The 72,089-nt window shown below is 35.6% G+C and overlaps 1 protein-coding gene and 1 pseudogene across 1 annotated transcript; both read left to right on the forward strand.

Annotated features, from left to right (window-relative positions):
* The first annotated feature begins 3,936 nt into the window (after positions 1–3,936).
* On the forward strand, positions 3,937–8,608 carry LOC142239974 (cytochrome P450 6g1-like). Its single transcript, XM_075311702.1, has 3 exons — positions 3,937–4,019; positions 6,703–7,945; positions 8,237–8,608. Exons 1-3 carry the CDS (start codon positions 3,937–3,939, stop codon positions 8,543–8,545), a joined length of 1,635 nt encoding a protein of 544 aa, XP_075167817.1. The 3' UTR covers positions 8,546–8,608.
* Positions 8,609–25,397: 16,789 nt separating this feature from the next.
* LOC142238690 (cytochrome P450 6g1-like) lies at positions 25,398–27,146 on the forward strand (annotated as a pseudogene).
* The last annotated feature ends 44,943 nt before the right edge of the window (positions 27,147–72,089 follow it).

Below are 72,089 nucleotides of genomic sequence, written 5' to 3' on the forward strand. Positions count from 1 at the left end.
AATGTTAGTTTAGGAACATTACATGTTTGCGCTTAAATATATTGTGTTTCAAAATTGTGCCCGAAACAAATTTTGTTTATATCGGAACATATGAAAAACATATAAAAAATATTATATGCTTAAAAAAAATTCTCCCAAACAATATTGTGCTCAAAATTTTATTTATTTATTTATATATTTATAATCATAACGAATTATGAAAATAAACAGGTAATATAGGTGCTAAAAACATAGGTTTTCGACCTGAATGCTCAAAATTTTGTTTCTGCCCAATTGTTCCCAATGCCCCCACATCTTTCTCACTTCCACGAGATTTTTTAGTTCTTAGCACCTTTTTCTGTAATACAAACCCTCCATCATAGGATGGGGGTATATTAACTTTGTCATTCCGTTTGTAACACATCGAAATATTGCTCTAAGACCCCATAAAGTATATATATTCTGGGTCGTGGTGAAATTCTGAGTCGATCTAAGCATGTCCGTCCGTCCGTCCGTCCGTCTGTTGAAATCACGCTAACTTCCGAACGAAACAAGCTATCGACTTGAAACTTTGCACAAGTAGTTGTTATCGATGTAGGTCGGATGGTATTGAAAATGGGCCATATCGGTCCACTTTTACGTATAGCCCCCATATAAAGGGACCCTCAGATTTGGCTTGTGGAGCCTCTAACAGAAGCATATTTTATCCGATCCGGCTGAAATTTGGTACATGGTGTTGGTATATGGTCTCTAACAATCATGCAAAAATTGGTCCACATCGGTCCATAATTATATATAGCCCCCATATAAACCGATACCCAGATTTGGCTTGTGGAGCCTCTAAGAGAAGCATATTTCATCCGATCCGGCTGAAATTTGGTACATGGTGTTGGTATATGGTCTCTAACAATCATGCAAAAATTGGTCCACATCGGTCCATAATTATATATAGCCCCCATATAAACCGATCCCCAGATTTGGCTTGCGGAGCCTCAAAGAGAGGAAAATTGCATCCGATCCGGCTGAAATTTGGTACATGATGTTGGTATATGGTCTCTAACAACCGTGACAGAATTGGTCCATATCGGTCTATAATTATATATAGCCCCCATATAAAACGTTCTCCAGATTTAACCTCCGAAGCCTCTTGGAGGAGTAAAATTCATCCGATCCGGTTCAAATTAGGAACGTGGCGTTAGTATATGGTCGCTAATAACCATACCAAAATTGGTCCAATCACACAAAAATTGGTCTATATCGGTTCATAATCATGGTTGCCAGTCGAGCCAAAAATAATCTACCAAAATAGTATTTCTATAGAAAATTTTGTCAAAATTTTATTTCTAGAGAAAATTTTGTTAAAATTTTATTCGGTTCATAATAAAATTTTCATCTTTGTCAATTTTTTTTTTATAGAAAATTTTGTTCAAATTTTATTCGGTTCATAATCATGGTTGCCACTCCAGCCAAAAATAATCTACCAAGATTTTATTTCTATAGAAAATTTTGTTAAAATTATATTTCTGTAGAAATTTTTGTCAAAATTTTCTTTCTATAGAAAATTTTGTCAAAGTTTTTATTTCTATAGAAAATTTTGTGAAAATTTTATTTCTATAGAAAATTTTGTTAAAATTTTATTTCTGTAGAAAATTTTGTCAAAATTTTATGTCTACTTTGTCAAACTGAATTATATACGTATTGGATCGATCTTTTTATACCCTCCACCATAGGATGGGGGTATATTAACTTTGTCATTCCGTTTGTAACACATCGAAATATTGCTCTAAGACCCCATAAAGTATATATATTCTGGGTCGTGGTGAAATTCTGAGTCGATCTAAGCATGTCCGTCCGTCCGTCCGTCTGTCCGGCTGTCCGTCCGTCTGTGGAAATCACGCTAACTTCCGAACGAAACTAGCTATCGACTTGAAACTTGGCACAAGTAGTTGTTATTGATGTAGGTCGGATGGTATTGAAAATGGGCCATATCGGCCCACGTTTACGTATAGCCCCCATATAAACCGATCCCCAAATTTGGCTTGCGGAGCCTTCCGGAGCAGCAAAATTCATCCGATCCGGTTGAAATTTGGTACGTGGTCTAAGTATACGGTCTCTAACAACCATGCAAAAATTGGTCCATAGTTATATATAGCCCCCATATAAACCGATCCCCAGATTTGACCTCCGGAGCCTCTTGGAGGGGCAAAATTCATCCGATCCGGTTGAAATTTGGTACCTGATGTTAGTATACGGTCTCTAACAACCATGCAAAAATTGGTCCATATCGGTCCATAAATATATATAGCTCCCATATAAACCGATCCCCAGATTTGACCTTCGGAGCCTCTTGGAGGAGCAAACTTCATCCTACCCGATTGAAATTTGGTACGTGGTGTTAGTATATGGTCTCTAACAACCATGCAAAAACTGGTCCATATCGGTCCATAATTATATATAGCTCCCATATAAACCGATCCCCAGATTTGACCTCCGGAGCCTCATGGAGGAGCAAAAGTCATCCGATGCGGTTGAAATTTGGTACATTTCGTTAGTATATGGCCTCTAACAGCCATGTAAAAATTGTCAAATTTTATTACTATAGAAAGTTTTGTCAAAATTTCATTTCTATAGAAAGTTTTGTAAAAAGTTTATTTCTATAGCAATGTTTGTCAACATTTTATTTCCATAGAAAATTTTGTCAAAATTTTATTTCTATAGAAAAATTTGTAAAAAATTTATTTCTGTAAAAAATTTTGTCAACATTTTATTTCTATAGACAATTTTGTCAACATTTTATTTCTATAGAACATTTTGTCAACATTTTATTTCTATAGAAAATTTTGTCAACATTTTATTTCTATAGAACATTTTGTCAAAATTTTATTGCTATAAAAAATTTTGTCAACATTTTACTTCCATAGAAAATTTTGTCAACATTTTATTTCTATAGAAAATTTTGTCAAGTTTTTATTTCTAAGAAAATTTTGTCAAACTGAATTATATACGTATTTAATCGGCCTTTTTTTTGTTTAATATATACCCCTTATGGACTAACTTACAATTTAGAAGACAGTGTTAAAAAGTTTTACGATACCTTGCCATCGGCAAGTGTTATCGCAACCCAAGTAATTCGATTGTGGATGACAGCCTTTAGTAGACGTTCCTACGCAATCCATGGTGGAGGGTACATAAGATTCGGCCTGGCCGAACTTATTTTATTTTAATTTTACCTTTTGCCGGACGGGGATTCGAACAGCGGACCACACAGTTTGTAAGGATCAAAGAAGTAGCTGATCAATTGCCCAAGGAAAGTGGAAAGGTAATTGAATTTCTTGAATTAAAGACTCATTTTGGCTTTCACTTGAAGACCATTGGCGTAGCTGTGGAACCCCCTACCCACAATATTTATAGGTACATTTTTTGAGTCGTCATATTTTTGAGTTTGAAGATTTTTGAACATGTTATATAGCTTTATATATGCTAAGGCCTTTATTTGAGTTATAATAGATACAAAATTTTAAATTGACTGTCTTTAGTAGAACTTTATGTAAATCCATGTTGAAGTTTCGGTCATGTATATTTTTGTTAGTTGACCTTTGGAAGTTCACAATTTTGGGATTATTCGTTTGGCTTGAGATCATGGACTAATGAAAAATGCTGGTGTTGTTGTTTTTCATTACTTTTTTACTGAAATGTTGCTGTTCTCGGATATTTCGATACACCATTGGTGAATATCTTCAGCGAGATATTATATTTTACAAAGTTATGGACTTTCTCCTTACAAAGCTCATGTCTAACTGATGTTAATCATATGTAATTACTAAACTGCTCCTACATCGATTTTCTTTGGTCTAAAATTTCGTTCGATAGAAATCTGTTTTTTTTTGAGTTTACAAAAAATAGTAGTTATGAAAATAATTATAATTCTCTATTAAAAAATTATGGATTTAACGCCCAATGATTGGGAGAGCCATAGCACTCAACAAACTCAAAAATCAAACTCAACAAATGAAAATATATGGATATCAATTCGTTGGACTGTGATGCTCTCCTATGTTTTAATATAATCAGAAGTGAAAACTTCCAGCTTTTGCTTAACATATTTGCCCTCAGATTTTTCTTGCACGTCTCACCGACAAGATATCCAAATAAGGTGGTATTAATACCAGGTTTTTTATACTGTGGGGAACTTTGGGGGGTTTTTGGCACTAAAACATACCAAAGTGTCGATCATCTTAAGACGCCGCATCGCCGGGAATGTGCCAAAATATCTCAGAGCCATTTGCATGTGATGGATTTGCCGCCTGATTAAAGGCCATATTTCGAGGCAAAGGTGGCCATTTTGAATAAATCTAAACAGATTATAAAATTATTATACCTCCATAGGATGAAGGGTATATCAACTTTGTCATTTCGTTTGTAACATATAGAAATATTCGTCTACGACCCAATAAAGTACACTGAAAGAAACATTGAACCCACCAGGAAAGAAAATTTTAGTTAATTTTAGAAAAATATATATATATATTAATTTTAGAAAAATTTAACTAAACTGTTTTAAAAACGCAGATGTCACGCCGATATTACAAAAATAAATAAAAATTTTTCTACAAATTCAAGAAAATTTATTAGACATAATTAATTTTTTTTTTCACTTGTTTAAGCAAATTTTTATATAAGTAAATTGCAGATGTCACGCCAATAACACAAAAATAAATAAAAATTTTTCTAAAAATTCAAGAAAATTTATTAGACATAATTAATTTTTTTCACTTGTTTAAGCAAATTTTTAATTAATTTTAATTAATTAATTTTTTCCTCTGGTTTAGTTAGTTTAAGTTTTTACCTCTGTTTAGTTAACTTACGCAAAAAATTATTAAAGTCATGGAAACTTTCTTAAAACGCAATAATTCCATGAACTAAACTAGAATTAAGTCGGCTTTAGTGAAATATATGGTTCACTTTTTTTATTGAGTGTATATATATTCTGGGTCATAGTGAATTCTGAGTCGATCTAACGATGTCCATCCGTCCGTCCGTCTGTTGAAATCACTCTAACTTCCGAACGAAACAAACTATCGCAACTTGGCACAAGTAGTTGTTATTGATGTAGGTCGGATGGTATTGCAAATGGGCCATATCGGATCACGTTTACGTATAGCCCCCATATAAACCGACGCCCTGATTTGGCTTGGGAAGCCTCTTAGATATGCAAATTTCATCTGATTCCGCTGAAATTAGGCACATGGTGTTAGTATATGGCCTCCAATACCCAGGCAAATTCATATTGGTCCATAATTATATATAGCCCCCACATAAACCGATTCTCAGATTTCGGACCTCCGGAACCTCTTGGAACAGCACATTTTAACGGATTCCGTTGAAATTTTGCACGTTGTGCTAGAATATGGCCTCTAAAAACCATTCAGAAATTAGTCCATGTCGGTCCATAATTATATATAGCCCCAATATAAACCGACCCCATATTTGAACTCCGGAGCCTCTTGGAAATATTATATGCTTAAAAAAAAAATCTCCCAAACAATATTGTGCTCAAAATTTTATTTATTTATTTATATATTTACAATCATAATGAATTATGAAAATAAACAGGTAATATAGGTGCTAACAACATAGGTTTTCGACCTGAATGCTCAAAATTTTGTTGCTGCCCAATTGTATATTCCCCCACATCTTTCTCACTTCCACGAGATTTTTTAGTTCTTAGCACCTTTTTCTGTAATACAAACATTGTAGAAGAAATTATTCAATTGTATGATTTTATTTATTTTAATTTTACCTTTTGCCGGACGGGGATTCGAACAGCTGACCACACAGTTTGTAAGGATCAAAGAACTAGCTGATCAATTGCCCAAGGAAAAATAAAATGTTAATTTTGTAATAACAAGCAACAACCACCAACTTAATTCAATATCGCTCCCTGTTAAATAGCGATCCAAGCTACTAAACACATATATGTTTATAGGCTATTTCTAAATTAATATATGTTTGCATCCAAGCATATTATATTTACAAACATTTTATGTCCCAAACATAATATGTTCTAACATATTAACATATATGTCCCAAACATGTTATGCTAGTTTATGAACATTATATGCTTGCACTCAAAAATATTGTGTTTAAAAATTTGTGTTCCAAACATATAATGTTTATAGCCAAACATATGAAAAACAGCCTTTTTCATCCGTGTATGCAATCCATGGTGGAGGGTATATAAGATTTGGCCTAGCCGAACTTACGGCCGTATATACTTGTTGAATTTAATTTTTTTTCATATCGGTATTTTAAAAATTGTTTCAAAAAGTTTTAAATTAACCCTCATTTGCTTTTCTGGTAAATTAACTTTTTTTCTTGAGTGTTTCTGTGCGTGCTTTAAATTTATTTTCTTTCTCAAATTTGACAGGTGACAGCTTTATTGATAAAATAGCATTCGCATACAGTATGAGGCTATAATTTTATTGTAATTTCCAATTAAATTTGTATCGAATGTGTCAAATTAATAATTAATAATGCTTGGGGGCAGCATGAATAATCAATTAATTGGCCAATTTATTTGGTAGTATTTTCAAACAAGTTTCATAAGTCAATGTTTCAACTGAAACGTGATTCCTAGAGATATTAGCAGTCTTAGGCACAAAGTGAAAAGTAACAAATCCATCGAGCATAAATCAATTTTCAAACAAACTGAAATGGTTTGAGCCTCTGTGTTATACTCTTTGTCATATTGATTGCAATCGGTGCTTTATGGTATAAAATAAATTTTAATTTTTGGTTACGGTACAAATGTCTTCCTAGCGTACGAGGAAGAATTTTCAGTGGAAATGTTTGGGATTTTCTAACTCTGAAGAATCACTTCAGTTTTCAGTTGAAAACTATCTACGACGATCCGCAATATGAAAAAGAAGCTGTGGTGGGTGTCTATGGTCTCTATAAACCCGCATTACTTGTACGGGATCCAGATTTATTGAAATCGATTTTCGTTAAGGATTTTGAGAATTTCACAAATCGTTTTGCTCAGCCGGCGAGAAGAAAGGATCGCATTGCCAGTCAAATGTTATTCTTTGCCAACGATTCCTATTGGAAAGATATGAGATCCAGATTGACCCAATTCTTTTCCAGTGCCAAATTGAAACAAATGTATCCATTTATCCAGGAAATTGGTAAAAATTTGGATCTTCATTTGAAAGGCAAGGGAAAACGTTTTATTGCCGAAGTAAAAGACATATGCATGCTGTTTTCCATCGATGTCAATTCCACAATACTATTTGGAGTTCTCATCAATTCCCTGGAAAATCCCAAGGAACCTTTTAGTTTGGAAATAAAACGAATGGTGGAATTTTCATGGATCAGAGCTTTGCATCATATGTTCATCTTTTTCGCCCCCTATTTATGTGATATTCTTGGAATTCGATTTTTTTACAAATCCACGGAGCAAATAATTCGAGATACTCTTTACCAAGCCATGGAACATAGGCAAAAAACCCAAAGACATAACAACGATTTAATTGATATATTTTTAAAATTAAAACAAGAAGCCCACATGAAAGGCAAAAATATGCAAGAGTTTATGGAGGATGTCTATGCCCAGGCTGCACAATTTATGATTGGAGGTATAGCAACATCCTCGTCAGCTATGGCCCATGGTCTCATGGAATTGGCCCGAATGCCTGAAGTGCAAGAGAAACTTAGGGCTGAAATTTTGCAAGCATTTATCGAGGGCAATGGTGATATATCCTATGATATGATTAGTAAATTGGAATATCTTGACATGGTGGTGCATGAGGTAATGCGTTTGTATCCCCTCTTTATACATCTGGAGAGAAAATATGAAAAACCTTTCGAGAGGAAGGATCATTATTCACTAAAACCGTACTATGATATGACAATACCAGAGGGAACACCCATTTATATTTCTGTCTATGCTCTACATTATGATGCAAAAGTAAGTACTATGTAAAATATTTATTACATATATACACTCACAAAAATAATGTGATTCGAAAAGGAAATTATTTATAATAAGGGTCAGACATTTTTTATTAAATTTAAATTTAATTGAAACTTTTGGAATCAAAGATGTAGCCTATAATGTTTTCAAAATATTTCATAGTAACAATTCGATTGAATTGAATTTTCCTTAAGTTTATTATAAGATTTTCTTTCGAAGCAAAAACCAAAAACTGAAACTATTTGTGGAAAAAATAAATCAATTTTTTTGTTTGTTGTTTTTTAGTATTGGCCCGATCCCAAGAAATTTGACCCAGAACGATTTGCTCCATCATGCAGAGAAAAAATTCATCCTATGGTCTATTTACCCTTCGGTGTGGGGCCTCGCAATTGTATTGGAGCCCGTCTTGGTATGATTCACATGAAAATCGGTTTGATGCATTTTCTAAAGAATCACTATGTTCAAGTTTGTCACGAGACTCAACAAAATCCAGTATTCAATCCCAAAGCGTTTGTAATTGAAATTGAAGGTGGTATCGTTTTAGAAGTTGTTGGCGATTCTATGTGTGACAAGGCGCTTGGAATGCTAAATTAGCGGCTTTATTTTTGCAGCATTAATAATGTTCCCTTATTGTAAATACAGTTAAACAGAAAAAAATTTCCCTAGTTAAACTAACGCTAAATCTAACTTATTTTTATTGGAAAAAAAATTATTTGCTTGTAATTAAATTTTATTATTTTTATCGAAATTTTCGACAGCTTAATGAAATCTTACTTTTTTTAAGTATGTCTCAAAAATTTTATGAACTAAACGTGAGTATAAAGTTCAATGACCGTACACATAAGTTCAATATGAACTAAAACAAATGAAAATTTTCGTACGATTCCCAAAAATAGTAGGAATGAACTACTGTGTGGTTAAAATGGTCATGATTTGGCGCCAATGATTTTCTTCTTTACTTTTAGTTAATTTTTTCTTCTATGTGATGATGTGCACTAAATGATGCACTAAAATTTCCTGGTTTTAACAACGCTTTGTGGAAATCTCAAAATGTTGAGTAAACTTTAGTTCAATTTTCGTGCGTGGTAGTTCATTCTTCCTATGAAACAGTTCACTTTTTTTCGGTGTATAAAAAAAGCCGATTAAATACGTTTATAATTCAGTTTTACAAAATGTTCTATAGAAATAGAATTTTGACAAAATTTTCTATGGAAATAAAATTTTGACAAAATTTTCTATGGAAATAAAATTTTGACAAAATTTTCTATGGAAATAAAATTTTGACAAAATTTTCTATAGAAATAAAATTTTGACAAAATTTTTTATAAAAAAACATTTTGACAAAATTTTCTATAGAAATAACATTTTGACATAATTTTCTGTAGAAATAACATTTTGACAAAATTTTCTATAGAAATAAAATTTTGACAAAATTTTCTATGGAAATAACATTTTGACATAATTTTCTGTAGAAATAAAATTTTGACAAAATTTTCTATAGAAATAAAATTTTGACAAAATTTTCTATGGAAATAAAATTTTGACAAAATTTTCTATGGAAATAAAATTTTAACAAAATTTTCTATAGAAATAAAATTTTGACAAAATTTTCTATGGAAATAAAATTTTGACAAAATTTCCTATGGAAATAAAATTTTGACAAAATTTTCTATGGAAATAAAATTTTGACAAAATTTTCTATGGAAATAAAATGTTGACAAAATTTTCTATAGAAATAACATTTTGACAAAATTTTCTATAGAAATAAAATTTTGACAAAATTTTCTATAGAAATAAAATTTTGGTAGATTAGTTTTTACATGGCTGTTAGCGGCCATATACTAGCGCAATGTTCCAAATTTCAACCGAATGGGATGAATTTTGCACCTCCAAGAGGTTCCGGAGTTTAAATCTGGGGACCGGTTTATATGGGGGCTATATATAATTATGAACCGATATGGACCATTTTTTGCATGGTTTTTAGAGACTATATACTAATACCACGTACCAAATTTCAACCGATGAATTTTGCACCTCCACGAGGTTTCGGAGTTGAAATCTGGGGATCGGTTTATATGGGGGCTATATATAATTATGGACCGATATGGACCAATTTTTTTATGGTTCTTAGGGACCATATACTAACACCATGTACCAAATTTCAACCGGATTGGATAAATTTTGCTCCTCCAAGAGGCTCCGGAGGTCAAATCTGGGGATTGGTTTATATGGGGGCTATATATAATTATGAACCGATATAGACCAATTTTTGCACGGTTGTTAGAGACCGTATACTAACACCACACCCAGAGAAAGAATATGATCACCTCAAACTTGTTTTAAGAGCAAAATGTTATTTTTGGGTGGTGACCATGTAACATGGTTTTCGCAACCATGTTATTTTCTCGGAAATCAAGTATCTGATTTCGTCAAGCAGGTTATATTTGACGAGAAAATAACATTTTAGTGACAAACATGTTACATGGTCACCATACAAAAATAACATTTTGCTCTTGAAACAGTTTTGAGGTGATCATATTCCTTCTCTGCGTGCATGTACTAAATTTCAAGATGCTCCGCAAGCCAAATCCAAGAGGCTCCGCAAGCCAAATCTGGAGGTCGGTTTATATGGGGACTATACGTAAAACTGGTCCGATATGACCCATTTGCAATACCATCCAACCGACATCAATAGCAACTACTTGTGCCAAGTTTCAAGTCGATAGCTTGTTTCGTTCGGAAGTTAGCGAGATTTCAACCGACGAACAGACATTTTTAGATTGACTCAGAATTTCACCACGACCCAGAATATATATACTTTATGGGGTCTTAGAGCAATATATCGATGTGTTACAAACGGGCTGACAAAGTTAATATACCGCCCATCCTATTTTGGAGGGAATAAAATACGTGTACCGTTAGGTTAGAATGAAAAGAGAATTCAGGTTGCCCAGTTTCATATCGGCTGACATACACTTAAGCCAGTATTCGGCTTGTTGTGCACTCTATCGTCTTCTTTCCATGTTAACCCTCTTTTATTACAGGAGCTCTGTGTTTCTAACGAATTTTCTTATTTGTTTCCAGTCCCCGTTTACCAGCTGAGCCACACGGATGAAAAAGACTGTTTTTCATATGTTTGGCTATAAACATTATATGTTTGGAACACAAATTTTTAAACACAATATTTTTGAGTGCAAGCATATAATGTTCATAAACTAGCATAACATGTTTGGGACATATATGTTAATATGTTAGAACATATTATGTTTGGGACATAAAATGTTTGTAAATATAATATGCTTGGATGCAAACATATATTAATTTAGAAATAGTCTATAAACATATATGTGTTTAGTAGCTTGGAGCGCTATTTAACAGAGAGCGATATTGAATTAAGTTGGTGATTGTTGCTTGTTATTACAAAATTTACATTTTATTTTTCCTTGGGCAATTGATCAGCTACTTCTTTGATCCTTACAAACTGTGTGGTCCGCTGTTCGAATCCCCGTCCGGCAAAAGGTAAAATTAAAATAAAATAAGTTCGGCCAGGCCGAATCTTATGTACCCTCCACCATGGATTGCGTAGGAACGTCTACTAAAGGCTGTCATCCACAATCGAATTACTTGGGTTGCGATAACACTTGCCGATGGCAAGGTATCGTAAAACTTTTTAACACTGTCTTCTAAATTGTAAGTTAGTCCATAAGGGGTATATATTAAAAAAAAACAAGTATATACGGCCGTAAGTTCGGCCAGGCCGAATCTTATGTACCCTCCACCATGGATTGCGTAGGAACTTCTACTAAAGGCTGTCATCTACAATCGAATTACTTGGGTTGCGATAACACTTGCCGATGGCAAGGTATCGTAAAACTTTTTAACACTGTCTTCTAAATTGTAAGTTAGCCCATACGGGGTATATATTAAACAAAAAAGGCCGATTAAATACGTATATAATCTAGTTTGACAAAATTTTCTATAGAAATAAAATTTTGACAAAATTTTCTATAGAAATGAAACCTTGACAAAAATTTCTATAGAAATAAAATTTTGACAAAATTTTCTATAGAAATAAAAATTTGACAAAATTTTCTATAGAAATAAAAACTTGACAAAATTTTCTATAGAAATAAAATGTTGACAAAATTTTCTATGGAAGTAAAATGTTGACAAAATTTTCTATGGAAATAAAATTTTGACAAACATTTGTATAGAAATAAACTTTTGACAAAACTTTCTATAGAAATGAAATTTTGACAAAACTTTCTATAGTAATAAAATTTGACAAAATTTTCTATGGAAATAAAGTTTTGGTAGATTATTTTTGGCGATATGGACCAATTTTTGTGTAATAAGTCATCGGCTATATATAACTAAAGACCGATATGGACCAATTTTTACATGGCTGTTAGAGGCCATATATTGACAAAATGTACCAAATTTCAACCGTATCGGATGACTTTTGCTCCTCCAAGAGGTTCCGGACGTCAAATCTGGGGACGGTTTATATGGGAACTATATATAATTATGGACCGATATGGACCAATTTTTGCATGGTTGTTAGAGACCATATACTAACACCATGTACCAAATTTCAACTGGATCGGATGAATTTTGCTCTTCCAAGAGGCTCCGGAGGTCAAATCTGGGGATCGGTTTATATGGGGGATATATATAATTATGGACCGATATGGACCAATTTTTGCATGGTTATTAGAGGCCGTAAACTAACATCAGGTACCAAATTTCAACCAGATCGGATGAATTTTGCCCCACCAAGAGGCTCCGGAGGTCAAATCTGGGGATCGGTTTATATGGGGGCTATATATAATTATGGACCGATATGGACCAATTTTTGCATGGTTGTTAAAAACCGTATACTAAGACCATGTACTAAATTTCAACCGGATCGGATGAATTTTGCTCCTCCAAGAGGCTCCGGTGGTCAAATCTGGGGATCGGTTTATATGGGAGCTATATATAATTATGGACCGATATGGACCAATTTTTGCATGGTAGTTAGAGGCCGTATACTAACATCAGGTACCAATTTTCAACCGGATCGGATGAATTTTGCCCCTCCAAAAGTCTCCGGAGGTCAAATCTGGGGATCGGTTTATATGGGGGCTATATATAATTATGGACCGATATGGACCAATTTTTACATGGTTGTTAGAGACCATATACTTACATCAGGTACCAAATTTCAATCGGATCGGATGAATTTTGCCCCTCCAAGAGGCTCCGGAGGTCAAATCTGGGGATCGGTTTATATGGGGGCTATATATAATTATGGACCGATATGGACCAATTTTTGCATGGTTGTTACAGACCGTATACTAAGACCACGTACCAAATTTCAACCGGATAGGATGAATTTTGCTGCTCCGGGAGGCTCCCCAAGCCAAATTTGGGGATCGGTTTATATGGGGACTATACGTAAACGTGGTCCGATATGGTCCATTTTCAATACCATCCGACCTACATCAATAACAACTACTTGTGCCAAGTTTCAAGTCGATAGCTTGTTTCGTTCGGAAGTTAGCGTGATTTCCACAGACGGACGGACAGCCGGACAGCCGGACAGACGGACAGACGGACAGACGGACGGACGGACGGACATGCTTAGATCGACTCAGAATTTCACCACGACCCAGAATATATATACTTTATGGGGTCTTAGAGCAATATTTCGATGTGTTACAAACGGAATGACAAAGTTAATATACCCCCATCCTATGGTGGAGGGTATAAAAAAAGGCCGATTAAATACGTATATAATTCAGTTTGACAAAATTTTCTATAGAAATAAAATTTTGACAATATTTTCTATAGAAATAGAAACTTGACAAAATTTTCTATAGAAATAAAATGTTGACAAAATTTTCTATGGAAGTAAAATGTTGACAAAATTTTCTATAGCAATAAAATTTTGACAAAATTTTCTATAGAAATAAAATGTTGACAAAATTTTCTATAGAAATAAAATGTTGACAAAATGTTCTATAGAAATAAAATGTTGACAAAATTTTCTACAGAAATAAATTTTTTACAAAATTTTCTATAGAAATAAAATTTTGACAAAATTTTCTATGGAAATAAAATGTTGGCAAACATTGCTATAGAAATAAACTTTTTACAAAACTTTCTATAGAAATGAAATTTTGACAAAACTTTCTATAGTAATAAAATTTGACAATTTTTGCATGGCTGTTAGAGGCCATATACTAACGAAATGTACCAAATTTCAACCGCATCGGATGACTTTTGCTCCTCCAAGAGGCTCCGGAGGTCAAATCTGGGGATCGGTTTATATGGGAGCTATATATAATTATGGACCGATATGGACCAATTTTTGCATGCTTGTTAGAGACCGTATACTAACATCAGGTACCCAATTTCAAACGGATCGGATGAATTTTGCCCCTCCAAGAGGCTCCGGAGGTCAAATCTGGGGATCGGTTTATATGGGAGCTATATATAATTATGGACCGATATGGACCAATTTTTGCATGGTTGTTAGAGACCATATACTAACACCACGTACTAAATTTCAATTGGATCGGATGAATTTTGCTCATCCAAGAGGCTCCAGAGTTCAAATCTGGGGATCGGTTTATATGGGAGCTATATATAATTATGGACCGATATGGACCGATATGGACCAATTTTTGCATGCTTGTTAGAGACCGTATACTAACATCAGGTACCCAATTTCAAACGGATCGGATGAATTTTGCCCCTCCAAGAGGCTCCGGAGGTCAAATCTGGGGATCGGTTTATATGGGAGCTATATATAATTATGGACCGATATGGACCAGTTTTTGCATGGTTGTTAGAGACCATATACTAACACCACGTACCAAATTTCAATCGGGTAGGATTAAGTTTGCTCCTCCAAGAGGCTCCGGAGGTCAAATCTGGGGATCCGTTTATATGGGAGCTATATATATTTATGGACCGATATCGACCAATTTTTGCATGGTTGTTAGAGACCGTACACTAACATCAGGTACCAAATTTCAACCGGATCGGATGAATTTTGCCCCTCCAAGAGGCTCCGGAGGTCAAATCTGGGGATCGGTTTATATGGGGGCTATATATAATTATGGACCGATATGGACCAATTTTTGCATGGTTGTTAGAGACCGTATACTTAGACCACGTACCAAATTTCAACCGGATCGGATGAATTTTGCTGCTCCGGAAGGCTCCGCAAGCCAAATTTGGGGATCGGTTTATATGGGGGCTATACGTAAACGTGGGCCGATATGGCCCATTTTCAATACCATCCGACCTACATCAATAGCAACTACTTGTGCCAAGTTTCAAGTCGATAGCTAGTTTCGTTCGGAAGTTAGCGTGATTTCCACAGACGGACGGACAGCCGGACAGACGGACAGACGGACGGACGGACGGACATGCTTAGATCGACTCAGAATTTCACCACGACCCAGAATATATATACTTTATGGGGTCTTAGAGCAATATTTCGATGTGTTACAAACGGAATGACAAAGTTAATATACCCCCATCCTATGGTGGAGGGTATAAAAACGGCCGATTAAATACGTATATAATCTAGTTTGACAAAATTTTCTATAGAAATAAAATTTTGACAACATTTTCTATAGAAATGAAACCTTGACAAAATTTTCTATAGAAATAAAATTTTGACAAAATTTTCTACAGAACTAAAAATTTGACAAAATTTTCTATAGAAATAAAAACTTGACAAAATTTTCTATAGAAATAAAATGTTGACAAAATTTTCTATGGAAGTAAAATGTTGACAAAATTTTCTATAGCAATACAATTTTGACAAAAATTTCTATAGAAATAAAATGTTGACAAAATTTTTATAGAAATAAAATTTTGACAAAATTTTGTATAGAAATAAAATGTTGACAAAATTTTCTACAGAAATAAATTTTTTACAAAATTTTCTATAGAAATAAACTTTTGACAAACATTTCTATAGAAATAAACTTTTGACAAAACTTTCTATAGAAATGAAATTTTAACAAAACTTTCTATAGTAATAAAATTTGACAAAATTTTCTATGGAAATAAAGTTTTGGTAGATTACAAAAATTTTCTATAGAAATAAAATTTTGACAAAATTTTCTATAGAAATAAAATTTTGACAAAATTTTCTATGGAAATAAAATTTTGACAAACATTTGTATAGAAATAAACTTTTGACAAAACTTTCTATAGAAATGAAATTTTGACAAAACTTTCTATAGTAATAAAATTTGACAAAATTTTCTATGGAAATAAAGTTTTGGTAGATTATTTTTGGCGATATGGACCAATTTTTGTGTAATAAGTCACCGGCTATATATAACTAAAGACCGATATGGACCAATTTTTACATGGCTGTTAGAGGCCATATATTGACAAAATGTACCAAATTTCAACCGTATCGGATGAATTTTGCTCTTCCAAGAGGCTCCGGAGGTCAAATCTGGGGATCGGTTTATATGGGGGCTATATATAATTATGGACCGATATGGACCAATTTTTGCATGGTTATTAGAGGCAGTAAACTAATATCAGGTACCAAATTTCAACCGGATCGGATGAATTTTGCCCCTCCAAGAGGCTCCGGAGGTCAAATCTGGGGATCGGTTTATATGGGGGCTATATATAATTATGGACCGATATGGACCAATTTTTGCATGGTTGTTAAAAACCGTATACTAAGACCACGTACTAAATTTCAACCGGATCGGATGAATTTTGCTCCTCCAAGAGGCTCCGGTGGTCAAATCTGGGGATCGGTTTATATGGGAGCTATATATAATTATGGACCAATTTTTGCATGGGTGTTAGAAACCATATATTAACACCACGTACAAAATTTCAACCGAATGGGATGAATTTTGCACCTCCAAGGGGTTTCGGAGGTCAAATCTGGGGACCGGTTTATATGGGGGCTATATATAATTATGGACGGATATGAACGAGTTTTTGCATGGGTGTTTGGGACCATATACTAACACCACGTACCAAATTTCAATCGGATTGGATAAATTTTGGTCCTCCAAATGCTGCGGAGGTCAAATCTGTGGATCGGTTTATAGGGGGGCTATATATAATTATGGACCGATATGGACCAATTTTTGCATGGGTGTTAGAGACCATATACTAACACCACGTACAAAATTTCAACCGGATTGGAGGAACCAAGGGGCTCCGAAGGTCAAATCTGGGGATCGGTTTATATGGGGGCTATATATAATTATGAACCGATATGGACCAATTTTTTGATGGTTGTTAGAGACCATATACTAACACCATGTACCAAATTTCAACCGGATTGGAAAAATTTTGCTCCTCCAAGAGGCTCCGGAGGTGAAATCTGGGGATCGGTTTATATGGGGGCTATATATAATTATGAACCGATATAGACCAAGTTTTGCATGGATGTTAGAGACCGTATACTAACACCATGTACTAAATTTCAACCGGATCGGATGAATTTTGCTCCTCCAAGAGGCTCCGCAAGCCAAATCTGGGGGTCGGTTTATATGGGGACTATACGTAAAAGTGGTCCGATATGGCCCATTTGCAATACCATCCAACCGACATCAATAACAACTACTTGTGCAAGTTTCAAGTCGATAGCTTGTTTCGTTCGGAAGTTAGCGTTATTTCAACAGACGGACGGACATTCTTAGATCGACTCAGAATTTCACCACGACCCGGAATATATATACTTTATGGGGTCTTAGAGTAATATTTCGATGTGTTACAAACGGGCTGACAAAGTTAATATACCCCCCATCCTATGTTGGAGGGAATAAAATACGTGTACATTTAGGTTGGAATGAAAAGAGAATTCATGTTGCCCAGTTTCATATCGGCTGACATACACTTAAGTCAGTATCCGGCTTGTAGTGCACTCTATCGTCTTCTTTCCATGTTAACCCTCTCTTATTACAGGAGCTCTGTGTTTCTAACGAATTTCCTTATTTGTTTCCAGTCCCTATTTACCAGCTGAGCCAGGTACCGAATCACCTCTTCACCGATATGGTTAACTTTTTTGCCTAGTAAAGGTAGGGCAGTGACAAAGGTAGTATTCCAAAATCTTATAATCCTCAATACACGCCCTATTCGGCATAGATATACCTTCAATTCTATGTGTCTGGTAGTTTTTCCACGTTTTTCCTGATTGTCATCTTATTCTCCTTGAGTACTTTGTCAGACTTTTTGTTTTCTGGGTCACCCCCATAGTTTTTTCTTTTTTCCGCCTGTTGCATTGGTCCACATTGCTTTTTGTGTCTCCAAAGGCCATTCATCCAAGTCGTTCCGCGTTGCTTCTATTGGCTTTGTGTTCTCAAAGTCCACTTCCCTGTGTATCCTAGCTCTTATCGCCAGTTTAGTTGCTTTTACGTTTTTGTTATGCCGGCATAACCCGACACCCATATGATTAGGAACCTACCACATTCCGAGTATTCGTTTATCATACGGTTCGCAAACGAATCGTTGTGTCTGCTATTAACATACCTTTATTGCCCTATGACAATCCATTTTCAGGTTTTGTAGCCTCGTGTTATTTCCGAATCATTTACCATATTCCATTATTGCACGCACTTTTGGTTGCAGGATTGTGCTGTGGTTCAGAATAGGATCTCTATGTCTGAATCCTCGACATATATGCTCAAGTCCTGGTGTAGCTTATTTCCCTCTGGTATCTGTTCTCATCCCATTCTCCCAGGACCATTTTACTGGCATCAGAATGTCCCACTCGACAGCTGTGACCACCTATTGTGTACCAGCATGGATTGCTGCGACATCCGCAATTTCACCCACCGCCTTTCCTACTATCCTTTGTTGGTTCAACATGTTTCGTTTTTCCATCCATTCTCCTAATATCTCCAATCATATCGCAGCCATAGCGACTTCGCTTTTGATCTTAACTACAGTAGCATCTCAAAGGCTATAGTTGACGTGGTGGTTGACCTTCATTGCACCAATTATGCTAAGACAATATGTCCGTTGGACCCGTGGTAAGATTTCTATGTTGCACTTCGTTTCCATGGATGTTCTCCAAACTATCGACCCGAATGTCAGGATTACGCTCTCATGTATTCAAGGCGTCACTTTTTGATTCAAAACCCCGTTTAGAACCCACCGCTCATCCAATTCAGTTCCCTGTCTAAGGATACTCTTAAGTACATTGTTTATTTTTACCACATACTTGTATCGCAACTTGAACTTTGGTTCCCGTTGTTAAATTTCTATGTTGCCTTTCCTCACCATTGATGTCCACCAAACAATCGACCGGTATGTCAGTGCGTCACTTTTGTATTCAGGCTCCATTTCGAGCCCACCGCTCTTCTGCACAGTGACCAACATCTGTATGTAGGTTTTCTAAGTACTTTATGTTTTCAGACGATGTTATCCTTTTGCCGAAAAAAACTCGGTATTTATTGGGAAATTTTAGTACTTCTAGTGAATAAGTACAATTCTGCCTTCCCCGCTTCTTACGCTCTAAAATATGCAGTGCATCACGTTTGGATTCAGGTCCCATTTAGGGCCCATTCCTCTTCTGAAGAGTGCACAACATCTGTAGGCTTTCTCAGTCCCCTCTTTAATGTGGCTCTTCCAATTTAGATTTCTGTCTACACTGAAAAAACAGTGAACCCACCAGGAAGAAAACTTTTGATTCATTTTAGAAAATTTTGAATATTTTTAGAAATTTTTAACTAAACAGTATTACAAGCGCTGGCATCGCGCCGATATCACAAAAATAAGTAAATATTTTTCGACAAATTCAAGAAAATTTATTAGGCATAAATAATTTTTTTCACTTTTTAAAGAAAATTTTGTAGTTTGAAGGAAAAAATTGGAGTTCAAAATTGCAAGAATGTCTTTAGTGATATACGAAGTTCACAATGGACGCTTTTGTAGTAAAATTTACAAATTTGAGGAAATAATGAACTATTTTATGACAAATACGAATTTAGTAAATCTCTGTCCTTAACTTGTGTATAATTTTTTCCCCTCTTTTAGTTCATTTAACTAAAGTACGCAAAAAATTATTAGAGTAAATGAAATTTTCACCAAATATAATAAGTTCATGAACTAAAATAATGTTAATTTGGCTTTAGTGAAATAGTGAGTTCACTTTTTTTTGAGTGTAAGATTACTCCTAAGTATTTTATTTTTATACCCTCCACCATAGGATGGGGGGTATATTAACTTTGTCATTCCGTTTGTAACACATCGAAATATTGCTCTAAGACCCCATAAAGTATATATATTCTGGGTCGTGGTGAAATTCTGAGTCGATCTGAGCATGTCCGTCCGTCCGTCCGTCTGTTGAAATCACGCTAACTTCCGAACGAAACAAGCTATCGACTTGAAACTTGGCACAAGTAGTTGCTATTGATGTAGGTCAGATGGTATTGCAAATGGGCCATATCGGTCCACTTTTACGTATAGCCCCCATATAAACGGACCCCCAAATTTGGCTTGCGAGGCCTTTAAGAGAAGCAAATTTCGTCCGATCCGGCTGAAATTTGGTACATGGTGTAAGTATATGGTCTCTAACAACCACGCAAAAATTGGTCCACATCGGTCCATAATTATATATAGCCCCCATACAAACCGATCCCCCGATTTGGCTTGCGAGGCCTCTAAGAGAAGCAAATTTCATCCGATCCGGCTGAAATTTGGTACATGGTGTTAGTATATGGTCTCTAACAACCATGCGAAAATTGGTCCACATCGGTCCATAATTATATGTAGCCCCCATATAAACCGATCCCCCGAGGCCTCTAAGAGAAGCAAATTTCATCCGATCCGGCTGAAATTTGGTACATGGTGTTAGTATATGGTCTCTAACAACCATGCAAAAATTGGTCCACATCGGTCCATAATTATATATAGCCCCCATATGAACCGATCACCAGATTTGACCTCCGGAGCCTCTTGGAAGACCAAAATTTATCTGATTCAGTTGAAATTTGGTACGTGGTGTTGATATATGGCCTCAAACTCCCATGAAAAATTGGTCAAAATCGGTCCATAATTATATATAGGCCCCATATAAACCGATCCCCAGATTTGACCTCCAGAGCCCCTTGGAAGAGCAAAATTCTTCCCATTCGGTTGAAATTTGGTACGTGATGTTAGTATATGGTATCCAACAACCATGCAGGAATTGGTTCCTATCAGCCCATAATTATATATAGCTCCCATATACACCGATCCCCAGATTTGACTTCCGGTGCCTTTTGGAGAAGCAAAATTCATCCAATCTGCTTGAAATTTGGTACGTGGTGATCGTATATGATATTTAACAACTATGCCAAAAGTGGTCCATATCAGTCCATAATCATATATAGCCCCATATAAACCGATCCCAAGATTTGGTTTTGGAGCCTCTTGGAGGAGCAAATTTCATCTGAGTCAGTTGGTACATTGTGATAGTATATGGCCGTTAACAACCATGCCTAATTAGGTCCATATCGGTATATAGTTATATATAGCCCTCAGATAAACCGATCCCTAATCACACAAAAATTGGTCCATATCGGCCCTTAATTGTATATAGCCCACATATAAGCGACCCCCATATCTCAATTCTGGCTCTCTACGTATCGTGCAAAAAGTCCATATCGATTCGTAATTATTTCTAGACTTACCTATACATACCTTTTTTGTCCAATATATACCACGTATGGACTAACTCAAAATATAGGCAAGTAAGTAAAGTAGAAAGTCGGGCGGGGCCGACTATATCATACCCTAAACCACCATTACAGAATTAGTAATCATAAACATTTGTGGGGTAACATATAGGTCTGGGAGATAAACCGCAGTTGCATATTTAAGAAAATTAAGGGGTACAAGTCTATGGGTACTTTGTGTCAATGTGACTATAGCTCATAGTCAATGTTGCCAGGGAAAATGTTCGGTTTACCCTACAAGGACAAAAAAAGTTCCCTAATTTCTCATACATTCCCAAACAATTTTCCCTACTATATTTTTCGTTACATTTAAAAAATTGTACAAAACAAACATGGTTCTAAGTACTTTATTATCTTAAAAGACGAATATGCAACATATATAACTTAGAATATAAATTTGTATTACCACCACGGTTGCCAGAGTTGGTAGAATTCTACCCAAATTAGTAATCTTTTTTGTTAAATCTCTATAAAAATAAAATTTTGGAAAAAGTTTCTATAAACAAATTTTTGTGAGAAATTTTTCTATAGAAATAAAATTTTGAGAATAATTTCTATAGAAATAAAATTTTGAGAAAAAAATCCACAGAAATAAAATTTTGAGAAATTTTTTTATAGAAATAATATTTTGAAAAAATTTCCTATAGAAATACAATTTTGACAAAATGTTCTATAGAAATAAAATGTTGACAAAATTTTCAACAGGAATAAAGTTTGCCGGCTTCTAATTTCCTCCTCTAGAGCCACCAAAATGTAAAAATTATTACAAATTGTGTTGAGTGAAAATGTCCTAGATTGTGGCCCTACGTCCCTACAAGACGCTAAATATTAGAAAAACCCTACATATAGGGAATTTCCCCTACTTCTAGCAACACTGGCTGTGTTGATATTGCGCCTACGGAGCTAGTATGCCACTAATATTGAGCCCATTATTAAATAAGTAAGTAAAGTAGAAAGTCGGGCGGGGCCGACTATATCATACCCTAAACCACCATTACAGAATTAGTAATCATAAGCATTTGTGGGGTAACATATAGGTCTGGGAGATAAACCGCAGTTACATATTTAAGAAAATTAAGGGGTACATGTCTATGGGTGCTTTGTGTCAATCTGACTATAGCTCATAGTCAATGTTGCCACGGAAAATGTTCGGTTTACCCTACAAGGACAAAAAAAGTTCCCTACTTTCCCATACATTCCCAAACAATTTTCCCTACTATATTTTTCGTTAAATTGAAAAAATTGTACAAAACAAAAATGGTTCTCAGTACTTTATTATCTTAATACATGAATATGCAACGTATATAACTTAGCATATAAATTTGTATTACCACCACGGTTGCCACAGTTGGTAGAATTCTACCCAAATTAGTAATCTTTTTTGTTAAATCTCTATAAAAATAAAATTTTGGAAAACGTTTCTATAAACAAATTTTTGTGAGAAATTTTTCTATAGAAATAATATTTTGAAAAAAAATTCTATAGAAATATAATTTTGACAAAATGTTCTATAGAAATAAACTGTTGACAAAATTTTCTACAGGAATAAAGTTTACCACACATTATTAAAGATCAAGCCTTGCCGGCTTCTAATTTCCTCCTCTAGAGCCACCAAAATGTAAAAATTATTACAAATTGTGTTGAGTGAAAATGTCCTACATTGTGGCCCTACGTCCCTACAAGACGCTATATATTAGAAAAACCCTACTTATAGGGAATTTCCCCTACTTCTAGCAACACTGGCTGTGTTGATATTGCGCCTGCGGAGTTAGTATGCCACTAATATTGAGCCCATTATTAAAAAAGAGAAAATCGTTAAATTAGTGTGGGTAATAAATACAAATTTGTAAAAATCGAGCAATACTCTTATGTAAGAGCAACAAGTACGTATAAGTGCGATCGGCTAGTACATCAAAATTTGAAATTTGGGTAACATTGGTTAATAAATAAGAGTACTATGGCCAAATTTGGGAAAATCGAGCGATGTCTATATATGGAAGCTATATCTAAATCTGAACCAATTTGCATAATATTTTGCGGGTTTGATTAATACCACAAAAGGTTACCTTGTGCAAGATTTGAGTAAGATCAGTTAAGAAATGAGGCCTGTATGGTCAAACATAAGGTTATTAGGGGCGAATTTTTCAAAATCGGGTGATACATATATGGGAGCTATATCCACATCTGAACCGATTTCGATGAAATTTTGCACATATAGTTAGTACTATAGAGGACTGGATCTAGCCAACTTTTAGTAAGATCGGTTAATAAATAAGGGTTCTATGGCCAAATTTGGGAAAATCGGGCTATACATATATATGGGAGCTATATCTAAATCTGAACCGATTTCGATGATTTTTTGCACATATAGTTAGTGCTATAGAAGACTACATTTAGCTAAATTTGGGTAAGATCGGTTGATAAATAAGGGTTTTATGGCCAAATTTAGAAAAATCGGGCGGTACATATATATGGGAGCTATAGCTAAATCTGCACCGATTTCGATGATTTTTTGCACATATAGTTAGTGCTATAGAAGATTATATTTAGCCAACTTTGAGTAAGATCGGTTGATAAATAAAGGTTTTGTGGCCAAATTTGGGAAAATCGGGCGATACATATATATGAGAGCTATATCTAAATCTGAACCGATTTGGATGAAATTTTGCAGACTTGAAGGGCGATGGAAAAGATTACCTCTTGCCAAATTTGGTGACGATCCGTTTGAAAAAACGCACAACGTGACCCCATTTGTCGAAATCGGGCGATACATATATATGGGAGCTATATCTAAATTTGATCCGATTTCTTCCAAATTCAATAGCGTTCGTCCTAGTGCCCAAAAAACTCCCTGTACCAAATTTCATCAAAATCGGTTAATAATTGCGACCGGAATCCTGTGAACAACAAATACATGGACAGACGGACGGACGGACGGACGGACACCAAGCGCTAGATCGACTCAGGAGGTGATTCTGAGTCGATCGGTATATATTTTATGGGGTCTAAAATCAATATTTCTGGTAGGCACATTTTTTGGCCGATCAAACTTATTATACCCTGACCACTATGTGGTTTAGGGTATAAAAACGATGTTAAGAAATTTTAAGATACTACAATCCAAGTAATTCGATTGTGGCTGACAGTCTTTCGTAGAAGGTTCTACGCAATCCATGGTGGAGGGTACATAAGATTCGGCCCGGCCGAACTTACTGCTGAATATACTTGTTTTTTTTTATCAGATACTGGTTGCGTATTGTCTTACTGGTAGCGTTACGATATATTGGGCAATTTTAGTCCTTCCAGTAAATAGGCATAATTCTGTCGTCTCCGGGTTAAAATTCCGGCCTCAGTGTTTTGTCCAGCCATATCTGTTAGAATCAGTTCCCTGTACAAGTATTATAACATCTTCTGCGGAACTGGCGGGTTCAAAGCTCACCTTAATTAGAATCCAGTTAGGCGTGTATAGATTTATATCTGCTACTTTCTTAGCGGAACGTAAACTGCTTATCGATATCGAATATCAGGCGAACATGAAAAGTAAAACCAAAAGTAGTCTTGTTTTAATTTTTGAAGCCTTAGCCAATGTGCGATTGTAGTAAAACACCTAATTTAAAAGGCAAATAGAATGGTGATAAATTTAAATAGCAGAAGACAGTTAGCAGATGAGTTGCACAAAGTTCAAATTCACTTGCATTTAGATATTCAAGATTAGTATTAGTCGCGCAGCGAATGAATACATTTCGTGAGTTATTAGAATAAAAAATAATTAGCAAAACAATGTTCTCAAATCTTTTTCTAATACTAATCGCCATATTGTCGATGTTTATTGTTTTATGGTACAAGAGAAATCTCAACTATTGGTTAAGATACAAAACACTACCTAGTGTAGCTGGAAGTGTGATTAGTGGAAATTTGTGGGATTTTATAAGGCTGAAAACTAATTTGGGATTTGAATTAAAAACCATGTACGATAATCCCAAATTTGCCAACGAAGCTGCAGTTGGCTTTTATAGTCTGTTGAGGCCCGCATTACTAATACGCGATCCGGACCTATTGAAATCGATTTTTATAAAGGATTTTGATTGTTTTACCAATCGTTTTGCTCGACCTTCGGCACGTAAGGATCGTATAGGCAGTCTTATGCTATTATTTGCAAAAAAATCCTATTGGAAAGATATGCGTTCGAAACTATCGCCTTTTTTCTCCAGTTCGAAACTGAGGCAGATGTTCCCGCTCATTCAACGCGCTGGTGAAAATCTCGATGGACATTTGAAACGTAAGGGGAAACGTTTTGTGGTGGAAGTAAAAGATATACATATGTACACTCTTTACCATCGAAGTCAGTTCGGTTACATTGTTTGGATTAACCACAAATTCATTGGAAAATCCAAAAGACCCATTTTGCGTGGAAACCAAGCGTATTTCTCAATTTTCCTTGGAGAGAGCTTTTCATTTCATGTGTATATTTTTCTTTCCTGATCTATGTGATCTATTGGGAATACGATTCTTTTCCAAGAGCACGGAGGAATTTCTTAAATCGGCAATTGATCAGGTTATGGAGTTTCGAGAAAAGTCAGAAGAGAAGCGTAATGATTTAATCGATATATTTCTTAAGTTAAAGCAAGAGGCCAAAGCAAATGGCAATAATATGGACGATTTTATGAATGATGTTTATGCCCAGGCCTTTCAATTTTTGATAGGAGGATTTGCAACATCTTCATCGGCAATCGCCCATGGCCTTCTGGAATTAGCGAAACATACTGAAATACAAGAAAGGCTTAGATCAGAGATACTTGAAGCTTTTAGCCAGGGCAAAGGTGAGATTGACTTTGATTCTATAGAGAAATTGGAATATCTTGATATGGTGGTTCACGAAGTTATGCGTAAATATCCTCTATTTCCATTTTTGGAAAGAAAATATGAAAAACCTGCTGCAAGACCAGCTCATTACTCACTACAGCCATTTTATGATGCCACACTTCCTGAAGGAATACCCATTTATATATCCGTTTTTGGTCTTCATTATGATGAAAAGGTAAGAGTTACTAATTTCCTAAGTCGACTTCTTATACTATGGTGAAAACATGCTGTCCTCTCTTTTTCGATAGTATTGGCCCAATCCTACAAAATTTGATCCGGAACGTTTTGCCCCTGGCAATAGAGCACAAATCCACCCAATGGTTTATATACCAGTTGGTGCTGGTCAACGCAATTGTATTGGAGCTCGTCTAGGCATGATTCAAGTGAAAATGGGTCTTATACATTTTTTGAAAAATCATTTTGTGCAAGTTTGTGCACAAACTCCAACGGATCCAGTTTTTGATCCAAAGGCGGTAGTAGTTGAAATAAAGGACGGTATTTATTTGGAAGCTGTTGCTGATTATATGTGTGATAGTAGATTAAGCAAATCATTAACGCAATAAGTTATTAGTCGTAAGTTCAAAAACAATAAAAAGTCATATAACTAAAGTAATCCAATTACGAAATCCAATCTATGTTTTTATACCCTCCACCATAGGATGGGGGTATATTAACTTTGTCATTCCGTTTGTAACACATCGAAATATTGCTCTAAGACCCCATAAAGTATATATATTCTGGGTCGTGGTGAAATTCTGAGTCGATCTAAGCATGTCCGTCCGTCCGTCCGTCTGTCCGTCTGTCCGGCTGTCCGTCCGTCTGTGGAAATCACGCTAACTTCCGAACGAAACTAGCTATCGACTTGAAACTTGGCACAAGTAGTTGTTATTGATGTAGATCGGATGGTATTGAAAATGGGCCATATCGGCCCACGTCCATATCGGTCCATAAATATATATAGCTCCCATATAAACCGATCCCCAGATTTGACCTCCGGAGCCTCTTGAAGGAGCAAACTTCATCCTACCCGATTGAAATTTGGTACCTGATGTTAGTATACGGTCTCTAACAACCATGCAAAAATTGGTTCATATCGGTCCATAAATATATATAGCTCCCATATAAACCGATCCCCAGATTTGACCTCCGGAGCCTCTTGAAGGAGCAAACTTCATCCTACCCGATTGAAATTTGGTACGTGGTGTTAGTATATGGTCTCTAACAACCATGCAAAAACTGGTCCATATCGGTCCATAATTATATATAGCTCCCATATAAACCGATCCCCAGATTTGACCTCCGGAGCCTCTTGGAGGGGCAAAATTCATCCGATCCGTTTGAAATTGGGTACCTGATGTTAGTATACGGTCTCTAACAAGCATGCAAAAATTGGTCCATATCGGTCCATAATTATATATAGCTCCCATATAAACCGATCCCCAGATTTGAACTCTGGAGCCTCTTGGATGAGCAAAATTCATCCGATCCAATTGAAATTTAGTACGTGGTGTAAGTATATGGTCTCTAACAACCATGCAAAAATTGGTCCATATCGGTCCATAATTATATATAGCTCCCATATAAACCGATCCCCAGATTTGACCTCCGGAGCCTCTTGGAGGAGCAAAAGTCATCCGATGCGGTTGAAATTTGGTACATTTCGTTAGTATATGGCCTCTAACAGCCATGTAAAAATTGTCAAATTTTATTACTATAGAAAGTTTTGTCAAAATTTCATTTCTATAGAAAGTTTTGTAAAAAGTTTATTTCTATAGCAATGTTTGTCAACATTTTATTTCCATAGAAAATTTTGTCAACATTTTATTTCTATGGAAAATTTTGTCAAAATTTTATTGCTATAGAAAATTTTGTCAACATTTTATTTCTATAGAAAATTTTGTCAATTTTTTATTTCTATAGAAAATGTTGTCAAAATTTTATTTCTATAGAAAATTTTGTTAAACTGAATTATATACGTATTTAATCGGCCTTTTTTATACCCACCACCATAGAATGGTGACGGGGGTATAATAAGTTTGTCATTCCGTTTGTAACGCATCGAAATATCGATTTCCGACTATATAAAGTATATATATTCTTGATCAGGGAGAAATTCTAAGACGATATAACGATGTCCGTCTGTCCGTCTGTCTGTCTGTCTGTCTGTCTGTCTGTTGTAATCACGCTACAGTCTCCAATAATGGAGCAATCGCGCTGAAATTTTGCACAAACTCGTCTTTTGTCTGCAGGCAGGTCAAGTTCGAAGATGGGCTATATCGGTCCGGGTTTTGATATAGTCCCCATATAAACCGACCTCCCGATTTGGGGTCTTGGGTTATAGAAATCGTAGTTTTTATCCAATTTGCCTGAAATTTGAAATCTGGAGGTATTTTATGACCATAAAGGGGTGTGCCAAAAATGGTGAGTATCGGTCCATGTTTTGGTATAGCCCCCATATAGACCGATCTCCCGATTTTACTTCTTGGGCTTATAGAAACCGCAGTTTTTATTCAATTTACCTGAAATTCGAAATCTAGAGGTATTGTAAGACCACAAATACGTGTGCCAAAAATTGTGAGTATCGGACAATATTTTGGTATAGCCCCCATATAGACCGATCTCCCGATTTTACTTCTTGGGCTTATAGAAACCGCAGTTTTTATTCAATTTACCTGAAATTGGAAATCTAGAGGTATTGTAGGACCACAAATACGTGTGCCAAAAATTGTGAGTATCGGTCCATGTTTTGGTGTGGTCCCCATATAAAACGACCTCCCGATTTGGGGTCTTGGGCTTATAGAATCCGTAGTTTAAATACAATTTGTGTGAAATTGGAAATTTATAGGTATTTGAGGACCATAAAAGGGTGTGCCAAAAATGGTGAGTATCGGTCCATGTTTTGGTATAGCCCCCATATAGACCGATATCCCGATTTTACTTCTTGGGTTTCTAGAATCCGTAGTTTTTATGCGATTTGCCTGAAATTGTAAATATTATTTTAGGCTCCCAAAAACGTGTATCGGATTAAGTTTTTATCGGTCCTTTTGGTAATGCCTCCATATAGACCGACTTCATTTCTTGAGGGTATAGAAGGCGCACCGATCATGAAAATTGCTTGAAACTCAATGTAAAATTTTCAGATTTCAAATACTTCTCGGGTGAAAATCTACAGATTTAAGATTTCAAAGCAAGACGTTATTTTATAACTTTCTTGCACACTTACAAGAGATGTTAATGATTCCTCTAAAACTCAAACAAAAATGGTTCTTATAAATCCAGAATCTGATATAGTCCTCATAGGTGAAATCTTTAAATTTATCTTCGGGAAGTGTCCTCAAGTCCTCAATCCCTCCTGAAATTTCAAAGGAAACCCTAATATTTGGTTCATGGTGGTGGGTATTTAAGATTCGGCCCGGCCGAACTTAGTGCTGTATATACTTGTTATTGTTCTGTTTTTGCTCTTTTGTTCTCAACGAATTCCTTTCAACATGCATAAACCTGCATGTGGCAAAAATTAATTCGATATTACAAGACTTTAAACATTGATGTGGAATATTGCTACGATTATAGCCAATATGATTATCGCAATTAAAATGTCCAGACTTGATAATTATTATGCACGAAGTGTACTCAAGATATGCTGGTGTTGCAGTTGTCAACATAATAAAATGCAGGTTCCAGCTGAAATTATTTAAATCTTTCTTAGGGATAAGAACCGTAAGATAACTAATTCATTTCTTCATTGTATGTCAATAAAGTTTTTATACCCTCAACTATTACGTGATCATGGTATTCTAGCACAAAAATAACTTGTGCCTAGTTTAGCAGCCATAATTTTGTCTAGCGGCGAAGAGAGCATTTTTATACCCTAAACCACATAGTGGTTATGTTTGATCTTAAGGAAAATGTGCCTACCAGAAATATTGATTTTAGAAGCCTTAATATACATATCGATCGGAGAATCACCTCCTGAATAGATCTAGCCCTTGGTGTCCGTTTCGAACTTGGGTTCTCATAGCTCTTGTTTGACTTTAAAAGTTAAATCGTGCATGCCAGATTATAAATTCGTAATCATAACGTTTTCAGATTATGAACGCTGTTTGCTGTTTTGACAATGCATGACGCTAGTTTATGGTTGTTCAAGCCCAGTTTCGACCAATCACCAAAAAGTTTTTCATGCGGTGGATTATCCCACCTCAGTAATGCTGGTGACATTTCTGAGTGTTTCAAAGCTTCTCTAAGTGGTTTCACTGCAATATGGAACGCCGCTCGGACTCGGCTATAATAAGGAGGTCCCTTGCCATTGACCTTAACTTGGAATCGGGCAGCAATCAGTGATAGGAGATAAGTTTACCACTGTGTGTATCACAATGGACTGAATAGTCTAAGTGAGCCTGAAATATCGGACTGCCACTATACCTAACCTAACCATCGTTGTCAGATTGACATCGTCTCACAAAGCGGCATAAACATTTTTGCGCCGACTTTTATACCCACCAGCATAGAATGGTGATGGGGGTATAATTAGTTTGTCATTCCGTTTGTAACACATCGAAGTATCGATTTCCGACTATATAAAGTATATATATTCTTCATCAGGGAGAAATTGAAAGACGATATAAGCATGTCCGTATGTCCCTCTGGCCGTCTGTCTGTCTGTTGTAACCGATGCCCCTATTGGGAGTCTTTGGCTTCTAGAAACCGTAGTTTTTTTTCGATTTGCATAAAATTGGAAATCTAGTGGTAACAGGTTGGCTAATAAGTCCCCGGTCTGACACATAGATGGCGTCGCTTGTATTAAATGCATATTATTATACCCACCACCATAGAATGGTGATGGGGGTATAATAAGTTTGTCATTCCGTTTTTAACACATCGAAATATCGATTTCCGACTATATAAAGTATATATATTCTTGATCAGGGATAAATTCTAAGACGATAGAATGTCTGTCTGTCTGTCTGTCTGTTGTAATCACGCTACAGTCTTCAATAATGAAGCAACCGTACTGAAATTTTGCACAAGCTCGTCTTTTGTCTGCAGGCAGGTCAAGTTCGAAGATGGGCTATATCGGTCCAGGTTTTGATATAGTCCCCATATAAACCGACCTCCCGATTTGGGGTCTTGGGCTTATAGAAATCGTAGTTTTTATCCAATTTGCCTGAAATTTGAAATCTAGAGGTATTTTATGACTATAAAGAGGTGTGCCAAAAATGGTGAGTATCGGTCAATGTTTTGGTATAGCCCCCATATAGACCGATCTCCCGATTTTACTTCTTGGGCTTATAGAAACCGCAGTTTTTATTCAATTTACTTGAAATTGGAAATCTAGAGGTATTGTAGGACCACAAAAACGTGTGCCAAAAATTGTGAGTATCGGTCCATGTTTCGGTATGGTCCCCATATAAAACGACCTCCCGATTTGGGGTCTTGGGCTTATAGAAATCGTAGTTTTTATCCAATTTGCCTGAAATTTGAAATCTAGAGGTATTTTATGACCATAAAGAGGTGTGCCAAAAATGGTTAGTATAGGTCCATGTTTTGGTATAGCCCCCATATAGACCGATCTCCCGATTTTACTTCTTGGGCTTATAGAAACCACAGTTTTTATTCCATTTACTTGAAATTGGAAATCTAGAGGTATTGTAGGACCACAAATACGTGTGCCAAAAATTGTGAGTATCGGTCCATGTTTTGGTATGGTCCCCATATAAAACGACCTCCCGATTTGGGGTCTTGGGCTTATAGAAATCGTAGTTTTTATCCAATTTGCCTGAAATTTGAAATCTAGAGGTATTTTATGACTATAAAGAGGTGTGCCAAAAATGGTGAGTATCGGTCCATGTTTTGGTATAGCCCCCATATAGACCGATTTCCCGATTTTAATTCTTGGGCTTATAGAAACCGCAGTTTTTATTAAATTTACTTGAAATTGGAAATCTAGAGGTATTGTAGGACCACAAATACGTGTGCCAAAAATTGTGAGTATCGGTCGATGTTTTGGTATGGTCCCCATATAAAACGACCTCCCGATTTGGGGTCTTGGTTTTTAGAAAACGTAGTTTTTATCCAATTTGCCTGAAATTTGAAATCTAGAGGTATTTTATGACCATAAAGAGGTGTGCCGAAAATGGTGAGTATCGGTCCATATTTTGGTATAGCCCCCATATAGACCGATTTCCCGATTTTACTTCTTGGGCTTCTAGAATCCGAAGTTTTTATCCTATTTGCCTGAAATTGGAAATCTAGAGGTATTTTCGGGTCATAAAGAGGTGTGCCGAAAACGGTGAGTATCGGTCCATATTTTAGTATAGCCCCCATAAGAACGATCACCCGATTTATCTCCTTGGGTTTCTAGAAACCGTAGTTTTTATCTGATTTGCCTGAATTTGTAAATATTCTGATATTTTAGGCTCACAAAAACGTGTATCGGATTAAGTTTTTATCGGTCCATTTGATAATGCCTCCATATAGACCGACTTCACTTCTTGACGGTGTAGAAGGCGCACTGATCATGAAAATTGCTTGAAACTCAATGTAAAATTTTCAGATTTTACTTCCACAGATTTAAGATTTCAAATTAAGGCGTTATTTTATAATTTTCTTGCACACTTACAAGAGATGTTAATGATTCCTATAAAACTCAAACAAAAATGGTTCTTATAAATCCAGAATCTGATATAGTCCTCATAGGTGAAATCTTTAAATTTATCTTCGGGAAGTGTCCTCAAGTCCTCAACCCTCCTGAAATTTCAAAGGAAACCCTAATATTTGGTTCATGGTGGTGGGTATTTAAAATTCGGCCCGGCCGAACTTAGTGCTGTATATACTTGTTTTTGTTTAATATATACCCCTTATGGACTAACTTACAATTTAGAAGACAGTGTTAAAAAGTTTTACGATACCTTGCCATCGGCAAGTGTTATCGCAACCCAAGTAATTCGATTGTGGATGACAGCCTTTAGTAGAAGTTCCTACGCAATCCATGGTGGAGGGTACATAAGATTCGGCCTGGCCGAACTTACGGCCGTATATACTTGTTTTTTTTTTAGATGAAGAAAAGGTACAACATCCATAAACAGATATCACCCATTCCAGCAAACCGTATATGAGGGTCTTCCTTTTTTTATTTATTTACATGACTAATAACAGTTGGGACTTCGTAAAATACTACTGGGGTTTTCTCGCTATAACAATCCAAACTACATTCTTGTGATTAAAGAACCCCCACCAAAGAATTTCAGGGTCATCCAGGTTAGGGATCAAGCAGGATACCTGTCCATGAGAGACAGACAGCATTTCAAATGAAAATGAAAAGACCCCCAGGTCTAATAAGAAATCATGACAATACACTATCTATAGGGGTTGGACAAGTTATTTCCTGTTCTTTTAGTCCGATCACAGCCGAGAGTAGTTGAAGAATAGAAAAAGGTCCTACCTCTGAATATAGATAATAGCAGCTTATCTAACTTGGATCCTTAGGCGGAATGGGAGTTGTTGTTGTTTGAAACATTTTGATCAACGAGCTCTGGGACAAGGATGGGATGTATAAGTGATCTAGTGGTGAGTCGGGTAGGTATAGCTTGGCAAGCGAAATTGTGACAAGTGGCATATGGCCCTTGGTTACCGATGGGACAGACCACAGCTTCGCTGCTATCAATCACTAATAGGTATGAATTGAGGCGGCTATACTTGCCTGATCTTATTTGAGGCAAAACTCCCTGTTTGCCGCGGGAAGTTCCTTTCTTCCAGTGCTATGGGCGGTGGTCGAGCTCCGAGAAGAGGATTAACTTTATAGCTTCTAACCGCTTCACCTACAGTAACATCATGAATCCTCTTCAGATCTTTCTGGTATACTGACTAATCCAGAGGCTCTTTTTTGTAACGCTGAATCTCGCTCTCTAGTCATTGAAGATCAACTCTTACATTCCTGGGTGGTGACTTGGATGGCTACTGCCATAGCAACCCAAGAGGTACTGCTTTGAAAAAATGTAATTGTGTCTACGCCCTGAAATGATCTTAGTTTCCGCATAAATGCGATTCAGGATTGTACTGCGGAAACATCCTGTCGCTGTTCTAAGTGCAGTATTCGGAGAGATATGTATGTTTTTCCACTGCGTGTAGCTTGTTTGTGGTGTTCACAATGGCAATGCATAGCTTTCTTTCTTTGTGGGGAAGGAAGGGCAGGATGGAAGTCGTTGTTATCGCAGGAGTGCTCCAGGTCAGGGATCTTGATATTTCCCACACATCAGCACCTCCTGGTTTGTTCCCTAGGGGAAATTGGTGTAACTTGCCACCAACGGACTGGTACAAGAACTCCAGTTTGTATGTTAGCATTATTTACATTTTCTAATAATTTATTGATTTCTATACTCCCTTGATATTAAATTTACTGAAATAGATTTATAATATATTGTTCAAAATATTCCAAAAGCTTTTCCCTTCTGGTGTGATTAGCATGGTCAATATGAAATAGGTTCCTAGGAGTTTGACTCAGACTGGTTCATGAGGACCTGTCTATGAGGTAGACCTACTCACATTGTCCCAGGACATATTCTATGGAATGAGTCCAAGTCATGTTCTAAAGTGTAAATTTACCCCGTCAATGACAATACCATGTTATAGAGACCAGTCCCTCCCATACGTTTTCACTAGAACTGTGTCTGGTCTATACACACCAGGCACAAATCCTGTATCAATCCTGGATTTGATCCACTTCCCGTAACAGTAACAATTTTAACAGATAGATTTAACCAGATAGATCTAAACTGAATTCATGATGATACCGTAGCCGAAAGTAAAACTTCACCTGTTTTTGGACTCCCTCCATCGCCCATATTATCGAAGTGGATATATCCTATCCCTGATCAAATGTGACAGCAGGTCTACATGGATGCATCCAAACTTCGTTGTTCTACACTCAAAAAAAAGTTTACTGGGATCCAAATTTTTTTACCTTCCCTTAAGGATTTTGGTATTGATTCCAAGCTAAAGATGCGGCTTCTTTAAAATAAAGAGTTTTTAGCGACCTAAGTGGCTTAAAATCTAAGACCACTAAAATTAAAATCAGGATACAAATCTCATTTATCAAATTTTCATTCAGTTTCAGTTTAAAACTCCAAATTATAACAGAAACTTCAAAGTAAAAAATGTTTTTTTGATGCCAAAAAAAAAAAAAAAAACTTTACACCAAAGACGCTAAATCCTCAAAATAAGTCTTAGCCTATATTTGGAATCGTTTTTATCTTAAATCTAAGGTTTCAATATTTCAGTAAATTTAAGGAAAATTACCAATAATTCAAAGACATGTGCCTTAACGGAGGGACGCAAACTTGCAAAATTTGTGTCCTAAATTTGAAAATTGAAATAAACTTTTTACAAAATTTTCTATAGAAATAAAATTTTGACAAAATTTTCTATAGAAATAAAATTTTGACAAATTTTTCTATTGAAAAAAAATTTTGACAAAATTTTCTATTAAAATAAAATTTTGACAAAATTTTCTATAGCAATAAAATTTTCCAAAATTTTCTATAGAAATAAAATTTTGGTAGATAATTTTTGGCTCGAGTGGCAACCATGATTATGAGCCGATATGGACTAATTTTTGTGTGATTGGGGATCGGCATATATAGACCGATATGAACCAATTTTGGCATGGTTGTTAGCGGCCATATACTAGGTAAAGTTAGGTGGCAGCCCGATGTATCAGGCTCACTTAGACTATTCAGTCCATTGTGATACCACATTGGTGAACTTCTCTCTTATTACTGAGTGCTGCCCGATTCCATGTTAAGCTCAATGACAAGGGACCTCCTTTGTACAGCCGAGTCCGAACGGCGTTCCACATTGCAGTGAAACCACTTAGAGAAGCTTTGAAACCCTCAGAAATGTCACCAGCATTACGGAGGTGGGGTAATCCACCGCTGATTAACTTTTTGGTGTTCGGTCGAAGGAATCGAACCCACGACCTTGTGTATGCAAGGCGGGCATGCTAACCATTGCACCACGATGGCTCCCAAATATACTAACACCACGTTCCAAATTTCAACCGAATCTGATGAATTTTGCTCCTCCAAGAGGTTCCGGAGTTCAAATCTGGGTATCAATTTATATAGGGGCTATAAATAATCATGGACCGATATAGGCCAATTCCTGCATGGTTGTTAGATACCGTATACTAACACCACGTACCAAATTTCAACCCGATCGGATGAAATTTGCTTCTCTAAGAGGCTCCGCAAGCCAAATCTGGGGGTCGGTTTATTGCAAAAGTGGTCCAATATAGTCCATTTGCCTACATCAATAACAACTCCTTATGCCAAATTTCAAGTCGATAGCTTGGTTCGTTCGGAAGTTAGCATGATTTCAACAGACGGACGGACGGACATGCTTGGATCAACTCAGACTTTCGCCACGATCCGGAATATGTATACTTTATAGGGTCTTAGAGCAATATTTCGATGTGTTACAAACAGAATGATAAAGTTAATATACCCCCCCCATCCTATGGTGAAGGGTATACACATTTTTGAAGCAAAGATTATAAACTTTATTTTAATTAAAATTTTATTATTTTAAAGAAATTTGTCCTTAATATTTTGTAAATTTAAAATCACGTAAATATTTTTGTTATTGTAGGTCTTGCAGTTTTCCAAAATTATGTGTTTCGATTTCTTTTTGAAAGTTTATTTTCTTTAATTATGAAATATATTTAGTTATAAATCTAGATCAAGTTAACTTGCTTCACAAACCATTGGCAATCGGGCCGATATTGAACATCGGGCTCAAAGGCTAGACTCACATAACGACGATTTTCATCATAAGGCAATGTGGCACATAGATATTCTCCAGTTAAAGTATTCTGTAATGCCATAGGAAGTTCGTATGCGGGTCGCATATCCATTGAATGAGGCCAAATTATACGCCACTCCTGCAATTTCTCCTTTGTTCCACCGCCTATCCAAAAATAGGGAGCTTTATCTATAACATCGATATACAAAAACTTGGGAATAGATCCAAAGAGACTTGAAATTGCTATACCACCTGCAGTGGAGAATCTGAAATGAAAATGACCATCAGAATCTGTAGAATTTTTCTCTTTACTCCAACTTAGAGGTATGCGTCTTTCACTATCGGGTCCATTGTCTCGTGGGGCATATAAATATTCCCAATGACCAAAATTTAATAGGCCAAATGTCGTGGTAGTTTCCATTCGTGAGTATAAATCACGTAACTCTGTAGGCATTTTTTCATAGAAGACTTTTAGCTTCCTAATATCTTGGCGGGACAATGTATTTGAATTTAAAAGCTTTGTTAAGGCATATGTAAAGAGAGCTGGCCAATTCTCTTGAGCTATTTTATTGATCGCATTTAAGAGAATCAATAGACCTGAAACTCTTAACTCATCGCTTTTGAGTGACATTATTTCGTTTACCAATAACTCATTCCCAACAAGCGATTGAATCTCTTCAAATGTTCTCTGCCATACGGCTTCTAAGATAAGCTTATCAGTCTCATAAATATCCTCCAATAAACTCTTGAGTTCTTGATTATTTCTCAACGATTTTGTTACGAGTGTCTCCTCCAGCTGTTGACTCACAAGAGAGATTACTTTCTTCCGTATCTGATGGATGAGTAGCAATGTACAGCGATCTTCAGTGCCATGGTCATTTGCATTGAGTTGTTTTAAGAGATCCATCAAACGTTTTGGATCCATTTCACAGTTTTCCGAGGCATCTTGCCAGAATGTTTGCAATGTGCTCATTGTAGAAGGCTGCTGTAGGCAAAACGACAAATCCGAATTGGGTATCTGCTGATATGATATTCGCAAGAAACCATAGCATATAATTAGCTGTGTATACCATTTGCCGATCATCTTTGTTTAGTAACCGATTTCCAACTATTCCATGAAACTGGTTAAACGAATGATTTGAGTATTCTCCATGCGATGCTACTAAAAGAAACTCAAGAGAAGCGCAAATAAATTGATATGAGAGCTCATCTTTCGAAGGGGTTTTGAGCTCATCTCAATGTCAAGCAACTGATTGCTGTGAGAAACAAGCCAAACATTTGGAATCTGTCATAACCAGGCATACGATGTTGATTGAATATTGCAAGATCGTTATAACTAAATGACAATAAAAGTCATTCGCAACTATATAAATTGCTGAGTAGCAAGTTTCATCCGATGTAGTTTAATTTTTTTACGTATATGCCTTCTAACAGCCGTGTAAAAAATTGTTCCATATCGGCCCATAATTGTATATAGCTCTTATATAAAACCGATGTCCAGATTTAACTTCCGGAGCCCCTTGGAGGAGTACATTTCATCCGATCTGGTTAAAATTTGGTACGTGATAATAACATCTGAACTTTAATAACCATTCACATCGGTCCACATTTATACATAGCCATCAAAGAAACCCCTCTCCAGATTTGATTTTTAGAGCCTTTTGGAGGAGCAAATTTCATTGGTTTAATGGTTCAGATCTGCTGTGAAGGACGAGGACCTTTGACCTCCCAGCAAAAAAAGCGTCGCCAAAAAAGTAGTGAAAATGTTCTTTTTGAATCCGGAAGTAGTGCAAAATTGGCACAGAAGCGATGAATTTAACATGGGCTTGTCATAGGACGGATGTCCACCATTTCAACACCCGTTGCACTGAAATAGCATCACTTCTTACTCTGTGATTCGAATTCAGTGTTTTGGACGTGAATTAAAAAATATTGTCATATTTAGCCAAACAGATAATTTTTATAATTTTTTATGATTTTATACCCTCAACCATAGGATGGAGGGTATATTAACTTTGTCATTCCGTTTGTAACACATCGAAATATTGTTCTAAGACCCCACCGTGGTGCAATGGTTAGCATGCCCGCCTTGCATACACAAGGTCGTGGGTTCGATTCCTGCTTCGACCGAACACCAAAAAGTTTTTCAGCGGTGGATTATCCCACCTCAGTAATGCTGGTGACATTTCTGAGGGTTTCAAAGCTTCTCTAAGTGGTTTCACTGCAATGTGGAACGCCGTTCGGACTCGGCTATAAAAATGAGGTCCCTTGTCATTGAGCTTAACATGGAATCGGGCAGCACTCAGTGATAAAAGAGAAGTTCACCAATGTGGTATCACAATGGACTGAATAGTCTAAGTGAGCCTGATACATCGGGCTGCCACCTATCCTAACCTAACCTAAGACCGCATAAAGTATATATATTCTGGCTCGTCGTGAAATTCTGAGTCGATCTGAGCATGTCCGTCCGTCCGTCTGTTGAAATCACGCTAACTTCCGAACGAAACAGGCTATACACTTGAAACTTGCCACAAGTAGTTTTTATTGATGTAGGTCGGATGGTATTGCAAATGGACCATATTGGTCCACTTTTACGTATAGCCCCCATATGAACGGACCCCCAAATTTGACTTGCAGACCTTCTAAGAGAAGCAAATTTCATCCGATCCGGCTGAAATTTGGTACATGGTGTTAGTATATGGTCCTTAACAACCATGCAAAAATTGGTCTGCATCGGTTCATAATTATATATAGCCCCCATATAAACCGTTCTCCAGATTTGGCTTGCGGAGCCTCTAAGAGAAGCAAATTTCATCCGATCCAGTTGAAATTTGGTACATGGTGTTAGTATATGGTCTCTAACAATCGTGCCAGAATTGGTCCACATCGGTCCATAATTATATTTATATAGCCCCCATATAAACCGATCACCCGATTTGGCTTGCGGAGCCTCTAAGAGAAGCAAATTTCATCCGATCCGGCTGAAACTTGGTACATGGTGTTATTATATGGTCTCTAATGACCATGCAAAAATTGGTCCACATAGCTCCATAATAGCTCCCATATATAGCCCCCATATAAACCGATCCCCAGATTTGGCTTGCGGAGCCTCTAAGAGAAGAAAATTTCATCCGATCCAGCTGAAATTGGTACATGGTACATGGTGTTAGTATATGGTCTCTAACAAATATGCATAAATTGGTCCACATCGGTCCATAATTATATATAGCCCCCATATAAACCGATCCCCAAATTTGACCTCCGGAGCCCCTTGGAAGGGCAAAATTCATCCGATTCAGTTGAAATTTGCTACGTGATGTTAGTATATGGTATCCAACAACCATGCAGGAATTGGTTCATATCAGTCCATAATTATATACAGCCCCTATATAAACCGATCCCCAGATTTGACCTCCGGTGCCTTTTGGAGAAGCAAAATTCATCCGATCTGGTTGAAATGTGGTACGTGGTGGTAGTATATGATATTTAACAACCATGCCAAAAGTTGTCCATATCAGTCCATAATCATATATAGCCCCCATATAAACCGATCCCGCGATTTGGATTTGGAGCCTCTTGGAGAAGCAAATTTCATCAGAGTCAGTTGAAATTTGATACATTGTGCTAGTATATGGCGGCCGTTAACAACCATGCCTAACTAGGTCCATATCGGTCTATAGTTATATATAGCCCTCAGATAAATCGATCCCCAATCACACAAAAATTTGTACATATCAAGTTCATCATTGTATATAGCGACCCCCATATTTCAATTCTGGCTCCCTACGTACCGTGCAAAAGTCCATATCGATTCGTAATTATTTGTAGACTTACCTACACATACCTTTTTTGTCTAATATATACCACGTATGGACTAAGTCACAATTTAGAAAACGATTTAAGATACCACAACTCAAGTAATTCGATTGTGGATGACAGTCTTTCGTAGAAGTTTCTACGCATGCCATGGTGGAGGGTACATAAGATTCGGCCTGGTCGAACTTACGGCCATATATACTTGTTAATGCTTACTGTATTTTTAACCTTTTTGAAGCAAAAAAAGTAATTTTATCCATTACAAATAAGAAAAAAGCGAGTTAAAAATAATTGAATTAAAAGAACTTCCTGTATAGTAGAAATAAAGTACATATTTGGGAGTACATCTTTTGGAAGTGCTTTTAAAGTTGTGTTTTTGGAAGAACTTCCATATTTTTTTTTCTGGGCTGCTATATCTCAGTATGAGTTTATCTTACTATCCTTTAGAGTAGTTAACAATTTTTATAGAAAAATTGGATGATTGAAAATAATGATGAAAAGTTAAAAAAAATCGATTTTGTCAACTTTAGAAGTTATAAGGTGTGGCGGAAGCAAACACCACCGGTATACAGCCTCCCACATAACACTTAGACACAGTCCTAATACTTCATGAAGTTTTCATGGTAATCCCGTATATCAGTTTTGTTGTTCGATTTTCCTTCCTATTGTATGCTTCCATGGAACATTGTCCATCAAAGTAACTGCTTACTAACAATACTCCCTGAGCATACTTGTAACAGGATGAAAGCCGGTTGAATGTCAACATTTTGTCAACTTGCGTAATCCTCAGTTCAACGCCTTTTACCCTCCCATGCATAGAATCTTCAGTATATTGACGCTTGAAAAGGGATTTGCTTTGTTTTGTGAATACAAAATGGTAGGGATTGTTGGCCAAATATCCTAGCACCTCTCTTACATGTAACCAAGTGTTGACAAAGAGATGGCTACAGATTTGGATTAAAAAGTTTCATTTTTTGTTTTCTTTGAGATTTGCCATTTTTGTTCAAGACAAAGGGTTTTCAAAAGTTCCTTCTCTCCTTTGGTTTGTATTCGACAATTTCTATGGGCCATTGGTTGTAATGAGAAGGCTATGATTTACGAAATCTTAATGAAAAATGATACTGCTGTCAATTCAAAGGCAACACTTAAAGTTTATTTTACCAGAGGATAACAATGGGAACGACTAATTAATGTCATTATGCATTGAATAAAAGATTTTCTTAATATGTTGTTGATGACTTTTAAGGGATATGTATAAAAAAAAATAATTTATCTTAAAATGTAATCTCTTTGGAAAAGGTTAAATAAACCTAGCCCAAGTAAAGGCAAATGCTTTCTATTCACAATGTAGGCTAATCTTACACCGAAAAAATACCACACTTTGAATTTATTTGTTAAATTTGTGTCTCAATGATGTTAACATTATTGAGTAAATTTTTACTTTATACTAATGTAATTTAACTTACTTAACTTGGATTTAATATAAGTAAAATTAATTTGATTTAATGCACTTCCGAGTAATCTATTGTTAGAGAAAAAATATCGCAAATATTTTTTCAATTAAAATCTCAATAGAATTTAAAAAAAAAAACAAGTAAGGAAAGTCTAAAGTCGGGCGGGGCCGACTATATTATACCCTGCACCACTTTGTAGATCTAAATTTTCGATACCATATCACATCCGTCAAATATGTTGGGGGGTATATATAAAGGTTTGTCCCAAATACATACATTTAAATAGCACTCGATCTGAACAGAATTTGATAGACTTCTACAAAATCTATAGACTCAAAATTTAAGTCGGCTAATGCACTAGGGTGGAACACAATATTAGTAAAAAACAAGTGAGGAAAGTCTAAAGTCGGGCGGGGCGGACTATATTATACCCTGCACCACTTTGTAGATCTAAATTTTCGATACCATATCACATCCGTTAAATGTGTTGGGGGCTATACATAAAGGTTTGTCCCTAATACATACATTTAAATATCACTCGATTTGGACAGAGTTTGATAGACTTCTACAAAGTATATAGACTCAAAATTTAAGTAGGCTAATGCCCTAGGGTGGAACACAATGTTAGTAAAAAAACAAGTAAGGAAAGTCTAAAGTCGGGCGGGGCCGACTATATTATACCCTTCACCACTTTGTAAGTCCACATTTTCGATACCATATCAAATCCGTCCAATGTGTTGGATGCTATATGAATCCATACACATATATTCTGTATATCTGAGCAGAACTGTACAGAGTTCTGCAACACTTATAGATTTTACATTTAAGTCGGCTAATGCACTAGGGTGGAACACAATGTTAGTAAAAAAATATGGGAAACATTTAAATCTGAAGCAATTTTAAGGAAACTTTGCAAAAGTTTATTTATGATTTATCGCTCGATATATATGTATTAGAAGTTTAGGACAATTAGAGTCATTTTTACAACTTTTCGACTAAGCAGTGGCGATTTTACAAGGAAATTGTTGGTATTTTGAGCATTTTTTTCGAAATCAGAAAAACATATATATGGGAGCTATATCTAAATCTGAACCGATTTCAACCAAATTTCGCACGCATAGCTACAATGCTAATTCTACTCTCTGTGCAAAATTTCAACTAAATCGGACTTAAAAATTGGCCTCTGTGGTCATATGAGTGCAAATCGGGCGAAAGCTATATATGGGAGATATATCTAACTCTGAACCGATTTCAACCAAATTTGGCACGCATAGCTACAATGCTAATTCTACTCCCTGTGCAAAATTTCAACTAAATCGGAGCAAGAAATTGGCCTCTGTGGTCATATGAGTGTAAATCGGGCGAAAGCTATATATGGGAGATATATCTAAATCTGAACCGATTTCAACCAAATTTGGCACGCATAGCTATAATGCTAATTCTACTCCCTGTGCAAAATTTCAACTAAATCGGAGCAAAAAATTGGCCTCTGTGGTCATATGAGTGTAAATCGGGCGAAAGCTATATATGGGAGATATATCCAAATCTGAACCGATTTCACCCAAATTTGGCACGCATAGTTACAATGCTAATTTTACTCCCTGTGCAAAATTTCAACTAAATCGGAGAAAAAAATTGGCCTCTGTGGTCATATGAGTGTAAATCGGGCGAAAGCTATATATGGGAGATATATCCAAATCTGAACGGATTTCACCCAAATTTGGCACGCATAGTTACAATGCTAATTCTACTCCCTGTGCAAAATTTCAATTAAATCGGAGCAAAAAATTGGCCTCTGTGGCCATATGAGTGTAAATCGGGCGAAAGCTATATATGGGAGCTATATCTAAATCTGTACCGATTTCAATCAAATTTGGCACATATGACTATACTACCAATTGTACTCCTTGTACAAAATTTCAAGCTAATCGGGATAAAACTCTGGCTCTGGGTCCATGTAAGTCCATATTGGGCGAAAGATATATATGGGAGCTATATCTAAATCTGAACCGATGTCAATCACATTTTGCACACTTGACTATACAACTAAGTGTTATGTTTGTACAAAACTTCAAGCAAATCGGTATAAAACTCTGGCTGCTGGGTCCATACTAGTGCATATCCGGCGAAAGATATATATGGGAGCTATATCTAAATCTGAACCGATTTCTTCCAAAATCAATAGGGTTGAATTCTGACCTAAATTAGGAACATGTGCCAAATTTGAAGGCGATTTGACTTAAATTGCGACCTAGACTTTGATCACAAAAATGTGTCCACAGACAGACGGACGGACGGACAGACGGACATGGTTATATCGACTCAGTGACCCACCCTGAGCATTATTCCCAAAGACACCATGTGTCTATCTCGTCTCCTTCTGGGTGTTACAAACATATCCACTAACTTATAATACCCTGTTCCACAGTGTGGCGCAAGGTATAAAAATATGGGAAACATTTAAATCTGAAGCAATTTTAAGGAAACTTCGCAAAAGTTTATTTATGATTTATCGCTCGATATATTTGTATTAGAAATTTAGGGAAATTAGAGTCACTTTTACAACTTTGCGACTAAGCAGTGGCGATTTAACAAGGAAAATGTTGGTATTTTGACCATTTTTGTCGAAATCAGAAAAACATATATATGGGAGCTATATCTAAATCTGAACCGATTTCAATCAAATTTGGCTCACATGACTATATTACTAATTGTACTCCTAGTGCAAAATTGCAACCAAATTGGGCCAAAACTCTGGCTTCTGGGGCCATGTAAGTCCATATCGGGCGAAAAATATATATATAGAAGCTATATCTAAATCTGAACCGATTTCAATCAAATTTGGCACACATGACTATACTACCAATTGTACTCCTTGTGCAAAATTTCAACCAAATTGGGCCAAAACGCTGGCTTTTAGGACCATATTAGTCCATATCGGGCGAAAGATATATATATGGGAGCTATATCTAAATCTGAATCGATTTCAATCAAATTTGCACACTTGACTATACGACTAAGTGTTATGTTTGTACAAAATTTCAAGCAATTCGGTATAAAACTCTGGCTGCTGGGTTCATATTAGTGCATGTCGGGCGAAAGATATATATGGGAGCTATATCTAAATCTGAACGGATTTCTTCCAAAATCAATAGGGTTGAATTCTGACCTAAATTAGGAACATGTGCCACATTTGAAGGCGATTGGACTTAAATTGCGACCTAGACTTTGATCACAAAAATGTGTCCACAGACAGACGGACGGACGGACATAGTTATATCGACTCATGGACCCACCCTGAGCTTTATTGCCAAAGACACCATGTGTCTATCTCGTCTCCTTCTGCGTGTTATAAACATATGCACTAACTTATAATACCCTGTTCCACAGTGTGGAAAAGTAAGCATTTGTTTGGGAGATAAACGGCATTTCCATATTTAAGAACATTAAGAAGTACATGTTTATGGGAACTTTATCTCAATATAAGCAGAAATATCTGATATTACACGGAAAAAATTCACGATTTTTTTTCCAATTAAATTCTTAATTGAGTTTTAAAAAAATATTCAATTAAAAATTGAATCGTTTCAGCATTTTTTTATACCCTCCACCATAGGATGGTGGTATATTAACTTTGTTATTCCGTTTGTAACACATCGAAATATTGTTCTAATACCCCATAAAGTATATATATTCTGGGTTGTGGTGAAATTCTGAGTCGATCTGAGCATGTCCGTCCGTCTGTTGAAATCACGCTAACTTTCGAACGAAACAAGCTATCGACTTGGAACTTGGCACAAGTAGTTATTATTGATGTAGGTCGGATAGTATTGCAAATGGGGCATATCGGTCCACTTTTACGGATAGCCCCCATATAAACGGACCCCAAATTTGGCTCGCGATTGCTCTAAGAGAAACAAAGTTCATCCGACCCGGCTGAAATTTGGTACATGGTGTTAGTATATGCTCTCTAACAACCATGCCAAAATTAGTCCACATCGGTCCATAATTATATATAGCCCCCAATATAAACCGATCCCCCGATTTGGCTTGAGGAGCCTCTGAGAGAAGAAAATTTCAGCCGATCCGGCTGAAATTTGGTATATGGTGTTAGTATATGGTCTCTAATGATCATGCAAAAATTGGTCCATAATTATATATAGCCCCCATATAAACCGATCACCAGATTTGACTCTGGAGCCTCTTGGAAGACCAAACTTCATCTGATTCAGTTGAAATTTTGTACGTGGTGTTAATATATGGCCCCATGCAAAAATTGGTGGAAATCGGTCAATAATTATATATAGGCCCTATATAAACCGATCGCCAGATTTGACCTCCGGAGCCCCTTGGAAGAGAAAAATTCATCCGATTCGGTTGAAATTTGGTACGTGATGTTAGTATATGGTATCCATCAACCATGCAGGAATTGGTTCATATCAGTCCATAATTATATATAGCCCCCATATAAACCGATCGCCAGATTTTACCTCCGGTGCCTTTGGAGAAGCAAAATTCATCCGATGTGGTTGAAATTTGGTACGTGGTGGTAGTATATGACATTTAACAACCATGCCAAAAGTGGTCCATATCAATCCATAATCATATATAGCCCGAGATTTGGTTTTGGAGCCTCTTGGAGGAGCAAATTTAATCCGAGTCAGTTGAAATTTGGTACATTGTGTTAGTATATGGCCGTTAACAACCATGCCTAACTAGGTCCATATCGGCCTATAGTTATATATAGCCCTCAGATAAATCGATTCCCAATAACACAAAAAATTGGTCCATATCGAGTTCATAATTCTATATAGCCCCCATATAAGCGACCCCTCTCTCTGGCTCTCTACGTACCGTGCAAAAGACCATGTCGATTCGTAATTATTTGTAGACTTACCTATTTATAACTTTTTTGTCTAATATATACCACGTATGGACTAACTCACAATTTAGAAAATGATGTTAAGAAGTTTTAAGATACCACAACCCAAGTAATTCGATTGTCGATGACAGTCTTTCCTAGAAGTTTCTACGCAATCCATGGTGGAGGGTACATAAGATTCGGCCTGGCCGAACTTACGGCCGTATATACTCGTTTTAATTGAAACAAAAATCAATCACAAAAATTATCAGTATAATTAATTTTTTAATTGGATCAATTCATATTTAATTGACATTCAATTAATCTCTTAATTGATACAGTTCAACTAAAAAATTAATTGGATAAATTAATTTCGTGATTGAATCAGATATTTTTTTGTTCAGGAGCTATATTTGATTTTGTACCTACAGAGTTAGTATGCCACTAATATTGATTGCATTATTAAACAAGTGAATAAAGTAGAAAGAGCAAACATAAGCAGTTGTGGGGTATCATTGGATATAGGTTTTTAGAGATAAACCGCATTTCCATATTTAAGAATATTAAGGGGAACATGGTTATGAGAGCTTTAACTCTATCTGAACAGAAAGCCTGATATTAGGATCAATAATTGATTTTTCACCTACACGGTTGAAAAGAATGTTTATACCCTGCTCCACACTGTGGAACAGGGTATTATAAGTTAGTGCATATGTTTGCAACACCCAGAAGGGTGTTGCAAACATATGCACTATAATACCCTGTTCCACACTGTGGAACAGGGTATTATAAGTTAGTGCATATGTTTGCAACACCCAGAAGGAGACGAGATGGGCACATGGTGTCTTTGGCAAAATGCTCAGGGTGGGCTCTTGAGTCGATATAGCGATGTCCGTCTGTCCGTGAACACATTTTTGTAATCAAAGTCTAGGTCGCAGTTTGAGTCCAATCGACTTCAACTTTGGCACAAGTATGTGTTTTGGCTCAGAATAGATCCCTATTGATTTTGGAAGAAATCGGTTCAGATTTAGATATAGCTCCCATATATATATTTCGCCCGATATGGACTTATATGACCCCAGAAGCCAGAGTTTTACCGTAATTTGCTTGAAATTTTGCTCAAGAAGAACAATTAGTACTATAGTCAAGTGTGCCAAATTTTATTGAAATCTGTTCAGATTTAGATATAGCTCTCATATATATCTTTCGCCCGATATGGACTAATACGGTCCCAGAAGGCAGAGTTTTATCCCAATTTGGTTGAAATTTTGCACAGGGAGTAGAATTAGCAGTGTAGCTATGCGTGACAAATTTGGTTGAAATCGGTTCAGATTTAGATATAGCTCCAATATATAGCTTTCGGCCGATTTACACTCATATGACCACAGAGGCCAATTTTTTGCTCCGATTTGGTTGAAATTTTGCACAGGGAGTAGATTTAGCATTCTAGCTATGCGTGCCAAATTTGATTGAAATCGGTTCAGATTTATATATAGCTGCCATATATAGCTTTCGCCCGATTTACACTCATATGACCACAGAGGCCAATTTTTTTCTCCGATTTAGTTGAAATTTTGCACAGGGAGTAGATTTAGCATTCTAGCTATGCGTGCCAAATTTGATTGAAATCGGTTCAGATTTATATATAGCTGCCATATATAGCTTTCGCCCGATTTACACTCATATGACACAGAGGCCAATTTTTTGCTCCGATTTAGTTGAAATTTTGCACATGGAGTAGAATTAGCATTGTAGCTATGTCTGCCAAATTTGGTTGAAATTGGTTCAGATTTAGATATAGCTCCCATATATATGTTTTTCTGATTTCGACAAAAATGGTGAAAATACCAACATTTTCCTTGTAAAATCGCCACTGCTTAGTCGAAAAGTTGTAAAACTGACTCTAATTTTCCTAAACTTGTAATACATATATATCGAGCGATAAATCATAAATAAACTTTTGCGAAGTTTCCTTAAAATTGCTTCAGATTTAAATGTTTTCCATATTTTTTTACTAACACCCTAGTGCATTAGCCGACTTAAATTTTGAGTCTATAGATTTTGTAGGAGTCTATCAAATACTGTCCAGATCTAATGATATTTTTGAATGTATGTATTGGGGACAAATCTTTATATATAGCCCCCAACACATTTGACGAATGTGATATGGTATCGAAAATTTAGATCTACAAAGTGGTGCAGGGTATAATATAGTCGGGCCCGCCCGACTTTAGACTTTCCTTACTTGTTTTCTTTAAAAAAAATATTTCAAATTTGGCATCTCTATTGTCACCACTCAACAGGATGTATTCCTTATTCCATTTGTTAATACATCAGTTGAAAGATTATGTCGTCATAATTCTTCGTTTTTACTATCATAAAATTCTTTCTTATATGTCTGCCATTCGTATTTCTCTCTAACTTTTTTATCTAAATTTAACTACACATTCAACTTTCTTGTGTTATGGTTTTTGAATAACAAAATCTAAAGAAATGTCCGCATGTTAAGTATAAAACAAAAAATGTAGGGAAATTCACTCACATTTATTGGTGAGAGATATCCCTTTGATTTCTACAACGCATGCTCACCATAATTTTCATCTGTTGCTCATTCAAATACCTTCACTATGGCAGTGTTTACTGTTGTTATATTGCATTAGCAAAGACGATTTTCTGCTCGAGTGTGTGTTCGAGGTTCTCTGCAACAACAATATGGAGAAAAACAAACCAAACTTTACGACACAAGAGAGTCTCATAAAAATCCCATTACATGGCCCAAAATGTGTGTTGTTTGTAAACATTTTTCATCCTGTTGCTGCTGTAGCTAGTGGCTGTTGTGGTGGGGATGGTGGGGATGGTGGGGTTGTTGGTAATACAGGTGGTGAAGGATTTATGTTCCTATGGTGGTTGTATTGCTTTCTCATCGTGGCTTTTGTGGGTTAATGGGTTATTTTAACGGGTAACAAAGTTCCGCGCACAAACACACAATCTCACCAACATAGACACATCTAAACTAGAGTGCAATATGAGAACAAAATGCTGGGTATTATAAAATATTAACATAACAGTGGGTCTAAATCACTCACAGCAAAAGGAAGTAAATTGTTTTATGGGAAGAATTAATTATCTCGTGAGAAAACTTATCTAAATTGTATAAATTTTTTTGAGATTTCCATTAATAAACAAGTTAGTAAAGTCTACAGGCGGACGGGGCCGACTATATTATACCCTTCAACACTATGTAGACCAAAATTTTTGATACCTTCTCTACTCCCATATACAAATATTTAAATCAGAACCAATTTGGAGAAACATTTTTAAACTTCTGCAAAATCTCTAGACTTTAAATTTAAATCGGCTAACGCCCTGAAACGAAACACAATTAAGTAAAACAAGTAAGTAAAGTCAAAAGTCGGGCGGGGCCGGCTATATTATACCCTTCACCACTATGTAGACCAAAAATTTGTGTTACCATTTCAACTCCTTCAAATTTGTTGGGAGTTATTATGAAGGCTTTTATTTGAAATATTTATATAATTTATATACAATATGGAGACAATTTTTTGTACTTCTATAAACTCTCTAGAATTAAAATTTAAATCGGCTAACAACCTGGGATGAAACACAATGTTAGTTACAAAATATAGGAAATATAAATCCAGAGCAATTTTAATGCAATTGTACGAAATAATATTTACGATTTATCGAGCGAGAAATACGTATTCGAGATAAAAGAAAATTTAAGTAATATTTAAAATTTCTGCTACAGTGGCGCTTTTACAAGGATATTGGTTAAATCTCGGCAATATATGTGGTCAATTGTGGGTTGTGATATATTATTTGGCCTAGTTTATTTAAAACTCGACCGTTTTGTGGAAAGTGTGGTACTACAGTGTGAAATATGACTACGAAATCTGAACCAATTAGATCAAAAAGCATATTAAATATATTCTCTGTGGAAACTATCGAGTCAACTGAAGGAAACTCCCATTGAAAATGGGTCTAAAATATGAAACATTCTACTCAACTCTGGCGTATAAATACAAAATTTGAAACAAATCAGTCTTCAACTCTGGCTTTTGTGCAAATCGGACGAAATATATATATGGGAGCTATATCTAAATCTGAACCGAGTTCAAACAAATTTGGCACAGTTAACCATACTACTAAACGCACTCCTTTTGCAAAATTTGAAGCAAATCAGGGTAAAATTCTGGCTTTTGACGCCATATAAGTGCAAATCGCACGAAAGGTATATATGGGAGCTATATCTAAATCTGAACCGATTTCAATAAAATATTAACATAACAGTGGGTCTAAATCACTCACAGCAAAAGGAAGTAAATTGTTTTATGGGAAGAATTAATTATCTCGTGAGAAAACTTATCTAAATTGTATAAATTTTTTTGAGATTTCCATTAATAAACAAGTTAGTAAAGTCTACAGGCGGACGGGGCCGACTATATTATACCCTTCAACACTATGTAGACCAAAATTTTTGATACCTTCTCTACTCCCATATACAAATATTTAAATCAGAACCAATTTGGAGAAACATTTTTAAACTTCTGCAAAATCTCTAGACTTTAAATTTAAATCGGCTAACGCCCTGAAACGAAACACAATTAAGTAAAACAAGTAAGTAAAGTCAAAAGTCGGGCGGGGCCGGCTATATTATACCCTTCACCACTATGTAGACCAAAAATTTGTGTTACCATTTCAACTCCTTCAAATTTGTTGGGAGTTATTATGAAGGCTTTTATTTGAAATATTTATATAATTTATATACAATATGGAGACAATTTTTTGTACTTCTATAAACTCTCTAGAATTAAAATTTAAATCGGCTAACAACCTGGGATGAAACACAATGTTAGTTACAAAATATAGGAAATATAAATCCAGAGCAATTTTAATGCAATTGTACGAAATAATATTTACGATTTATCGAGCGAGAAATACGTATTCGAGATAAAAGAAAATTTAAGTAATATTTAAAATTTCTGCTACAGTGGCGCTTTTACAAGGATATTGGTTAAATCTCGGCAATATATGTGGTCAATTGTGGGTTGTGATATATTATTTGGCCTAGTTTATTTAAAACTCGACCGTTTTGTGGAAAGTGTGGTACTACAGTGTGAAATATGACTACGAAATCTGAACCAATTAGATCAAAAAGCATATTAAATATATTCTCTGTGGAAACTATCGAGTCAACTGAAGGAAACTCCCATTGAAAATGGGTCTAAAATATGAAACATTCTACTCAACTCTGGCGTATAAATACAAAATTTGAAACAAATCAGTCTTCAACTCTGGCTTTTGTGCAAATCGGACGAAATATATATATGGGAGCTATATCTAAATCTGAACCGAGTTCAAACAAATTTGGCACAGTTAACCATACTACTAAACGCACTCCTTTTGCAAAATTTGAAGCAAATCAGGGTAAAATTCTGGCTTTTGACGCCATATAAGTGCAAATCGCACGAAAGGTATATATGGGAGCTATATCTAAATCTGAACCGATTTCAACCAAATTTGGCACAGTTAACCATATTATTAAACGTACACTTTGTGCAAATTTTGAATCAAATCAGGTCAAAATTCTGGCTTTTGAAGCCATGTAAGTGCAAATCGGACGAAAGATATATGGGAGGTATATCTAAATCTGAACCGATTTAGCTGATGTTTTGCAGGTTTGATCGGTTGATAAATACGTGAATTATGATCAAATCGGTGATAAATATATATGGCAGCTATATCTAAATCTGAACCGTTTTTTTCCAAAATCAATAGCGATTGTCTTTGACCCTAAGAAAGACCCCATGCCAAAATTGAGGACGAGAAGACTTAAATTGCGAGCTGTACTTTGTGCACAAAATTACATATACAGACAGACGGACAGACAGACAGACGGACATTGCTACATCGACTCAGAAATAAAATGTTGATAAAATTTTCTATACAAATAAAGAAATAAAATTTTGACAAATTTTCTATAGGAATAAAGAAATAAATTGTTGACAATATTTTCCATAGATATGAAATTTATACAAAATTTTCCTATAGAAATAAAATTTTGGCAAAATTTTCTATAGAATAAAATTTTGAAAAAAAAAATTATAGAAATAAAATTTTGACAAAATTTTCTATGAAAATGAAATTTAGACAAAACTTTCTATAGTAATAAAATTGTTACAAAATTTTCCTATGCTGACAAAATTTTCTTTAGAAGTAAAATTTGGACAAAATTTTCTATAGAAATAAAATTTTGACAATATGTTTTATAGAAATAAAATTGTAACAAAATTTTCCCATAGGAATATAATTTTGACAAAATTTTGTATAAAAATACAATTTTTGACAACATTTTCTATAGAAATAAAATTTTGACAAAATGGTCTATAGAAATAAAATTGTAACAAAATTTTCTCATGGGAATAACATTTTGACAACATTTTCTATGAAAATGAAATTTTGACAACATTTTTTATAGTAATAAAATTTTGACAATATTTTCTCTAGAAATAAAATTTTGACAACATTTTCTATAGATAAAATTTTAACAAAGATTTCTATAGAAATACAATTTTGACAAAATTTTCTATAGAAATAAAATGTTGACAAAATTTTGTATAAAGTGTGATACGGTCAAAATTTGGTTTATATAAACTTGACGTATTTCTTTCAATTTTGCATTTAAAAAACCTGAAAACCCCTCATTTTGAAGGTGTGTGTGTAGAATGTTGCTCCTATTTTGATTTTGGAATTCACTCTTCAGTTGTCAAAATGCCGGCCTAGCAAGAAGAGCAACGTATCAAAAATTTGCTCGCGCATCGCGAAAATCCGAGCTATTCGCACGCAAAGCTGGCAAAATCGCTAAAAGTTGCCAAATCAACCGCTACAAATGTAATTAAAGTGTTTGGGGAACGTTTGTCGACAGCCAGGAAGTCTGGATCGGGGGGAAATCGAAAACCGGAAGCCGCTGAGACGACAAAGAGAGTTGCCGGTAGTTTCAAGCGAAACCCCAACCTCTCTCTCCGAGATGCCGCAAATAAGCTGGGTGTATCGTCTACAACCGTGCATCGAGCGAAAAACCGAGCCGGACTACACCCAGAGAAGGAATATGATCACCTCAAACATATTTTAAGAGCAAAATGTTATTTTTGGGTGCTGACCATGTAACATAGTTTTCGCAACCATGTTATTTTCTCGAAAATCATGTATCTGATTTCGGCAAGCAGGTTATATTTGACGAAAAAATAACATTTTAGTGACAAACATGTCACATGGTCACCATACAAAAATAACATTTTGCTCTTGAAGCATGTTTGAGGTGATCATATTCCTTCTCTGCGTGTATCGACTTACAAGAAGGTAGTGACTCCAAATCGCGATGATAAACAAAATACGACGGCCAAAACGCGATCCCGGAGGCTGTACACGACGATGCTGACGAAGTTTGACTGCGTGGTAATGGACGACGAAACCTACGTCAAAGCCGACTACAAGCAGCTTCCGGGACAGGAGTTTTATACGGCAAAAGGAAGGGAAAAGGTAGCAGATATTTTCAAGCACATAAAACTGTCAAAGTTCGCAAAGAAATATCTGGTTTGGCAAGCCATCTGTACCTGTGGCTTGAAAAGCAGCATTTTCATAGCTTCCGGGACTTTCAACCAAGAAATTTACGTGAAAGAGTGTTTGAATAAACGTCTGCTGCCTTTCCTGAAGAAACACGGTTGTTCCGTACTGTTTTGGCCGGATTTGGCATCTTGCCATTACGGTAAAAAGGCCATGGAGTGGTACGCCGCCAACAACGTGCAGGTGGTTCCCAAGGACAAGAACCCTCCCAACACGCCAGAGCTCCGCCCAATTGAGAAATACTGGACTATTGTCAAGCGGAACCTAAAGAAGACCAAAAAACTGCTAAGGACGAGCAGCAGTTCAAGGCAAACTGGCTTTCTGCGGCGAAGAAGGTGGACAAGGTGGCTGTACAAAATCTGATGGCAGGTGTCAAGCGTGAGGCCCGGCAAGTCGGATTTGGAAAAGCGAAAGCCTAACTGAATATTTTTCCTGAATTTTATACTAATTGAACTTGAAAAAGAAATTTAATTAGATTTTTTAAATAAACGATTTCACCGATTTACACGCGTTTTCCTTTGACCAAATTTTGAGCGTATCACCCTTTATTGTGTTCCACCCTAGTGCATTAGCCGACTTAAATTTTGAGTCTATAGAGTTGTTGAAGTCTATCAAATTCTGTCCAGATCGAGTGATATTTAAATGTATGTATTTGGGACAAACTTTTATATATAGCCCCCAACACATTTGACGGATGTGATATGATATCGAAAATTTTGATCTACAAAGTGGTGCAGGGTATAACATAGTCGGCCCCGCCCGACTTTCGACTTTCCTTACTTGTTGTTTTTAATTTCGTTACCATTACATTTTCAGATCATGAACGCTGGTTGTTGTTTGGCAACGCCGGGTGCCATTTTATGGCCCTCATATTGACACCGTGTGTTCTCCGTTTGACATCACATATGAGTTGATTCACTTTCATGAACGCGAAATTATCATCAAACTACTGTGCAAAACGAATATCGTACTTGCATACCTCAAAAAGCTAAGGATACTTGTTTGTAATGCCTTCAAATTGTTGCTTAACATGTAGGAATTTGTATGCAAACAAAAACTCTTCTACCGACCTGAATGTGCAAAACAAACAAAAAATAAAAACACATCTCTCACCTACCAAACAATATTTTTCTTTTACACATACAGGTACCACATATTCTTATATATATGTCTTTATATTAAAACATATACAAAGTCATCTACAAACTACATTTGGATAAACATAGTCAAGAAAGATATATTCTTCAGGAGGGGATATATTTATTACCAGAAGAAGTGTAGCATAACTCCGAGCGAGAGTGAGAGAATGACAGAGAAAACTTGTTGGTAGCTAGCAGTGGTGAATTCAAAGATGTTAGCTTTAATCTATGTAAAAGTCTCTCATTGAGATAGACCGAGCATTGTAAATGAAAACAGTCATGTTGAATGTTTTGTTACGAAAGGTCTTTAGTCGCATTACAATTGAGAAATTGTGAAGAGTATGATAAATAGAATTAAGTCGTAGATTGTACGTTGTTTTTAGATATTTATATATATATTTTTTTTTGGAAATATGAAATGGAAGACTAGTAAGGAAGAGGAAAAAATGATCAGGCTGGGCCGATCATATTATCATTCACCACTTTGTAGTCCACCACAGTCGTTTCAACTCGAAAGCTTTGCTACAAACTATATCTTTCTGAGCCAATTTCATCAAAATGCTGCATAGGTAGAGAGTAATTGTACTCTATGTCCCAAATTTTATGAAAACCGTCCTCTATGCTTTGATTACCAATAATGTCACAGAATGTTTCGAGAAATGGTGGATGCGATACCAGTATCTGATAAAAATAAATTATTTAGGAGTACCCTTAGACAGGAAATTGAATTGGAAGAGCCATATCAAACAAAGTACTGAAACGGCATACAGATGTTGGTCACGGTGCAGAAGAGAAGTTGGCTTTAAATGTGACCTAAATCTAAAGGTGATGCCCTGGATATATGAGAACGTGATATGACGAATCCTGACATACGCGCCGATAGTTTAATGTACATCAATGGAGATGAAGTGTAACATAGTATGGGTCTAATGGTCATGTTGTCTTGCCATAACTGAAACAATGAAAACCATGTCGACCAAAGCTTTGGAGACGATTCTGGACTTAAGACCTATAGAAGTTCAGACAAAAAACGTAGCCGCCATGTCTGCGAAAGATTGAAGATATTGGAAGAATGGTCGGAAAAATGAAACATGACGAGCCAACGAAGGATAATAGGGGACACGGTGGGAAAAATGGTGGATGCCGGAACAATCCATGATCGTATACCTGGCCATAGCTGTTGACTGGAGAATTCTGACGGTTTAAATTGGGGTTATATAATTAAGACCAGTATGGACCAATTTTTGCATGGTTGTTAGAGATCATATATTAACACCACGTACCAAATTTCCAAGTGGCTCCGGAGGTCAAATATGGGGATCGTTTTATATATAATTATGGACCGATATGGACCAATTCCTGCATGGTTATTAGAGACTATATACTAACACCACGTACCAAATTTCAACCGAATCGGATAAATTTTGCTCATCAATAAGGCTCCGGAGGTCAAATCTGGGGATCGGTTTATATGGGGGCTATATATTATTATGAACCGATGTGGACCAATTTTTGCATAGTTGTTAGAGAGCATATACTAACACCATGTACAAAATTTCAGACGGATTTGCTCCTCTTAGAGGCTCCGCAAGCCAAATCGGGCGATCGGTTTATATGGGGGCTACATATAATTATGGACCGATATGGACCAATTCCTACATGGTTATTAGAGAGCATATACTAACACCATGTACAAAATTTCAGACGGATTTGCTCCTCTTAGAGGCTCCGCAAGCCAAATCGGGCGATCGGTTTATATGGGGGCTATATATAATTAAGGACCGATGTGGACCAATTTTTGCGTAGTTATGAGAGTCCGTATACTTACACCATGTACCAAATTTCAGCCCGATCGGATAAAATTTGCTTCTCTTAGAGGATCCGCAAGCCAAATCTAAACGTCGGTTTATATGGGTGCTATACGTAAAAATGGTCCGATATGGCCCATTTGCAATACCATCCGACCTACATCAATAACAACTAATTGTGCCAAGTTTCAAGTCGATAGCTTGTTTCGTTCGGAAGTTAGCGTAATTTCAACAGACGGACGGACGGACGTGCTTAAATCCACTCAGAATTTCGCCACGACCCAGAATATATATACTTTATGGGGTCTTAGAGCAATATTTCGATGTGTTACAAACGGAATGACAAAGTTAAAATTGTTGAAACGTTAAATTTTTAATTGAATATTTTTTTAAAACTCAATTAAGACTTTAATTGAAAAAAAAAATTTTTTTCGTGTAATATCAGATATTTCTGCTTATATTGAGATAAAGTTCCCATAAACATGTACTTCTTAATGTTCTTAAATATGGAAATGCCGTTTATCTCCCAAATCTATATCAATTATACTCCACAAATGCTGACTAATTCAGTAGGGTTTATGGTATGATATAGTCGGCCCCGCACGACTTGCTACTTTACTTACATGTTTTTTTTTTATTCTATTGAGGGTATAAAGAGGTATTCACAACCCACACACATGGCTCCACAAATATTTCCGCATATTCCGTTAGCCTCCAAGGATATTCAAAGGTGTATGGCTAGCTTATGGGCTCTCACATACATCATCGAGTCAACCTCAACGTGTCTATGAACTGAATACATGGTTGTTTAAATACTTTAAATTAACTTTCTTTGTTTCATGTGGATTAAAAGTCAGCCACCGTAACTGATGCCAACTTCAATCAACTTGGCTTTTAGAATCCATCTTGGCAAAGAGGTCAAAAAGGAAGCGAAAATTCCATCCAGCGTCAGTGTTTTAACCACACAACACATCGTGAATGAAAATCCCCAGATAGAATATCCCTTTCTTTCGTACATTTCTCAGAATAACTTAATCCTACCCTTCAACATGACCATGTTCGCCACAATATTCTGTGTCTGTCTGAAGTCAGCCATTAATCTTTTGAGCTTCGTTTCCAATGCTTCATAGAATATATGTTCTTGTTGGAAGCTGCCAACTGCCAACGGAAAACCAAAAATATCTGTTAAAGGTTTTTGGTTATAGTTTACCTCTGCTCCCGCTTTTTTTTAAGTTTTAAGTTCGTTGCAAACTTTTTTTTCTGCTATGGTTTTGTATGGAAATAAACTTGCATTGTTATATTTCAAACATTTTTAGTGTAATATTTTAAATATGCATGAGAATAAGTAGAAATTTCAAAGTATTTTAATGGTTTGGAGCATAGGAATCTGCTCCCTTACGCATTACAAGGAACTAAACTATGTTTCTAAGAACAACATTCAAAATTTTAATTCAGCTCTTTTATCGATGTACCAAACATAAAAGTTAAATGATCGATGTAAGAATTTTCTTCAAAATTGTCTTTACCCATAAGTTAAATGGTTGTTAAATTATTCATAAGAGAGGAATATATACAGTGCTGGTTAAAACAGTACCATCAGTTCCAAGAATCGAAAATACACGCTACTAATTGAACAAGCACGATTTGCTTGGGATTTCTTTAGAAAACCAACGAATTTTATTTGACATCTTGGATGAATACTATGTTGGAAGTGTTCAGAAACGAATTGGAAGTGCGCAGAAAATACATTCGGAATGTTTTCTTATTTCAGTTTACATTGAAAATAAATTCCATAGAAAAGTACCCAACATGGACCCTTGCGGTACTCCTGCTGATACACTATAGTGAAGTATACCATCATCATTTTTATACCCTCCATCATAGGATGGGGGTATATTAACTTTGTCATTCCGTTTGTAACACATCGAAATATTGCTCTAAGACCCCATAAAGTATATATATTCTGGGTCGTGGTGAAATTCTGAGTCGATCTAAGCATGTCCGTCCGTCCGTCCGTCTGTTGAAATCACGCTAACTTCCGAACGAAACAAGCTATCGACTTGAAACTTGGCACAAGTAGTTGTTATCGATGTAGGTCGAATGGTATTGAAAATGGGCCATATCGGTCCACTTTTACGTATAGCCCCCATATAAAGGGACCCTCAGATTTGGCTTGTGGAGCTTCTAACAGAAGCACATTTCATCCGATCTGGCTGAAATTTGGTATATGGTGTTGGTATATGGTCTCTAACAACCATGCAAAAATCGGTCCACATCGGTCCATAATTATATACAGCCCCCATATAAACCGATCCCCAGATTTGGCTTGCGGAGCCTAAAAGAGAAGCAAATTTCATCCGATCCGGCTGAAATTTGGTACATGGTGTTGGTATATGGCCTCTAACAACCGTGCAAAAATTGGTTCACACCGGTCCATAATTATATATAGCCCCCATATAAACCGATCCCCAGATTTGGCTTGCGGAGCCTCAAAGAGAAGAAAATTGCATCCGATCCGGCTGAAATTTGGTACATGATGTTGGTATATGGTCTCTAACAACCATGCGAAAATTGGTCCATATCGGTCCATAATTATATATAGCCCCCATATAAGCCGATCCCCAGATTTGGCTTGTGGAGCCTCTAAGAGAAGCATATTTCATTCGATCCGCCTGAAATTTGGTACATTGTGTTGGTATATGGTCTCTAACAATCATGCAAAAATTGGTCCACATCGGTCCATAATTATATATAGCTCCCATATAAACCGATCCCCAGATTTGGCTTGCGGAGCCTCAAAGAGAAGCAAATTTCATCCGATCCGGCTGAAATTTGGTACATGATATTGGAATATGGTCTCTAACAACCATTCAAAAATTGGTCCACATCGGTTCATAATTATGTATAGCCCCCATATAAACGGATCCCCAGATTTGGCTTGCGAAGTCTCCAAGAGAAGCAAATTTCATCCAATCCGGTTGTAATTTGGTACTTGATATTGGTATATGGTCTCTAACAACCTTTCAAAAATTGGTCCACATCGGTTCATAATTATGTATAGCCCCCATATAAACGGATCCCCAGATTTGGCTTGCGAAGTCTCCAAGAGAAGCAAATTTCATCCAATCCGGTTGTAATTTGGAACATGGTGTTAGTATATGATCTTTAACAACCGTGCCAGAATTGGTCTATATCGGTCCATAATTATATATAGCCCCCATATAAAACGTTCTCCAGATTTGACCTCCGGAGCCTCTTGGAGGAGCAAAATTCATCCGATCCGGTTCAAATTAGGAACGTGGTGTTAGTATATGGTCTCTAGCAACCATACCAAAATTGGTCCAATCACACAAAAATTGGTCCATATCGGTTCATAATCATGGTTGCCACTAGAGCCAAAAATAATCTACCAAAATTTTATTTCTATAGAAAATTTTGTCAAAATTTTATTTCTAGATAAAATTTTGTTAAATTTTTATTCGGATCATAATAAAATTTTCATCATTGTCAAAATTGTATTTCTATAGAAAATTTTGTGAAAATTTTATTTCTATAGAAAATTTCGTTCAAATTTTATTCGGTTCATAATCATGGTTGCCACTCGAGCCAAATTTTATTTCTATAGAAAAAGATTTTATTTCTATAGAAAATTTTGTCAAAAGTTTATTTCTATAGAAAATTTTGTTAAAATTTTATTTCCGTAGAAATTTTTGTCAAAATGTTCTTTCTATAGCAAATTTTGTCAAAATTTTTATTTCTATAGCAAATTTTGTGAAAATTTTATTTCTATAGAAAATTTTGTTAAAATTTTATTTCTGTAGAAAATTTTGTCAAAATTGTATGTCTACTTTGTGAAACTGAATTATATACGTATTGGATCGATCTTTTTTGATTTGATATATACCACGTATGGACTTACATACAATTTAGAAGATGGCGTTAGGAGGTTTTAAGATACCTTGCCATCGGCAAGCGTTACCGCAACTTAAGTAATTCGATTCTGGATGACAGTGTTTAGAAGAAGTTTCTACGCAATCCATGATGGAGGGTACATAAGCTTCGGCCTGGCCGAACTTACGGCCGTATATACTTGTCTTTATTGCAGTACTCTATCCGCTAAGTAAATGTCTATTATTCCAATTAGATAGATAGAAAATCGTCGAAGTCGCATGGTCATACGCAAGGCTGTGGAGTCGAGCGAATTTTGCTCGACTCCGACTCCAGCAATTTTCATCAGCTCGACTACGACTCCGGAGTCGACTCCGGGTAATATAACTAAATCTCATTTTAATACCACTAATTTGTAGTTCTATTGTGGGGGTACCGTAAGTGGATCGATATAAAGTATCGGATTTATTTATGTGTGCACAAAAAGGTCTTAATTTCACATTAGATGCCAATTGAACTCTATATTTCAAATTTAGGGCAATGTTTAATAAATAAAGTAATGATATAAATACCCATCATAATATGAGAAGATACCAACAGTATATGTATTTGTGGATCAAACTTATTGATACTATCTCAAATCCTTTAAATTTGTTGCGAGCTATACAAAAGTTTATATTCCCATATACGTGAATTTGAATCTGAATCTGAATCGATTTAGACAAAATTGTATATACTTCTACAAAATCTATGTACTTAAAATTTAAATCTAACGTTATAGAACGTAACACAATTTTAACAAAAGATAAAAATGCAAGGAAAGTCTAAAGTCGGGCGGGCCGATTATAATATACTCTGCACAACTTTGTATTTAGATCTACATTTTGATAAAATCTCAAATCAGGCTTCTACAAAATCTCAGGCAATATTTGGGAAATATTTATAATTGTTTAGACAATTTCGCAAAAATGCATTTATGATTCATTCATTGAAAAATTTGAAAATTTAAGTCATTTCTACAAGTTTTCGACTTGACAGTGAGTACAATTTTGGAAAAGTTTTTGTCTAGTAAATACAATTTTGCAAAATTTTATATAGAAATAAAATTTTGGCAAAATTTTCTACAGAAATCAAATTTTGACCAAATATATAGAAATAAAATTTTGAATAAATTCGTTTTGTTTGTTATTGTTGGCTTCTCTTCAATCGTTATTGTTGTTTTTTTTTTGATCTCAGCTTAAAGCCATGCATTGACTAAACTACAAGTGTAGCTTAACCAACAGAGGAAAAGTATGCTTGTCAAATTTATTTGGGCAAAGCCCTATAGACTGCAAGATGGTTGGATTTACAGCTGTTTCGGAATTACCACATACCTCATCAGCATCCTCTACTTGCAGCAAAACTATCAACCAATTATCAGAATAAATTCGGGTAATTCACTCAACCCAACGTGAACTACACTTGAACCTCCCCAAATAAATTTGACAAGCATACTTTTCCTCTGTTGGTTAAGCTACACTTGTAGTTTAGTCAATGCATTTTGAATAAATTTTTAAAGAAATAAAATTTGGCAAATTTTTTTATAGAATTAAAAGTTTGAAAAATTATCAATAGAAATATAATTTAAAAAAAAAATTGTGTAGCAAACAAAATTTTGCAAAATTTACTATAGAAATAAAGTTTTGCAAAATATTCTATAGAAACAAAATTTTGACTAAATTTTCTATAGAAATAAAATTTTGACTAAATTTTATATAGAAAAAATGTTTCTATAGTAATAAAATTTTGAATACATTTTTTATAGCAGTGAGTATCAGTAAGAAAAAAAAAATTTTGAGAAAATTTGCTATAGAAATAAAATTTGACAATTTTTTCTTAAAGAAATAAAATTTTGAAAAAAATATCAATAAAAATACAATTTTAGAAAAATTTTTGTGTAGTAAATAAAATTCTGCAAAATATTCTACAGACACAAAATTTTGACTAAATTTTCTATAGAAATAAAATGTTGACAAAATTTTCTATAAAAATAAAATTTTGAACAAATTTTCTATAAAAATAAAATTTTGAACAAATTTTCTAATAAAAAATCTATTACTATAAAATTTTGGCAAAATTTTCTATAGAAATAACATTTTGACTTAAATTTTTATAGAAATAAAATTATCAATAGAAATAAAATTTGAAAAAATTTTTGTGTAACAAACAAAATATTCTATAGAAATAAAATTTTGACTCAATTTTCCATAGAAATAAAATTTTGACTAAATTTTCTATAAAAAAAAATATTTCTATAGTAATAAAATTTTGAATAGAAATAAAATTTTGACAAAACTTTTTATAGAAATAACATTTTGACAAAATTTTTTATAAAGAGCAACTTTGAAAATATTTTCTGTCAATATTCCACATATGTATATGGCCTTAAAATAAAATTAAAAAAAAAATAATAATTTCGATTGTTCGAAATATTTCAAATAAATTGATATGAGCATTAAAATCCAGCCCATCTGCTAGTCTAACATTCTAGGAAACATAAAAAGATAGCCGTAATTGGAAGTTGATTTTCATTTACAATCATACATTGATCGAACGAATAACGCAATGAAAACTAATTTGCGTAAAAACTTGCTTAGTTACAATAATGTGAAATGTTTTAAAAAATTTGGTTTAGCCGGAGTCGAGCAAAATTTTTACGACTGCGACTCCAGCAAAATCTTCAGACTCCGACTCGAAGACTCCGACTCCGGCTCCACAGTCCTGGTCATACGGATCACGCACCAATCAGCAGATTTAAAGGTCATCCATTTTTATACCCACCACCATAGAATGGCGATTGGGATATAATAAGTTTGTCATTCCCTTTGTAACACATTGAAATATCGATTCCCGACTATATATTTTAAACAAGTAAGTAAAGTAGAAAGTCGGGCGGGGCCGACTAAATCATACCCTAAACGTTGCATATATATGCACTGAAAAAAAAGCATACTCGGTTCCAAAGATTTTGTCTCTACTTTAAAAAATTTGGTATTGATTCCGAGCCAAAGAAGCGGAGAATACAAGTAAGGATACTTTTATGACACAATTCTCTTTTAAATTTAGGTTTTGTGTACTTGCTTCTAGGAAGCAAATTTTAATTTTTCGCTTTCTCAGTTTTTTTTCTTCATTTGCTATCAAAGTCCTTTAAAAGCGAGTTAACGGCAACTTTACTTTCCAAATTAGGACTCGACTTCCAGTAGAAATTATGCTATGTTTGAAGTAAAAAACTTCTTTAAAATAAAGTTTTGAAAAACATGTCCTATATTTGAACGATTTTTTGCTTTGTAGTCAAGATGCAAAATGACAACAAGTTTAAAGACAATTTCATTAGTTTTAAAGATTTTTTCTGAATTATTAAAGTCAAGTTGACCTTAGCCTATAAATTTTTTCTTTCATGTTAAGATACCCATTTTTAAGTCAAATCACTTAATTATACGGACAATACGACTTCATTGAAAAGTTTATCGACTTTTGGACAAGGAAAATAACTTTATTTTAGAAAAATGTGTCTTCTATGCTAAGCAAAATTTGTATTCGTATTTTAAAGACATGAACTCTTTGACCTCACGACAATATTTTTTTCAGTGTGGGAGCTATATCTAAATCTGAACAGATATGGATGAAATTTTCTAGGTTTGGTTGATACAACAGAAGGTTACCGTTTGCTAAATTTGAGTAAGATTGGTTACTAAATAAGTCTATTATGGTCAGAAATAAAGTTATAAGGGGTAAATTTTTGAAAAACTGGCGATACATATATATGAGAGCTATATCTAAAACTGAATCGATTTGGATTAAATTTTTCAGGTTTGGTTGATATTACAGGAGATTAACCTGTGCTAAATTTGAATAAGATCGGTTAATAAATAAGGCCACTATGTGACCATATAAGGTTATAAAGAGCAAATTTTTCAAAATCGGGGACTACATATATATGGGAGCTAAATCTGAACAGATTTAGATGATATTTTGCAAATATTGTCAATTCTATAGAAGATTAGAGTAAGCCACATTTGAGTATCTAAATTTGATCCGATTTCTTCCAAATTCAATAGCGTTCGTCCTTGTACCCAAACAACACCCTGTACCATGTATTTCATCCAAATCGGTTAATAATAGCGACCGGAATCCTGCGAACAACAAATACATAGACAGACGTACGGACACCAAGCGCTAGATCGACTCAGGAGGTGATTCTGAGTCGATCGGTATATATTTTATGGGGTCTAAAGTCAATATTTCTGGTAGGCACATTTTTGGCAGATCAAAGTTATTATACCCTGGCCACTATGTGGTTTAGGGTATAACAAGTATATATGGCCGTAAGTTTGGCCAGGCCGAATCTTATGTACCCTCCACCATGGATTGCGTAGAAACTTCTACGAAAGACTGTCAACAGAATCAGATGAATTTTGGTCTTCCAAGAGGCTCCGGAGGTCAAATCTGGTGATCGGTTTATATGGGGACTATATATATAAATATGCACCGATGTGGACCAATTTTTGCATAGTTGTTAGAGACCATATACTAACACCATGTATCAAATTTCAGCTGTATCGGATGAAATTTTCTTCTCTTAGAGGCTCCAAAAGCCAAATCTGGGGAACGGTTTATATGGGGGTTATATATAATTATGGAGCGATGTGGACCAATTTTTGCATGGTCATTAGAGACCATATACTAACGCCATGTACCAAATTTCAGCCGGATCGGATGAAATTTTCTTCTCTTAGAGTCTCCACAAGCCAAATCTGGGGATCGGTTTATATGGGGGCTATATATAATTATTGACCGATGTGGACCAATTTTCGAATAGTTGTTAGAGACCATATACTAACACCATGTACCAAATTTCAGCCGGATTGGATGAAATTTGCTTTTCTTAGAGGGTCTGCAAGCCAATTTTGGGGGTCCATTTATATGGGGGCTATACGTAAAAGTGGGCCGATATGGCCTATTTGCAATACCATCCGACCTACATCAATAAAAACTACTTGTGGCAAGTTTCAAGTCGATAGCTTGTTTCGTTCGGAAGTTAGTGTGATTTCAACAGACGGACGGACGGACATGCTCAGATCGACTCAGAATTTCACCACGATCCAGAATATATATACTTTATGGGGTCTTAGAGCAATATTTCGATGTGTTACAAACGGATTGACAAAGTTAATATACCCCCATCCTATGGTGGAGGGTATAAAAAGTATTGTTCCACCAAGACAACGCACCGTGCCACAGGTCATTGAGAACGATGACAAAAATTCGTGTATTGGGCTTCGAATTGCTTGCCCACCCACCGTATTCTCCAGATCTGGCTCCCAGCGACTTTTTCTTGTTCTCAGACCTCAAAAGGATGCTCGCAGGGAAAAATTTGGCTTCAATGAAGAGGTGATCGCCGATTTGGATGATATTTTGCAAATATTGTCAATTCTATAGAAGATTAGAGTAAGCCAAATTTGAGTAAGATCGGTTGATAAATAAGTGTTTTATGGCCATACATGGCGATACACATATGGGAGCTAGAGCTAAATCTGAACCGATTTCGATGATGTGTGGCACATACAGTCAGTACTATAGAAGATTAGATTTGGCCAATTTTGAGTAAGATCGGTTGATAAATAAGGGACTTATAGCCAAATTTGGCAAAATCGGCCGATACATATATATGGAAGCTATATCTAAATCTGAACCGATTTCGATGAAATTTAGTACACTTGCAAGGAGGTGATTTATATTACCTACCGCCAAATTTGAAGAGAATCGGTTAGAAAAAAGACGCAACATGACCCCATTTGTCGAAATCGGGTGATACATATATATGGGAGCTATATCTAAATTTGATCCGATTTCTTCCAAATTCAATAGCGTTCGTCCGTTTGCCCAAACAACACCCTGTACCAAATTTCATCAAAATCGGTTAATAATAACGACCGGAATCCTGTGAACAACAAACACATAGACAGACGGACGGACGGACACCAAGCGCTACATAGACTCAGGAGGTGATTCTGAGTCGATCGGTATATATTTTATGGGGTCTAAAATCTATATTTCTGGTAGGCACATTTTTTGGAAGATCAAAGTTATTGTACCCTGGCCACTATGTGGTTTAGGGTATAAAAACATATTAATACCCTTACCACTTGAGTTCATCCATTATCAAGTAACTTTAAGTTTATCAAAAAAAAAACTGTTCAAATACAAAATGTTTGTTAAAACTAACCAAGCAACGGCTATACTATGCCAAATATATTATCCTCTACTCAAAGCATGGGGCTTTTGTATGTCAAACAAATTGCCAACAAATGTTTACTTTGCAAATTCGATTGAAATTAATGGTATTGGCAGGATATTCTACTTACAACTGGCTTCAACATAAATTGAATGATTTTATATCCCACAAGAACCAGAGAAAAAATATATATTCCATTGTATACATTCAGGCTGGGCCAATGTGGTTGTTCATGTAGTTGAGCAATTCGTTTTCAGTGCATATGCCAAAAGCTTCAATTGCAGACTACCTTAGCCTACTTAGGGTACCCGACCCTTTGAGTTGAACATTTATTGTGGTTTATATGTTAAAGGTGTATATCTCTTTGAGCAATGAGATGAAATTTGTTTTGTTTTTTTTTTTTTTACACAATATGAAGTGGATGTTTAACTTCTGATTGGAAGGCGGAAAGTAAGCAAATTTATTACAATTATGAATTAAATTGAGAAATACTTAAATTTGATTTAAGTACGATACATTTAATTATGTGCATTATAAGTTAGTATATATGATTACAACACAAATATAGAGGGATATATTTTACTTAACCCTTAAATACGTACTGTAACTTTTAAGATACAACCAGAAAACAATTTTTACGTCGTAAAATGTTGACCGAATTGTAAAAAATCAGTTTTCCGGCAAATCTTTGGCACTTCTGTGTAATCTGAAACCAAAATTGAAAATCTATTTTTGCCCGAAAATTCAAAAACGTACAAATTGGAAAATAATTAATATTTACCAGAGATAAAATACTAAAATATAATAACTAAAGACCGATATTGACCAATTTTTACATGGCTGTTAGAGGCCATATATTGACAAAATGTACCAAATTTCAACCGCATCGGATGACTTTTGCTATATATAATTATGGACCGATATGGACCAATTTTTGCATGGTTGTTAGATACCATATACTAACACCATGTACCAAATTTCAACTGGATCGGATGAATTTCGCTCCTCCAAGAGGCTCCTGAGGTCAAATCTGGGGATCGGTTTATATGGGAGCTATATATAATTATGAACCGATATGGACCAATTTTTGCATGGTTGTTAGAGACTATATACTAACACCACGTACTAAATTTCAATTGGATGGGATGAATTTTGCTCCTCCAAGAGGCTCCGGAGTTCAAATCTGGGGATCGGTTTATATGGGAGCTATATATAATTATGAACCGATATGGACCAATTTTTGCATGATTGTTAGAGGCCGTATACTAACATCAGGTACCAACTTTCAACAGCATCGGATGAATTTTGCCCCTCCAAGAGGCTCCGGAGGTCAAATCTGGGGATCGGTTTATATGGGGGCTATATATAATTATGGACCGATATGGACCAATTTTTGCATGGTTGTTAGACACCGTATACTAACATCTGGTACCACATTTCAACCGGATCGGATGAATTTTGCTCCTCCAAGAGGCTCCGGAGGTCAAATCTGGGGATCGGTTTATATGGGGGCTATATATAATTATGGACCGACATGGACCAATTTTTGCATGGGTGTTCGAGACCGTATACTAAGACCACGTACTAAATTTCAACCGGATCGGATGAATTTTGCTCCTCCAAGAGGCTCCGGAGGTCAAATCTGGGGATCGGTTTATATGGGAGCTATATATAATTATGGCCCGATATGGACCAATTTTTGCATGGTTGTTAGAGGCCGTATACTAACATCAGGTACCAAATTTCAACCGGATCGGATGAATTTTGCTGCTCCGGGAGGCTCCCCAAGCCAAATTTGGGGATCGGTTTATATGGGGGCTATACGTAAACGTGGTCCGATATGGCCGATTTTCAATACCATCCAACCTACATCAATAACAACAACTTGTGCCAAGTTTCAAGTCGATAGCTTGTTTCGTTCGGAAGTTAGCGTGATTTCCACAGACGGACGGACAGCCGGACAGACGGACGGACGGACGGACATAGTTAGATCGACTCAGAATTTCACCACGACCCAGAATATGTATACTTTATGGGGTCTTAGAGCAATATTTCGATGTGTTACAAACGGAATGACAAAGTTAATATACCCCCATCCTATGGTGGAGGGTATAACAAGTTAGTAAAGTCTAAAGTCGGGTGGGGCCGACTACCATCATAAAATTCTATCCATCCACACCTTTTTTGTAATGCAAATTGACTGATTTGTAGGGTAATTCTCGTTTTCCAAAAAGAAATTGAGTCACTTGACTGCGCAATTGAGTGGAATGACTGCGCACTGCAAATAAACAAAACCATGGCGAATTATCAAAGTATGTCTCTATTCTAATTGGTCTATGCTACCATATCAACTGCTTCCAATTTGTTGGGAGCCATATAAATGTTTAGATTCGCATACACAAATATTTAAAACAGAACCGATTGGGACAAGAATTTTTTAACCTCTACAAAATCTCTTGACTTTAAATTTAAATCGGCTATCGCCCTGAAACGAAACACAATTAAGTAAACAAAATATTTATGGGAAATATAAAGCTAAAGCCATTTTCACAAAAGCGCATTTATGATTTATTCGACGATGCACATGTATTAAAGGTATAGAACAATTTGAGGAATTTGTATTTTTGCTCCTTTGCAGTGGTGAGTTCACAAGGATATTGGCTAAATTTCACGACAATACGTGGTCAATTGTCAGGATTGTGACAATATTTGGTCACATCGAGTGACATTTACACAGCCCGAACCTTATCTAAATCTTCTGTTGAAAGTATGGGGACATCTTCGCTGATGTTGTACCATTTTTGCCTAAATCGGAAGAATATAGGGCGCTTTATCTAAATCTGTACCGATTTGGATAAACTTCGACACTGTTAGATAGAATGTTAAATCTTTCTTCTGTGTAAAACAAAATCAATTGCAGCAAAATAAACAAGTATATACGGCCGTAAGTTCGGCCAGGCCGAAGCTTATGTACCCTCCATCATGGATTGCGTAGAAACTTCTTCTAAACACTGCCATCCAAAATCGAATTACTTAAGTTGCGGTAACGCTTGCCGATGACAAGGTATCTTAAAACCTCCTAACACCATCTTCTAAATTGTATGTAAGTCCATACGTGGTATATATTAAATCAAAAAAGATCGATCCAATACGTATATAATTCAGTTTGACAAAGTAGACATAACATTTTGACAAAATTTTCTACAGAAATAAAATTTTAACAAAATTTTCTATAGAAATAAAATTTTCACAAAATTTTCTATAGAAATAAAAATTTTGACAAAATTTTCTATAGAAATAAACTTTTGACAAAATATTGTATAGAAATAAAATCTTGGTAGATTATTTTTGGCACGAGTGGCAACCATGATTATGAACCGAATAAAATTTGAACAAAATTTTCTATAGAAATAAAATTTTGAAAATCTTTCTCAAAATTTTGACAAAATTTTCTATAGAAATAAAATTTTGACAAAATTTTCTATATAAATAAAATTTTGGCAGATTATTTTTGGCTCTAGTGGCAACCATGATTATGAACCGATATGGACCAATTTTTGTGTGATTGGACCAATTTTGGTATGGTTGTTAGCGACCATATACTAACACCACGTTCCTAATTTGAACCGGATCGGATGAATTTTGCTCCTCCAAGAGGCTCCGGAGGTCAAATCTGGAGAACGTTTTATATGGGGGCTATATATAATTATGGACCGATATAGACCAATTCTGGCACGGTTGTTAAAGATCATATACTAACACCATGTTCAAAATTACAACCGGATTGGATGAAATTTGCTTCTCTTGGAGACTTCGCAAGCCAAATCTGGGGATCGGCTTATATGGGGGCTATATATAATTATGAACCGATGTGGACCAATTTTTGCATGG

The sequence above is a fragment of the Haematobia irritans genome, chromosome 5, assembly GCF_050003625.1.
Source record: "Haematobia irritans isolate KBUSLIRL chromosome 5, ASM5000362v1, whole genome shotgun sequence".
Taxonomy (NCBI): Eukaryota; Metazoa; Arthropoda; class Insecta; order Diptera; family Muscidae; genus Haematobia; species Haematobia irritans.

Excerpts from the sequence above, each read along its gene's own strand:
- LOC142239974 (XM_075311702.1), top strand. The coding sequence starts at position 3,937 with ATGATTGGGAGAGCCATAGCACTCAACAAACTCAAAAATCAAACTCAA. Across the intron at positions 4,020-6,702 it reads GGATATCAATTCGTTGGACT|CCTCTGTGTTATACTCTTTG; the intron begins GTGATGCTCTCC and ends AAATGGTTTGAG. Across the intron at positions 7,946-8,236 it reads CTCTACATTATGATGCAAAA|TATTGGCCCGATCCCAAGAA; the intron begins GTAAGTACTATG and ends GTTGTTTTTTAG.